The sequence below is a fragment of the Spinacia oleracea genome, chromosome 1, assembly GCF_020520425.1.
Source record: "Spinacia oleracea cultivar Varoflay chromosome 1, BTI_SOV_V1, whole genome shotgun sequence".
Taxonomy (NCBI): domain Eukaryota; kingdom Viridiplantae; phylum Streptophyta; class Magnoliopsida; order Caryophyllales; family Amaranthaceae; genus Spinacia; species Spinacia oleracea.
The window spans coordinates 132,345,349-132,406,313 of NC_079487.1; the positions used below are offsets into that span (position 1 = coordinate 132,345,349).

General features: G+C 35.8%; 8 protein-coding genes across 11 annotated transcripts; 2 read left to right on the plus strand and 6 right to left on the minus strand.

The window, feature by feature from the left end:
* Positions 1 to 6,422: 6,422 nt before the first annotated feature.
* LOC130465681 (uncharacterized) lies at positions 6,423 to 7,647 on the minus strand. The gene is made up of 2 exons (XM_056834543.1): positions 6,522 to 7,647; positions 6,423 to 6,430 (listed from the first exon to the last, which is right to left on the minus strand). The coding sequence occupies exons 1-2, from the start codon at positions 7,645 to 7,647 to the stop codon at positions 6,423 to 6,425; spliced, it is 1,134 nt and encodes a 377-aa protein (XP_056690521.1).
* Positions 7,648 to 9,428: 1,781 nt separating this feature from the next.
* LOC110785559 (probable acylpyruvase FAHD1, mitochondrial) lies at positions 9,429 to 12,675 on the minus strand. The gene is made up of 7 exons (XM_021990015.2): positions 12,501 to 12,675; positions 12,081 to 12,246; positions 10,406 to 10,458; positions 10,174 to 10,236; positions 10,006 to 10,056; positions 9,800 to 9,917; positions 9,429 to 9,710 (listed from the first exon to the last, which is right to left on the minus strand). The coding sequence occupies exons 1-7, from the start codon at positions 12,582 to 12,584 to the stop codon at positions 9,595 to 9,597; spliced, it is 651 nt and encodes a 216-aa protein (XP_021845707.1). The 5' UTR covers positions 12,585 to 12,675; the 3' UTR covers positions 9,429 to 9,594.
* Positions 12,676 to 13,985: 1,310 nt separating this feature from the next.
* On the minus strand, positions 13,986 to 16,977 carry LOC110785525 (exocyst complex component EXO70A1-like). 2 transcript variants are annotated; one of them, XM_056829253.1, is made up of 2 exons: positions 16,108 to 16,977; positions 13,986 to 15,965 (listed from the first exon to the last, which is right to left on the minus strand). In XM_056829253.1, exons 1-2 carry the CDS (start codon positions 16,163 to 16,165, stop codon positions 14,176 to 14,178), a joined length of 1,848 nt encoding a protein of 615 aa, XP_056685231.1. In that variant the 5' UTR covers positions 16,166 to 16,977; the 3' UTR covers positions 13,986 to 14,175. The 2 variants fall into 2 exon arrangements, with proteins under 2 accessions (XP_056685231.1, XP_021845667.2); XM_021989975.2 differs by having other exon boundaries at positions 13,987 to 16,977.
* Positions 16,978 to 17,123: 146 nt separating this feature from the next.
* LOC110785560 (coatomer subunit beta-1) lies at positions 17,124 to 23,594 on the minus strand. Its single transcript, XM_021990016.2, has 5 exons — positions 23,356 to 23,594; positions 20,899 to 22,971; positions 19,657 to 20,166; positions 18,092 to 18,177; positions 17,124 to 17,700 (listed from the first exon to the last, which is right to left on the minus strand). Exons 2-5 carry the CDS (start codon positions 22,945 to 22,947, stop codon positions 17,496 to 17,498), a joined length of 2,850 nt encoding a protein of 949 aa, XP_021845708.1. The 5' UTR covers positions 22,948 to 22,971; positions 23,356 to 23,594; the 3' UTR covers positions 17,124 to 17,495.
* Positions 23,595 to 30,612: 7,018 nt separating this feature from the next.
* Positions 30,613 to 34,981, plus strand: LOC110785561 (protein MANNAN SYNTHESIS-RELATED 1). Of its 2 annotated transcripts, none has more exons than XM_021990017.2 (6): positions 30,613 to 31,084; positions 31,299 to 31,437; positions 31,565 to 31,635; positions 32,646 to 32,731; positions 33,150 to 33,729; positions 34,398 to 34,981. In XM_021990017.2, exons 1-6 carry the CDS (start codon positions 30,893 to 30,895, stop codon positions 34,674 to 34,676), a joined length of 1,347 nt encoding a protein of 448 aa, XP_021845709.2. In that variant the 5' UTR covers positions 30,613 to 30,892; the 3' UTR covers positions 34,677 to 34,981. The 2 variants fall into 2 exon arrangements, with proteins under 2 accessions (XP_021845709.2, XP_021845710.2); XM_021990018.2 differs by having other exon boundaries at positions 30,618 to 31,084; positions 31,568 to 31,635.
* Positions 34,982 to 38,385: 3,404 nt separating this feature from the next.
* On the minus strand, positions 38,386 to 49,634 carry LOC110785562 (calcium-transporting ATPase 9, plasma membrane-type). Its single transcript, XM_056829257.1, has 35 exons — positions 49,459 to 49,634; positions 48,919 to 49,160; positions 47,353 to 47,469; positions 47,199 to 47,238; positions 47,000 to 47,115; positions 46,791 to 46,922; positions 46,611 to 46,700; positions 46,245 to 46,314; positions 45,604 to 45,674; positions 45,424 to 45,507; positions 45,251 to 45,328; positions 45,101 to 45,172; positions 44,896 to 44,979; positions 44,738 to 44,820; positions 44,551 to 44,659; positions 44,429 to 44,484; positions 44,293 to 44,335; positions 43,720 to 43,803; positions 43,415 to 43,552; positions 43,208 to 43,273; positions 43,011 to 43,109; positions 42,719 to 42,829; positions 42,296 to 42,466; positions 41,987 to 42,046; positions 41,574 to 41,738; positions 41,367 to 41,483; positions 40,683 to 40,781; positions 40,431 to 40,568; positions 40,241 to 40,341; positions 40,070 to 40,115; positions 39,845 to 39,979; positions 39,637 to 39,744; positions 39,458 to 39,549; positions 38,793 to 38,887; positions 38,386 to 38,685 (listed from the first exon to the last, which is right to left on the minus strand). The coding sequence occupies exons 2-35, from the start codon at positions 49,111 to 49,113 to the stop codon at positions 38,642 to 38,644; spliced, it is 3,309 nt and encodes a 1,102-aa protein (XP_056685235.1). The 5' UTR covers positions 49,114 to 49,160; positions 49,459 to 49,634; the 3' UTR covers positions 38,386 to 38,641.
* A 25-nt stretch (positions 49,635 to 49,659) lies between these two features.
* LOC110785631 (expansin-A9-like) lies at positions 49,660 to 54,532 on the plus strand. 2 transcript variants are annotated; one of them, XM_056829266.1, is made up of 2 exons: positions 49,660 to 50,063; positions 53,747 to 54,532. In XM_056829266.1, the coding sequence occupies exons 1-2, from the start codon at positions 50,030 to 50,032 to the stop codon at positions 54,364 to 54,366; spliced, it is 654 nt and encodes a 217-aa protein (XP_056685244.1). In that variant the 5' UTR covers positions 49,660 to 50,029; the 3' UTR covers positions 54,367 to 54,532. The 2 variants fall into 2 exon arrangements, with proteins under 2 accessions (XP_056685244.1, XP_021845812.2); XM_021990120.2 differs by lacking the exon at positions 49,660 to 50,063 and adding an exon at positions 53,029 to 53,241.
* A 255-nt stretch (positions 54,533 to 54,787) lies between these two features.
* Positions 54,788 to 59,139, minus strand: LOC110785563 (stromal 70 kDa heat shock-related protein, chloroplastic-like). Its single transcript, NM_001426363.1, has 8 exons — positions 58,361 to 59,139; positions 57,491 to 57,743; positions 57,262 to 57,341; positions 56,990 to 57,132; positions 56,792 to 56,890; positions 56,258 to 56,447; positions 55,561 to 55,959; positions 54,788 to 55,454 (listed from the first exon to the last, which is right to left on the minus strand). The coding sequence occupies exons 1-8, from the start codon at positions 58,931 to 58,933 to the stop codon at positions 55,044 to 55,046; spliced, it is 2,148 nt and encodes a 715-aa protein (NP_001413292.1). The 5' UTR covers positions 58,934 to 59,139; the 3' UTR covers positions 54,788 to 55,043.
* Positions 59,140 to 60,965: the final 1,826 nt, after the last annotated feature.

Genomic DNA, 60,965 nt, shown 5'->3' on the forward strand with positions numbered 1-60,965 from the left:
GGTCTCCCTGTTTCTCTCCAACTATGCCCATGTTACTGAGCAGTAACTGTTAGTGGGAAGTTGAGGAGAACATGGGTACCCAACCTTAGGTAAAACTCTCCTATAAAAGGAGAAGAGTTTTGGCTTTTCAAAACACAACTGATTTCTACAAAATCTATCTTAAAGAGCTTAAACGTTTTAAAAGAATCAGTTGGCAAAATAGAGTGTTCCTTGAGTTCCTTATTATTATAAGCTTTATTACGTACTAGAATCTATCTATCATATTGTATTTTGGGTTTAAGGATTGAGTGATCCTTGAGTGACTTAGAGTTAAGTCAAAGAGAGAAAGATTGACTTAGAGTTAAGTCAAAGAGAAACAGAGCGACTTAGAGTTAAGTCAAAGAGAAAAGGAGCGACTTAGAGTTAAGTCAGAGAGAGAAAGAGGAGCACAGTAATCGAAGGGGATTGCTGTGGGGAACTCGTGTTCGAGAGGAACTCGAGTTAAAGAGTGTATTTGTAATAGAGTTATTGCATTAATACAAAAGAGTAGTGAGGTTCTTCTTGATTAGGGTCAAGAAGGTTCCTCCGTTTTATATCTTTCTTCGCTCATTGTTCTCAGTCTCTTTATTGTTTAAATTCCGCAAGAAACTTACTCAAGTTCCCAAGAAACAATTCACCCCCCCTCTTGTCAAGTGTTCCTACTGAACTATCAGTTGGTATCAGAGCAGGATCTCACAAAAATACAGGAAACCCTGTTGAGAAAAAGTTCCTGGAAAGTATGAACGCTTACGAGAAACTAGAGGAAGGTTATTCCACTCAAAGACCTCCAATGTTCAACGGAAAATTCTACACCTATTGGAAGAACAGGATGGAGATCTACATCAAGGCAGAGAACTATCAAGTCTGGCGAGTCATAGAAGTCGGTGATTTCGAGGTAACAATGATCAATGCTCAAAATGAGGTAGTTCCTAAACCCATGTCTGATTTTACTAAGGAAGATTTTGAGAAATTTGAAATCAACGCAATGGCTGTGAAAATCTTGCATTGCGGCCTTGGACCTCATGAACATAACAGAGTTATAGGGTGCAAGAGCGCAAAGCAAATCTGGGATCTCCTTCAAATAACTCATGAAGGAACTAATGAGGTCAAACGTTCAAAAATTGATTTATTAATGTCTAAGTATGAACGTTTTGAAATGCAACCAAGAGAAACAATACAGGAAATGTTTACTCGTTTCACTAATATCACTAATGAACTAGTTTCTCTTGGAAGAAATATTCCCTCTGATGAACAGGTTAGGAAGATCCTAAGGAGCATGCCACAGGATGATAGATGGAGAACCAAGGTCACTGCATTGTTTGAAACAAAGGACTTCACCAAATTCAACATTGAACAATTGGCGGGATCCTTGATGACTCATGAATTACATCTAGGAGCAGCTGTTCCTGAGAACCGAGGCCTTGCTCTCAAGGCTGAGGAACAGGAGGACTCAGAACCTGATGAAGATGAGGTTGCTACGTTGGTCAGAAGAATGAAAAGATTTTACAGGAACTCTAAACCTGGAAATCTAAGAGGAAGGAACTCAATGAGAAAACCAAGCGGTTCCAAGTCTGACCAAGGATGTTTCAAGTGCGGTGATTCTGACCATCAAATCAAAGACTGCCCTCAGTGGGAAAATGAAAAAGGGAAAGGCAAGGGAAAGGATCAATATAAGGAAAGATTCAACAAATGCACCTTTGCCAAGCCCAACTTCAAGAAGGCAATGATCGAAGCTTGGGAAGAAGCCACTGACTCGGAAGAAGATGAGGATCAACCAGAAGAAACAACAAACCTTTGTCTTATGGCAAAGATCGATGAATCAACACAAGATCCATCACGTGAAGTAAGTTCCTCAACTCTTCAATCTCTGTCTGTAAATAAATTAGTGGAATTATTGATAGAAACTCTAGTCATTTTTAAAAAGCTTATCGTAATAAAGGCTCAAAGTGACAAGGCAATGGAACTTAGCAAAGAACACACAACCTACCTCGATAATGTTAAATCTGATGTACATGGTAGGTTCTTTCAGTTGCTTGACAGGAACACCTCTCTTAAAGACTCTTTTAAAAGAGTTGAAAATGTACATATTATGCTTGATGAAACTAATGAAGTTCAGGAACAGAAGGATTTCGAAAATGGTTTGATTCACTTCACAGATAACAATGAGGAAACTTCTCCAGCTAGACAACATAAAGAGACAGTTGAATCAGGAGTTCAAGAAATCAAAGTGAATCAGGGAGTTCCTACTCAAGAGGAACAAGATCTTAGAGTTCATGATCCAGAAGTTCCTGTTCCTGAGGATCACCCTATTATTAAACAGGAACAAGGAACTCGAGGATCTCAAGGAACTCAAGAAACAGAAGTAACTGAGGAAAGTTTGAATATTCTTGTGGCTCAATCTCAACCTAAGCCATGGAAACATCAGAGTTCCTCTCCAATGGATCTGATCGTCAGCGACATTGAAAGAGGAATTGTGACAAGATCTGAACTCAGGAACTTCTGTACTTTCCATGCGTTCCTCTCCATAATCAAGCCAAATAACCAGAAGGGGATAGAACTCAAATGGATGTACAGGATCAAGCTTGATAAACGTGGAACAATGGTCAGGAACAGAGCAAGGTTAGTTGTTAAAGGCTACAATCAACAGGAAGGTACTAATTTCGAAGAAACTTTTGTTCCTGTTGTTAGATTAGAAACTATAAAAACTTTAATTATTTTTGCAGCCCTTACAGAAATTAAGTTGTACCACATGGACGTCAAACGTGTCTCCATAAATGAATTTTTTAAAAAGGACGTATGTGTGGAACAACCTCCCCATTATAAAAATCATGAATTTTCAAATCACATCTATAAGCCTGACAAAGCTCTCCATGGGTTAAAGCAAGTTACAAGATCGTGGTGCGAAATATTATCTAAAATCCTTCTGAAAAATGATTTTAAACGAAGCAGATATGACAAAAATTTATTCTTAAAATCAAAAGGAACTGACTCACTAGTTGTACAATTTTACGTTGATAATATACTGTTTGGTACAACTAATGAAAATTTGTGCAAGGAACATGCAAAGTAAACAAGCAGAAAGAAGCACGGGAAAATGAGATTGGACCTCGGGATGATCAAGCTGAGATAAGTAAGCAGGAAAGTTCCTCACAAGGTATTACTTTTATAGATTTATGCATAACTACTATATACCATTATAAATACATGTGCGTAAAGCATAACTGAAGTTTACCATTGTTAAGGAACAACTAAAAATTTAGAATTAAAATATGTATTTAATTAGTCAGTAATATGAGATACGTGATTCAAACAGTTCCACTAAAATATGAGGATCATGGATATATATTTTTTCTTTTACAATTTTTTTCCCTTTTATTTATTTTATTTTTCCACCAATTATTTTTATTTTCTTTTATAAATATATCCAATTTCTTTTATTCCATTAAATTTTATTTTTTCCAAAATTAAAAGCTGATGGATCACACCTATGAATCTCTCATACCCAAGGCCACTACAAATTCAAATCTCACCAATTCAAAACACATGATCCTTTCCAAACACAAGGAACCCTAAAAATTAAAAATCCCCAAATTAAAACCCTAGCCATGAAAAACACCCAAACTGAAAACCACCACCACCACCATCACCGGCGGCCGGACCCAACAGACCACGATCACCGGCGACCTCGGTTCGGCGACCGGACTCGACCCGACCAATCGACTGAGCCCACCCGCTAGCCTCGAGCCCAGCCGCGAACCACCACACATTCGTACTTCTCCCCAGCCACGAACAACCACCTCCTCACCCCACAACAACCCTCGGCGCCGGCCACCCACACTAACCCGTCGTCCGACTCCGACAAACCAAACACCGTTCCTGTTCCCCTAAACACCAAACCGTCCGCGAACACCAGCCCTCACTCCACCCAGTTCGCGAACGCAAACCCTCGCCCTGCCCGTTCGCGCCCACCATCAATTCCCAGACCCGTTCGCGACCCGCCTGCCCTGTTCGCAACCACAAACCAAGCCCCGACCCGTCAGAGAAAAACCCACACCCCCCCGTGTTTCTGTTCAGTTCGCCGAGAGATAAGGAGGCCCAACACCGACCCGCGTTGGGTGGTGAGGTTATTGCATAAACCAAAAAAAAAATAAAAAAAAAATACGGATTGTTCTAAGGGGGAAATTACCTCATTCCGTGTTCCTTCGGTTGATGATGTAAATATGGTGACAAGGGTTTGCAATTAATATTGAAGATTTATGGGTTATGTGTTATATTAAAAGGATGGCGTTGTTATACAAAAAAAAAAAAAAAAAAAAAAAAAAAAAAAAGAGTAAATATGAAAGGGTTAACAACGTGGTTCCTAAGGTAAACAGTCCTCTGTTGTTTGTTGATACATCTTTTGATAATGAGAATATTGATGAGAAAGTGGAAGAATTAAAGGAAGCAGTAGAAATTGAGAAAAGATGTGGATCGATATGAAGTTGTGAAAGGACCAACCTACACTTGCTACATACCAAAACCATCCTCCCTGATCCTAGCTGTGTTACATTATGCTTTTGATTTTTTTTGGATTTTTTTATTTTATTTTTCATATTCTTTTTGGTATGTAACCCTCTGTTGGGAAACATACGATTTTTATTCTTTTATTTCCGTGGAACTCCTAAAAGATCGTATCTCTAAAAACTTGGCTTGTTAATTATTATGTTTTATATTCGAATTTAGTACGTTGTAACTTAACTTTGAGGCTAACTTAGTTTGCCAACCGTTGATCGGAGGGCGCTATAATCGGTATATATTAGTACTGTATTTTTCTACTTTTTGTTAATGCCAACAGGGGGAAATGAATGCAAACTTAACTTAAATTGATCACTTGAGTCCGTCTCACTACTCTCTTCTCGATGTAAGTTTATAAAATTTTATTTCTCGTTTTTAATTTTATTTTCGTTTATTAAAATTAATTTCAATTTTCCTTAATTTCATTTAGGAAATTTAGATTAATTTTTATAAAAATACTTTATTTAATTTATTGTTTTATATTTATGCTTATTGATTATTATTGCATTTAGTGAAAGTTTGCTTTTGTTGTCATCACCAAAAAGGGGGAATATTGTTGACCCTAAAGTTTTGATGATGACAAAGCAAACTCCTGACAATTGGTTAAGTTATGTTGCATAATAGGTTCCGAGATCCTTAGAGGGATAATGCTAAGTTAAGGAGATCCTGAGTTGGATAAACTAAGCAACGTGGAATATAAGCAAGTAATTGATCCATGTCAGACACTACATTGAAGAAATAATCATTAAGCAAGACGAGATCCTTAGGCGAGTTCCTAAGGCGAGATCCTCATATATTATGTGGATACTCGATGTTCCAGAGAAGGAACAAATTGGGAAGACTTCGAGTGAAGCTTCTAAAGGTGCAACATGAAGACTACAACATATGAGTTTATGTTTAGGATTTATGTAAGTATTTAATATTGTTTATACGTAATTTGGAACGAAAGGAACCTAAGTATTTTGGTACGTTTTAAATTGAAATATATTAACTGTAATTATAAAAGAGTTTTAAGTTGGAAAATCTTTGTTAATAAATAAAATGAATTTAATTAATAAATGTAAACATAGGATTCTGTTTTCATTCTCCTTGTTTCTCAAGCAAAAGATTTTCCATGATCCTTAAAACTCTCCCACGTATTTCTATTTAAACGTGCATTTAGTGTTTTGATTTGGTCTCCCTGTTTCTCTCCAACTATGCCCATGTTACTGAGCAGTAACTGTTAGTGGGAAGTTGAGGAGAACATGGGTACCCAACCTTAGGTAAAACTCTCCTATAAAAGGAGAAGAGTTTTGGCTTTTCAAAACACAACTGATTTCTACAAAATCTATCTTAAAGAGCTTAAACGTTTTAAAAGAATCAGTTGGCAAAATAGAGTGTTCCTTGAGTTCCTTATTATTATAAGCTTTATTACGTACTAGAATCTATCTATCATATTGTATTTTGGGTTTAAGGATTGAGTGATCCTTGAGTGACTTAGAGTTAAGTCAAAGAGAGAAAGATTGACTTAGAGTTAAGTCAAAGAGAAACAGAGCGACTTAGAGTTAAGTCAAAGAGAAAAGGAGCGACTTAGAGTTAAGTCAGAGAGAGAAAGAGGAGCACAGTAATCGAAGGGGATTGCTGTGGGGAACTCGTGTTCGAGAGGAACTCGAGTTAAAGAGTGTATTTGTAATAGAGTTATTGCATTAATACAAAAGAGTAGTGAGGTTCTTCTTGATTAGGGTCAAGAAGGTTCCTCCGTTTTATATCTTTCTTCGCTCATTGTTCTCAGTCTCTTTATTGTTTAAATTCCGCAAGAAACTTACTCAAGTTCCCAAGAAACAATTCACCCCCCCTCTTGTCAAGTGTTCCTACTGAACTATCAATATTCAAATCTGAACACATATGATCACTTGCACCACTATCTAGTATCCATTTTTTCTTGAAGTTAGATAAAAGGCAGAATGTACCTTGTGGTTGAGAACTGGTTGCCAGACCAAGAGAGTTAGAGCCATTGGTCTCAACTTGGCTAGCAACCTGGTGTGGGTTGATATGTTTCATCAACTGATTATACTGCTCTTCAGTGAAAGTTGCATGAACCAGACCTTTATCCTCTTGATTTGAATCATCAGCATAGGAATCTTCCATATGTACAGCAGCTGCAACTCTTTTGCCTTTGCCTTTGAAATCTTTAGGATATCCATGTAACTTCCAGCATTTGTCAATAGTATGATTTTTCATTCTGCAATGCTCACAGAATAGGTTGTTTCTGGTGGTGTTTCTTGATTGAGATCCAGCAAAAACACCTTGATTGTTGGTGCTAGAAGGATACTGTGATCTGTACTTGTTATCAGTGAACTTTCTAGCAGTGAATACTATTGATTCTGAGTTCATATAGCTTCTGTTGCTCTGCACTTCTCTCTGCTGATCATCCTGGAGTAATAAGCCATATGCCTTAGAAATGGTTGGCAAAGGATTCATCATAAGAATCGTGCTCTTAGGATGCTCATACTTTGGGTTAAGCTTCATTAAGAATTGGATCAACCTCTGATTTTGTTGAGATTTTAACAGTTTTTGTGTGAGAGTGCAATTACAACCAGTACAAGAACAAGAAGGCAAAGGATCTAGTCCATCTAACTGATCCCAGAGAAGTTTAATTTTGGTGAAAAAACTTGAGATATCCTCATCATCATCTTGATTTAGGTTGTAAAGTTTCAACTGAATAGAAAACAACTGAGGACCAGAGGACTGACAGAATCTATCTTCCAAATCCAGCCATATCTCTCTTGCAGTCTTCAGATATAGAACACTTCTTGCAATTGAAGGTTCAAGAGAAGCTAGAATCCAAGAGATGACCAAATCATTACATCTGGTCCAGATTCTAAAGTTTTGAGCATTTGTTGCTGGTTGATTCAATGAACCATCAACAAAACAAAGTTTGTTCCTAGCTGATAATGCAATCACCATAGAACGTTTCCAGTCATTAAAGCATTTTCCATCAAACACTATGCTGACTAACTTTGAAACATTAACATCATGGTTGCTAAGAAAATATGCGGAATTCGGATTAAGAGAAGGATCTGTTTGATCAGGCATCTTTGAGAATGAATTTGATCAAAAGAATAATTCGAGAATTTGAAGTGTTTACCAAGAATTTGCTGAAAACAAGCTTACAGCAACAAACTAAATCAGCAAGATCGATTGACTTGCTCTGATACCATGTCAGTTTTCATGTTTCAACATGAAATACTTTCTGAGAAAACTCAGTAGTTTGAGAGAGAAAAGAAGATGATTTCTGTATTATTGAATCATTGAATAATATTACAGCAATCTGAGCTATATATACAACAGATTGTATGATGTGTTTCAACCAATAGGAAGAGAGCTAAGAACTAACAACCAATCATATTCAACCTACTGTACACCTAAGCATTCTAAGCTCATTATTACAAGTTGAATCAAGTAACTAACTCTCTAACAAACTCCCGTGAATCTAGGGAAGTTGGTTGAGTATGCTGTTGAGTATATCTGCTTCTAGAATCATCCATAATACGCATTGCACTGCTGGCTGCATGGTCATGCAGTGTGTGAACTGTGGTGAGCTTTGTACTGCTTGCTGCATGTTCATGTAAGGCATGACTTGAGCTAGGATCAGCAGGTTGTAAACCAACAGGTTAGGCATTTTAGATATATATGGAGTACTTGTGAAGAAATATGACGAGGAACACGGTTGAGTTATGGTTAAGTTCCTGCCCACATATTTGATATTTCTGGTTGAGTTCCTGTTATTCTTTACACTGCGATAAAGCCCTCACATGTGACATAAAGCCACTACCTTCGCAACCTCATTTTGTCTGCTAGTCAGTTTTGAGAGTAATGCACCACAGTTGAGAAATGAACCGAGTGATTTTGAACAAAATGACTTGTCTGTGTGTGATTACTACTGTACCTAAAGAGGATATTGGGATCAGTTGAATGAACTAGAAGGAATTTCTGAGTGAACTTGTGGTGCAATGAACAAGTGTAGCTGTAGCATTGAGAATTGAGAAGAAAATGCTAGAAATGCAGGAGAGAACTAGATTGAATGAGTTCCATATGTAGAATTGTTTCCATTAGGGAAAACTAGAGTGTTAGAATTGTAAAACAGAAACAAAGAGGCACAACCCTCAAATCATCAATACAGAAAATTTGTGTTTCACTCCCAACCAAACTCACTCGCTAAATTGATTATCTAATCAGGAACTTGAAAGTGTAAATTTTCTTCAACTTCATTCGTTCTTATTTAGTTGACACAATGTGACTTTAGTTATATTCATACATCTTACTTTGATCGTATTTTGTTATTTATGTGTAAGGTAGAAGATAGTCATGTCATATTTTGTTAAATTCGTCTTGATTTTTGTTTCCCCCCAAAATATGAACTTTTATAATTTTTTCTTTTATTATGATAAAAAAAAATATATGCATTGACAAACGTGATTAAATAATTGTGACAGAAGATTTCTAATTCCATATTAATTCTATTGGACTTATTTTAACTGAACTTATATTATCTAAACTTATTTGTCTGAAATAAGTCGAACAGAACAGAGCCTAACCTTCTAACATAGTAACATCTAATATGCACTTCCCCTATAAGATTCTAACTTTATTTGTCCAACTCTACTACTAAATCTGATGGGAGTAATGAAAAAAATGATGATAGATTTAACATTTTTTTTTTTTAAAAAAAAAGAACTAATAGAGAGATAAGTAGTAATTAATGTTCCTTGCCTTGGTGGTTATTGTTATATAAGCTCGTAAGTTTGTTATCAGGGGCACGGTAATACGGTATGATGAAAGAAGACATTCCATATGTTATCTTTTCCGCAACAATATAAACAGCATTCTAAATTCGAATGGTGCAAGAATTTATTACTTGACTGATAAAATCCAGCATGATCTCGGTAGATCAGCAACTTACAACGTAACTTGAACAAATACGAAGTAAACTTTGAATAAATAAATGATGCTTGCTAGCTTCAATTCCATGGCAAATCGCGATTAGTTGCTTACTGGTGAGCTCCGTCTTTCAGCACAGAAATGAACGTCAACCAGACCTGTTATACCAGCAGTTATCTTTTGTCCGGGTTTCACAGGCCCGATACCTTCTGGGGTGCCTGCACAAGACAAAAAACACATCAGAGTCTGGGCTATCAAGTTTACACACACAGAAACAGCAAAGTCTAACAAGTAGTCTGTACTGTACCTGTTAGGATGACATCTCCTTCCATAAGTGTCATGAAGGAACTGATGTGGCTAATCAGGAATGGGATTTTGAATATCATGTCTTTTGTCGATCCCTTCTGCTTCGATTCTCCATCAACCTTTTTGTCATATAATTAAACTTGTTTACATTTGTATTAATACAATCACAAACAATTACATAGAATGTATTTACAGAGTTGAACTCACATCCAACCACAGCTCCAAGTTATGAGGATCAGGCACTGCAGATACTGGAATCTGCAGAAAATTGACAAACCAGGGATCGGATAAATAATCCAGCCATATACTGTACTGGACTCCTAATTATTTGTCGAATTCGACACAACTACATGAATTATACAAATCATATCATACCATTTCACTGATAGGGGTAAACGTGTCGAGTCCTTTAGCTAGTAGCCATGGAAGACCTGTTGCCTAACAGAAGGAAAGGAGAAATTGTGAAACAGAATGTCAGGGGAGTATCTGAAGTTTATTACATTATAGTTTTATAAATGGCAGAAACTGAATGTCAATACAAGTAAATTTCCACTGAATGTACAAGTCAATGTTAAGAAGTATATGAACATATAGTCAAGATAATCACCTTAATTGTGGCTTGGAGTTCCTTTGCTGTCATATCAAGTCCTAAAGCATAGCCTGAAAACTCAAAAACAATTTTTTAAGTTGCTAATTATACTAAACTACTGAAGTTGTAACACACAGTACTTACTACAAGTAGTTCGTGATTATGGAATAAGGGTGAACATTATTCTCATCCACCGGACCGGCCCGGCCCGGCCCTGATTACTCAATCGTAGTAAGAGTGGACATTACAGTGTAGGAAAGATGTCAACTTTTCCGTGCATTCTATAGATTAATTCTCAATTTCTCATTGCCATGAAAGAAACTCATAAAGAGTGACTTCTAACTAATTGTTGTCCGTCCTTAGGGAGGATTTCTAAACCTCAAGTGACTTGTGTCCATATGAATACAAGTGAGTACCAATACATAAAATTTAGTACCAATACAAAATTTTAGTACCATTAACACAAAATTGCTTAGAAATATCAATACAAGTCATTTTGTGTTATTGGTACTAAAATATGATATATTGGTACTAAATTTTCTGTATTGGTACTCGCTTGTGTTTATACACAAGTCACTTGAGGCCTAGACTTCCTCGTCCTCAGGCCCTCCTCCCATACTCTAACATGTAGTCACGTGACTCACGTGTTTAAGCAATCATGAAGTCATGAGGGGGTGAGGATGAGTTTGGAATCTAATATATATATATAAAGGGGAGTTTTTTGGAGAGATTTTAGAGCGTTCACGTAGGATTGTCCAGTCACATAATTAAATATTAATTTTATTTTTAAATGATAAATAATGAGATAAAATTGAATATAATAGTAGTCAAATACTGATAAAAGACAATAAGGAATAATATTATCAGTAAAAGTATAGGATAATTATTATCCTAATCAATAACACGTTTTTAAGATAAACTTTATAGGTATTTTATTTTACACCAAAAACTCATTGCTATAATTCCCTATATAAACAAAGCATCGTCACTTCTCATCCATCACCAAAAAAAAAGTTTGAAGCATTCTCAATTGTTTAATTAAGTTCTAAACAAAAATATTAACTATGGGTAAGGGTGGAAATTCTGATGTTCCTGCTTCAGAAAACATGGCCGCATGGCTTCTTGGGGTTAATAACCTCAAAATCCAACCTTAAACTCTTCCCGCACTTGATAACGAAGGGCTATTTATGACGGGCTCAAATCCCGTGACAGGATATCTAATTGTATGTGATGAGTTAGTCAATTATGACGATCATGTTGTTATTTTAATACTTTTACCCCTAAAAAAAATAACAAATCATGTATTGATCCGTTCATCGCACGGGTTTAATTCTAGTTTTGGATTAATCTTGAGAGGCATTCCAATCTTGACTTTACGCAAAAATTATTTAAAAAATTAAAATCACGATCCTAAATCAATCAATATTATCACTAAAAGTGCTAAAATTAAGAAAAATAAACCAACATAATTTTGCTAAGATGACAAATAGCATCGTCCCCGAATCATAACCAATTAACCATTATTTATTCTCAGCTATTAAGCGGACAGTTAATTTAATTTTTACGATGACACATTTTTTTTTTTTTTTTTAAAGTTTACTTCAGAAAAAAAGTTAACTCAATTTCTCGAAAATCGAACCTAAATCAAATGTGGCCAATCAGATAAAAGAGAAGAAAAAAAAAAGGTATTGACCTCCAACATAATCCAAGGCCTCAGATTCAGAAACATCACGAGCTTTCTTGCCAATAACCACAGCAAGCTCAGCTTCATACCAGACTTGCTCCATTGAAGCTGGGATTTCAATTGTTCCTCCATTTTCCAAGTAGGATGATGTTGGCTTCAAGAACAACACTGGTTCCTATTTACACAACCAATAAATTAATCCCCACATAAAAATTAAAAATAAAATTAATAGTCGCATAAACTATTTTAACATGTCCGAAAACAATTGTCACATTTCTCGATAAAAGTATTGATTTTATCATTACCTTTACTAAAACTCGAGTGTACCAGCATTAATTATTGAATGTTAATTAGGACGTATATACAATAATGTGACTATTATTTCGAGACAGATAAAGTACTGTAACTAAAATAGAGATAGAAATGAACCTTAGGCATCGGAGCGGGGTTGTTATCGATATAGTTACGGCCAACGCCGACGATCTTAGTCCCCTTCTCAATTAGATTAGCCATCTTTGTTGTATGGTAGTTTGTGTTGTGAGTTTTTTCTTAGCTTAATTAGATGGAAGTGAAGTTTATAAGTACAAAGTTTCTAATTTGGTGGCTAAATGTTACACTTAAATATGTATAAATAGTAAGCCAACAGAATATTGACAGCTCACTACAGCTGCTACTGAATTATTTGAAATCTCCATCACATGTTCATATAATTTAATTTTGTTAATGATGTGGGGTTAAGTTAGATTTGAGGAAATTGCTTGTTTTTGGCTGTTATTGTAGATTTAGATCGGAATTTTTGTTACATTTTACTATTCATTTATTTGCAATTGGTTTTAGATTTTAGTTTGGTAGGAAAGTTACATGAAAATTTCTGTATTCTTGGCCACATATGCTAGGAATTGAAGATGAGATGCGATCTTGATTATGAAGTGAGTAGTAGATATGAGGACAAAGTTATTGCTAATGTGCTATACTCCAAAACAATCAATTGTTTTCCACCTTATTACTTCACCTCAATTATTGACTTATTGAGCAAAGGGGTCCATTGAACCCTTTTGTGTTTGGTAAATTGAGTTGGGAATGCGGATTGGATTGTGATTCAAGTGTTGTTCTAGAGGAAAGGAAGATGTTAAAGTGTATATGTTATAACTTAATAGAATCTTAGATTATGATTTACGTGTGGCGATGCGACCAATGCCTCATTTATCGGGTTTTTTTTTTTTTTTTGTTTACATTGATTTATCGGGTTTTGATATTGAACCCATTAGTATCTCGTAAATGAATTATTTGATCCGATCCTGGTGTATTTATTTCAACATTTATCCTTACTCGAAATCTCACTTGTCAGATTCCATGGAGGAAGACACAATTTTTTCTGAAGAATTCGCCATGATATACCTGATCATCACGTGATAGGGTGTTAATTTAGAAGAAGAACGGATGGCAGGATGGGGGATAAAGATCTTGAATCTTACTATGAACATTTCTCTTCTTCGTGTAAGGATACAACTATACAAGTCTACTACGGAGCACTTCGTACTACATTAGCATGAAGGATAAGGAATTAAATAAAGACAAATTTACCCTTAATAAAGAAAGAAGGAAGAGGAGTGATAGTAAGGGTAGATGAGTAATAAGATTCCCACTTATTATCCACCCAAATCAAAAAAAAATAGTTAATCTTACATGCGAGAGCATGATGCACATGATGCTCCCTATAAAAACAAATTTTCTATCATAAATATAAATAAAATATGACTTCAATTTGTCCTTATCCCGGCGCATACCAATTTGATACACTAATCCTACCCTCTTATCCTCATCCCACATCTTTTTTCTTTTCTTTTTTTTTTGACAATTCTAATTCCCATCCCACATACTCAGATCAAGTGCATGTTCATCTAGTTTCATTGAAGCTTAGATAATTGATATAAATATATATTGTTTATGGAGTATATAAAGCGTTACATATAGCCCATTCTAGACAAAAAGAAGATGAAGTAATTGGGAACCAATATTTACAAAGACATCAGAAAATACATTTCAGGCTACACTGAACTACATCAGGAAACAGAACAACTGTATCTGTATATACAACAACAGATCATGTAGTAATCGTAGCAACACGAAACTGATTAGCAACAGCATTTCGCAGTTTACCAATCAAATGGTTGGATTTAGAGCTATTACTACGACTAAATTTGGTTACATTAAGCTGAAACAAAGAGCTAAGCATAGCCTCCAAACTTGATACAGAGTACTTAACATATTTACTTGGACTTGAACCATTTTCCACCATGTAACCATAATTATGAACATAACACCTATAACTCGGAACAACTGTATGAACTATGAGTTGACATGCCTTCTCTCGCATTACATTATCCATCACCACCCATTGAGATTGTTTCTTGTATAGTTCTTCAAACGCGTCATTGAATCCTCTAAACCTTTGCTTCACCAATTCTTGAGTGTTTGTTGAAAACAGTACTAATTCATTCTCACTTAGAATAGATGGCAGTTTTCCCCAACTATGTTTCAAGTATGCTTGAGCATAGTTTTGCATTTTACTTTTATGCTCAGTTAACAACTTTTCTCCCATAAGATCGCCAAAAACTGTTCCCTGCAAGAATTCATACAGATACATGTAATTGTTCATCAGGAAAAAGTAGGACAGTGAAACATCCTCAATGGTTTTTGACCATGTCTCTAGATTAACCTCCAAGGAATTCAAAATGTTTCGAAACTCTTCTCTGAGAATTCCGTTGTGGGATTTTTTCGTGTTCCAAATTTGATGGATGGATAACACTTGAGAAAGAATTAGCCTGTGATTATCCTCTAATAGAATGGCGCAGTAATTAGTAACAAAGGTCACTAAACGAGGGACACTACCATCTAAAGGAGGCATCATGTTAAACCTTTGAGCCTCAACTTGATGAGAGAGTTCCTTGAATATCTCACACGCCCCATCAACTACCCGTTTGATGAGTTCTCGTGTAAGATTTTGGATCTCAATGCATGATTTTGAGCCAAAAAGCATGTTAAAGTCTGCCCTCAAGTTGTGCAGGATTGCAAATATGTCTAACAACTTCAGAAGTTTGATGGCGTCTTTTTTCGCCTCAGTAATCCTGTTGCCAAATTCTAGAAGTGCTAAAAAACCAGATTGAACTGTGATTTTCGCAAAACATCCAAGGGAAACCTCTGAACCAAACTTATCAAAGACACTTTTGCAAACCTCATACTCATGTTGGAGTATATGTTTAACAGCAAACTCCATGTGTTTACCCCATTGAACTGTATGATCTTCAAACTTCTGTATAGAATCTGATTCAGAGATTTCTTCTTCAAGGTAGCTCAAATCAAGAGCTTGTAAAGCTGCCCTAGTATTTGAACTCCTCACATCAACAAAGATAGTCTTGCAATTCTCAACCCTATCATTGGCTTTTAACCTCTCTATAACAGTTTGAAGTTTATGAACCAGAAGTTCTGTGAATTTGTTGCTGCTGCTAGAATTCTCCTTGATCAGTTCCCTGAATTCAAGCTCTATTGTGTTGAATGCATTGCTTAAAACTCCTCCCTTGAGTGTAACATGCGCCTTCATTTCCTTAAGTTCAGAGAGAATACTCAATGATTTCTTCACATTCAATATGTACTTGTCATCACCCATTACATTTTCATCTAAGAGCTTCGCTATATCCTCTATCCACTTCCCTGCTAACTCACAGTTGTCAGACTGAAACATAAGTGCCTCTTCAAACTGCTTCACTACTGACAAGTACCTCAGAATATCACCGCCTATGGGGCCCGCCATGAGCGACATCTCGAGCCCACAAACAGAATCGTGTATCTTCAAAACTGCCGCGACAGGTCCAAAGGCTCTGTCCACTTGCTCTCCTACAGAAAAAAGAGTGGATTTTCTGGTGTAAGTAGAACGAAGCTCAGTTGATAACAAAGGTAAGTTTTCATTTATCTTCTTTAAGTTTGAGTTGGTTTCATCAATCTGAGAAGACAAAGAATTTGATTTTTCAAGACTGACTCTCAGGCACTCCCTGGCAGCTAAGAGCTTGTCCATTGTTGATCAGCAAATCAACCATAAAAGCTGATGTTTTTGAGTAGCTTACTATTCTGAGTTCTGAAACATTTGCAGAGAAATAAGTAAAGGCAGGTCAACAGAAGAAGATCAACCCTTATTATCCCTAAAACTGGGAGTTGAGAAATCATTACCTAATATATTTCACCAAACTTTACCAAATATAAGTCAGAAGAAGGGATAGAGTCAGTTAACAGCAGATTCTAAACAAACAATCCTTGCTTTCAGGGCAAGATTCTTACTTAACCTCAACTAACTGTTACCTGAATTAAAAATGCAGATGTCCTGTAAATTAAAAATTAAGACTTGCCAAGATTTACTTATGATCTCATGTAGAGGACTTGCAGTGGCACGGTCTGACCGTCTGAGGACGATTTGGATAAAGTTTGACAGATATACCTAAACATTAGAACTGCATTACATTAAATAACAATTAATCCCTTGTATTACTACAAGTAACAGGAAAGTTTAGACTTAGCTTTAATGGCAAGTTTTTAAGACTAATTGGTTTTTGTTCTATGCTGTTGGCTCTAGCATGCACTACAACAGCAGCTCAACCACTGGAAGATAACCATAACAATAAGAAGCTCATGGTTTTCTCACAAAAATCACACAAAATCCCCAATTGTAGATTCGCATGAAATTACCTTTTTTTTTTGTTCTACTACGAGAAGTTCCCACTCGCCGAAGTTCGTATGAAATTACCTGTTTTTTGTTTGTTTTACTACGAGGAATTCCCACCGCATTCGGCGAATGGACTAATTTCCCACGGGAGTTTACATGGGTACCTCGATGGGCATCATCCTGTGAGCAACAGGCTTAATAGAGCTTTGGCTGTAATCATATGTCCCAATATCACAATATGTGTCTCATCTCTTCTTAATTTTGACACTTTACGATTACGTAACCGTCTTGATGTAGGAAAGTTTAAAGCAACATTGTCTAACTATACACTTACAAAATGTGAAAAGGGCAATGAAGAATTAAAGATTGAAGAGCTAGTCATATAACCTCGAGGGAGAGGTCTACATTGTACAAAGTATTCCTCAGTAAAAAAGCACAAAAAATGAGGGAAACATAAGGCATACATCTCAAGACATACAGAAATGAATATCCGCATTTAAGCTAAACTCTCCAGCACAGGAAAGGTGAAGAAAATACAAGAACTGACAGTACTAGGAAAAGTCAAAAATCTCCCTCTCTTTTAAAAAAAAAAGTGCGTATAAGGATATGCAACAGTAGTCATGCTGGTAGCACCATGACACAATGAATAATGGTGAAGCTTGAACAGGGAAACTCCTATAATGCAACAGGTGAAACTAAAATTGATCTGATCAAGCAGCTCCCTTCTGTTTCAATGTGATCTTATCCCCGAGACTTAGGGCAATCCCTTGTGTTTTACTCCTAATTCTTATGTAACCGCTGAGCTTCCCGTCTGATTGTTTCTCAACACTCACGTTCACCAAAGCATCCTCGCCAAACACACTTTTAGCGTAAAGGTTTGCTGCAAGGAACCCACACTCTCCTTCCAATGCCGATCTGATATCAAACAGAAAAATGTTAGACAAATAGGGCATATATCAATCTAGTAACTGGTTGAAACAAAATCTAATATACTTCCTCCGTCCCATAAATATCGCACCATCTTGTTTTTACACTATTCACACTAGACTTTTGGTCATTTTTTGTGATTCCTACCTAGGAAAATTTTTAGTCATGTGGGATCTTGTTAGATTCGTATCGGTACAACAGTTTCTAAATAGAAGTGTAAATTTTTTATAATTTCTACTTATATATAATTCGAGATATTAAAAGTCAAAGTATGCATTGGAAAGTGTAAAATCAACCATGGTGCAATATTTAAGGAACGGAGAAAGTATATGATGTATGAGGTCTTAGAAAGTGCTAATAGCTGCATCATATGACTTACGGTGCAGTAAGGCATTTCATGTTTGTCGACTTGATGATGTGATCTAGGAATTCCTTCTCGTCTTGAATTACAGTATTCACAGCAACCTGAAGGAAATATCAGAGTTATAAAAAATCTGTACAGGGAATATATATAGTTATACACTGTATGAGGGATTAGCCTTGAGAAAAAAGAGACAGGTGCTATTATAGGTGGAGCTTTATAAAAGCATAAATCAAACACATTGCAATTGCCAATTGAATAATACCCTCTCAGTTAATGTCAATGTAAAATCAAACATATAATTTTTAGAAGCCTGAAAACACCTAATGACTTTGATGTGCTGCAAATTATCTACAGAGAATCCTGAAAGACTGTCAATGTATGTTCATCATAAGTAATGAAAAATTGGCGTATAATCAAACAAATTACATGTCAGCATTACTACTTAACTATATTAGTTATCTACAGAGAACCCTGTAAAATTATATGTCAAGATGAAAGACTACTTAACTATATGAGTTACAATGAGAAGTGTAAGTAAATTCAAATGCTGTTTTTCAATTGATCTTGAAAGGAACTATGGTATAACAATAACATATCCACATATTTCTATAGTTTTACACTTCCATTTTATTTCTCCCAATAAATAAGCATGGTAAAATTGAGAAATCCGTACGCTTTAACTTAAGTTCTTTCAATTAAGGTCAAGTTCACAAACACACCGACTAACTGATTAAAGGGCTCACTTCCCTAGACCCATACAAAGTGTAAATCCAGTAAAAAGCAGAATATTTAGAGGAACACGACAAAATCTAGGTTGGAATTGGAATTAACCTACGTTCCCAAGTGCCCAAGTCAGATACTCAACAACCAAACACCCTTACAGGGGTATAATCTTCTAGACACCTAATTGGACCAAACACGAGCAAAGTTTCAAAAGAGGGCTGGATCCCATACATGGACTAATGTATAGCCCTCTGACACTCATAGTGAGTCTGAAAATGTATTCAAGGAAAGTAAAAAAAAAAAGTATAACTGAAACTGGAAGCAGCAAAACTTGCAGGCAAGTTCCTAAATATGGGACCAAAAAATTCCCCCCTTCTTGTGGGCAGGGGACGAGCTAATTCATCAATTTGACACACAATGGAAAAAAACAATCCACAAAGTCAATCAAATGAAAATCTGCTAGATCTAAGATGCAAATTATCATATACGAAGTGGAATATATAAAGTTAAAAACTATGAAGTTGATATCCATATCTTTTACAAACCACACAATTCAACCACTACAATTTTCAATGCAGTTTCACATTAGAAGGCCAAATGGAAGCAAATCACCAGATATTGTCCCAAAATACCATAACAAACTGTTGCTACAAGATGATAATGGGCCGGACAAACAGTCGGTAAACATGACTTTCAGGATATCAGTCATTGGAAACACGGAATAGATAGTATGCTCCTTATGTGATATCAGTAAGCAAATTTCTACAACAGATTAAGAAATACAAATAACAGAAAATTTTCCAGAAAATCAGAAACAGTCTGAAAATGCTTTAAACACGTGAAAAAATAATGCATACCTTGTTTTCCCATTCAAACTCAGCCCACATAGATCTGAATGCAACATCAGCACAAGTGGCAGGAGAAATGTAATCCATTATGTCAATATGGATGTCATTCAGGACAACAACATTTCGTTCAAGAACATTTGAAGTCTCGTAGACAATATTTCCGAAAATGACTCCTGTTTCAGTAGAAGAGACCTTGATGTTAGCCCTAATTTGTTTGCTTGACTCTGGTGCCAAAGTGTAGTTCTGTGGACGCTCCACAAGTTTAAGGTCACCCATGGTTGCCAATTCCAAGCATAAGTTTTGCAGGGTTTCCTTTGTTCTATTGATAACAGTAACATCAAGAACAATGTCATAATGATGAACTGTTACATAGGCCTCAGCATAAACCGGGTCACTGAAACCTGTGAGCTGAAGAATACGATTAAGTTTATTCGCATCATCATTGTCTTTGGTAAATTCTCCAGTTGCACGTTTCAAATCATCTTGAACCTCATCTTCCAATTCCAACTGGCTCATGCCCTGAGGAAATAAAAAAACATTATTGGATGCAACGAGAGTTCCCCACTTCCCCGCATGAACAATCTAACAGGAAAAGGCTGATGTAATCCGTGATAATTATGGACTTTGAAAATATTTATCTGCATCAAGAAAATCCTAAGACAGCACATGCTTGAACATATCAACTGAACTATATATTGTATTTTACCAAAGTTCTTAAACTATAAATGAAAACAAATCTTGTTTTGTGACTGTGTGAACACCCATTCTACATGCCAAATGCAGATACCAATTATTAAAATATCAAAGCAAAATTAGCAGACAACAATATGCACTAAAATTCCTACAAGAAAGTAAAAAGAAACAGAAAATTTACATCAGTGAAAGTCTACTACTATTTGACTGCAGGAATTATCAAATTAGTCATTCTCCACACTGGAAAAATAGAGTTCAAGGCAATAACCTCATTATTATGACAAGAAAAAAGCTAGTACTTTCCATTTGTGCTAAATAAATTCATCCTATGGCTAGTATATCAAATTAAAAACCAACTAAAATTCCGAATAAAGAAGGTAAGAAAAGCATATTTGAAGTTTGAACACTGCCCTTTTGTATGATAATGCAGATTGAATAAAGAATCACGAGTCAGTGAAGGATTTTAATCTCTTCTAATTTTTCATCTAACTAATTTAATAAACATAAGTTCTACCATAAAGACAACACACCTATAAATAAAAAGATATTCACACTAACCTTCCTGCTCTTCAAATGATAGAAGTCAATGAGATCGTCAGGTTGAGAGTGAGAAACCTGAGCCTTGGCTTTCCTCTCCTCAGTTTCACGGAATTGCTTGTCTGCAAGCATGTTAACAAAGCTTTCTTTGCAAGAGTGAAGCCATATTTTTCTAGTGGCATCTCCGGTATTGCAGAGAAGTCTGATGCAGAGAACTATCCTATCATAAGCATCATTGTCAATAGGGTGTGGAAGAACAGGTGATTGCCCAAGCTGGATCATGGACACCATATACAACAATGCTTCTGATGTTGCCTTGTTCACTTCAACCTTGGATGGTTGAACCTCCTCCAACCTCAAAACAAGCTTTGTCAAAGTACAGGCAACAACAGCTCCAAGGAAAAAGTCACCAGAGAGCAGCAGTGATCTCAGGTTTCCTTGAGTAGCCAACGACCCTTGAACCAAGGTAGGGGGAGAAATAGCAGTTTCTAAGGCTGCACTTTGAGTGGCATATGTGCCATCTGCAAGGACCACAGGCCTTCTAGAAGAAACTGTGATGCTGCTGGCTAGTTGGTCTCTCTTGGGAGCCTCTTGGCCCTCTCCTTCCTCAGTGGCGGTGTAAAATGGAAGTTCTCCAAGACATTGCTTAATGGTTGCAATTCCACTTTCAATTTCAGAGAGAGAAAGACAATACTCCCCAATAATCCACAGAGCACAAGAACAAACTCTTGCAGCACGGATCTGATAAAAGGTATCTAGAAGCCTTGTTATGATGGAGACCCTCAATTTGGGGTTAGTCTCAATGATCTCCCGCACAAAGACCACCACATCAATAGCTGAAGCAACATTTGAATCTCCAAGGAAATCCATTAACACATGAACAACTGTGCTAGCCACCTCAGGGAATTTCATAGCACAGGTATGGATGGCCTGAACAAGCATTTGCCTGTATTCACCATTCTTCTCAAGATCAGCATTTTGAGTTTTCACCACTTCCTTCTTCAACAAAAGAACTACTTCATCAACATTCCTAGGAGTAATCAATTCAAGGGCAATATCCAGAGTCTTCCTCCTGATGTCAAGATTGGGACTAGAAAGAGCACGAAGAATATCCATAATCATTTCAACCATGATCTCCTTGTGAGAAGTCTTTAGCTCATTCAGGCGATCAAGCACAATAAGCTTGACATTGTTGTCACTTTGAGACTGCAGCAGCTTACAGTAAGTATCAGCAGCTGCCCTAATAGCTGTGGGTGCTGATGAGAGAGAAACTAGGGTCCCGGCACATTCATATACGACAGCTGTCGAAGGGGCAGTGAGCAAAGATATAATGATTGTAATGTACTTCCCCTTCTCGTGCTTATTGGTCCGGCAAACCTTTTTAATCAACTCCAAAACTACCATCTGAAGTTGCTCACCCCAATCCAAGATCCGGTCAATGTGGGTAAAGAGGTAGTTAATTGCCCTCTCTTGGGCACATGTAAAGAGCATAAGGAATGCATTCCTCTTTGCTGAAGGATCTTGCTCAGTGGAAAGCACTTTCTCGATGGTCTCAGGTGCATCTCCCAACAACTGCTCTCCTTGAGGGAGCTTATAAATAGCCATGACAGCAAGTATAGCATTCCTCCTAACATATGGATGCCTATGCTCCAGATTTTGCAACACGGATGGGATCAATGGCTCAATGATCTCGCTCTCATTCAACCGACACAGAAATCTAAGTGTTACACCTCGAAGATACTCATTTGAATGTTGCAAATTATTCCTTAGGTTTTGACAAATCAATATCATTTCAGGGAGCACCTTCCCTTTAGAATCAGTCTTATCGATGTGTTCCAAATAAAGCAGCAAAAGCTTCTGAATCGTGTGGTCTTCCGAGGGTAAGACATACCGGACAATGGTGATGAATAATTGTGGAATCGTCTCACCGTTCAATAAAATCATGACAGCCTTCTTCATTGCATCTATCTTCGCAGGCACATCACTTCCCTCCAATGCCTCTCTGATCTCATTGGCTAACGCCGGTGTACCCTTATCAAAATGCACCAATAGCGTGCAAGTTTTCTCCATGATTTCGATCTCTCTTTCTCAGATCTGGAAAAAGAGAAATCAAAATTCAACACCAAAATCTCACACTATTCACAACAATTCGCTCCCTAACCAACAATCAACACATCCTACACGCTACATTTCCCCTAATTCAGTCCAATCAAACAAATCACAATGCAATATCAAACGCATAAAACAGAATAACCCTAACCATCAAAATAAATTAACGAAAAAGAACCCTAATCTACATAAATTATCTCATTCCGACAAATTCACTCTACATTTCCCCATTTCCACTAGATCTAACATGTTCCAGCAAATCACAAACCCTAATTGGAATTACTAAGCGAAATAATCACAATTAATTAAGAAAAACATCGATCTATGAATTGAAATCAAATGATCAGAGAAGAAGAGAGAGAAATGAACCTGTTATTGTACGACGAAAACAGATCGAACGGCGTGATCGAAGATTGAAACTGCTAGTGAAATAGTTTTACAGCATCGAAATTGAGATCTCGGATTGAATTCGATAATTGTTCAATTTCTTTATCTTTGAATTCAGAGTTTTTCGATTCACAGATCTAGGGGGGGTGTTTTTCCGAGTGCTGGGACAGTGAAGCAATAAGGGGGAGAAAATGAGTAATTTGTATAGCTACTGCTATCACACCGTAGCATTCGCGGTACACGTGGTTTTTGCGTATTTGACGAGTTATAGACTGTTTGATAGGTGACGAGTTATAGACTGTTTGATGGTATTTTTTTCTTTATTAAGACCTTGATTAATCTACATTAAGTAAGGTCTAAAGTAATTAAATTTAGCTATAAATAAAATTGCATAAAGATTGATGTGTCGATTACAAACGAGTGAACGAGTTTAAAAATGGATGTTTCTTTGGTTAAGGTCAAATAATATCTAGGGCTTGTATCAAACCTTTAGCAATCAAGCTTCTTTGGTTTAAAATTGTTTTTCACTTTCATGTTTAATATGGATTAATTTGTATATCTATAGGTAATTTCTTGTACGAGAATGATGGACAAAACTTATAGTTAATTGTGAGATTTGGTTTGTGAGTAGAATTTTGTAATTGACAAAATCACAAAAGAGAATCACCAAATGATTTTGTGAATTAACTGAATTTTCTGCTAACAATTTAGTGATTTACCAATATTTCTTAATGTGTAAGTTTACTATATGGACTTATTTTAGACATGTATATTTTTCTTATTGATATGATACGTCAAATAAAATTTGACAAATCCTAATTGAGTTTAATATATAAGAAGTATTTTAGAGACAAATAAGAAATAAATGATTGAAGATTTACTATTATTTTGTCAAATATGGAGGTAATAGGCCACAGGAAAATAATTATCTTAAAAGGTGTATTTAAGCAGTGCGAAACTCAAACAAACAAACAAAAATATGCATTTCAAGGGATTTTTTTTTATATAAATAAATTCTTATTGAATTTTTATTATATACAGTACGACTAATCGATATAAAGAAACTATTTAAATCTTGAGTACTATTTGGTATACATATTATGAACTTCCTACTCCACCCATACTCATATGTAAAATTTGTTTAACCACAAAAAAATAAATCATACTATGTATATGTTTAAATAATACTCAATATTGTTTTTTTCTTTAAAATTAAGATATGAATATAATAATATTCTCTGTACGCGTGTTTATCAACTAAACTTTTAGATCGACAAAATATTTAAAAACTTAGAAAAACTCCTATTTGAAAATTTAATTTGAAATCGTTGGAGGACAATAGTTGTCATGGTGGCGCGTGAAAACACTAGTATTGATTTAAAAGGTGTTAAGATAGTATTTCTCTTTGAAATTATCAAAATGAATTGACCTTCACCATTTTAGGTTTTGATGTTTGTCAGGTGCAACCCGACATGCTTATTTTGCTTTAACCTTGACATAGTACGCGTGTCAAATGGTAAGTTTACTTGACTCGTTGCAACTTCTTGACATGTTGGACAAGTATAACCAACATAAGTAGGTGGGGTTGATGGAATGGTAGGGAACTCACCTTGTCACTTAGAAGTTGTAGGGTCGAGCTCCATCAAATGCGAAATGCTTACGAGTGCCTCAAGCAAAGACATGCATAGCTAGCTGGTTAACTTGTGATAGATGATGGTTTAGTAGGATTCCCTTCTTCTTACCTAGTAAAAAAAATGTTGGGCAAGTATAACTGTATAAGCATGTATTTGTTTACTTTTTATTTTATAATAAAAGCAATAACGGGACATGCACCAATGTTGAAATTAAAGTATTTTGTATGTGAAGTATGATAATTTAATTTCAAATTATTTTGTATGATAATTTAATTAGTTTTAAAATCTTTTGTTTCTATATAGTGAGGTTATTCGTTACTAATTTTTCCATGTATGATAATTTAATTTCTAATCTACTAGTTTGTTAAAATTAATGAGAAAAGTTGTTTTAAATAATCCAACATTTTGACATATATTTCAAGTCGTAAAGAACTTTCAGAAACGGAGGTAGTATAAAAAAAAATCAATTGTTTAAGGGCTTGTTTGAAAGCTAAAACAAAATATATCACAATATAATAATAGTTACAATATATTAAATGAGAGAATTAAATTTTTAGATAGTTTGTATTATATTTTACTAAGGAAAAAAGGGTCCGATCCAAAACCCGATTTTGGACCGGACCCGACCCGACCAAAGACCGGAAAATGATTTTTCTCGAACTGGAGAACAAACCGATTGCCTCCGATTCTATCGGTCTGGGTCAGTCCGGTCCATTTTTCGATCCGGGCCCATTTTTGCACACCACTAGTCTTACTTGGGAATTGTCCAACATTTTATATCATCTGAATGATCAATTTGTCCGGTTTAAAAAAAGCCCAGTGTATAGTCAAGTAATGGCAAACTCCAATACTTGTAATTTTGTAAACATTCATTTCCGGTTTACCCATTCACCATGAAGAAGCCCACAGTCATAATGCCCATTCCCTTTGAGGTTATGTGGCCCAGTGTTGTAAGCATTCACAATCCATTATGTTGATAAAAGTCCACCTAACCTACACCCGTTTATTTTTCAACTAAAACATTAAATCTCTACACTTTCAATGTTATAATAGAAGGAAAACATTATAAATAAATGTAATTTGTATTATTTAAATAAAAAAGAAAAAATCCTTATCACTTTAATAGATTGTTAAATCGCATACATGATACTAATGGTAAAGACTAAAACGGGACGGAGGGATTAATTGTTTTTACTCCATTTTATGTAAGCAAACTAGGTGCCATAACGATAGAGGCGTCCCTACCCGTGTAATTTTTAAATCCTAGACCTGATCAAAGGACGGGTCGGGCCGGGCCGATGGCATAAAAATATGTCCATTATGTCGGCCTGGGCCGAGCCAAGTTTCGAGCCAAAATTGTGTGCCCAAAACTCGTTATTTCGGGCCAATTTCGGGTCGGATGAAATTTATAACTAAAAATGTTGGTTTATGTTGCCCAAAGCCCGCAATTTTTTCTACAAATTCGGGTCAAGTTGGATCGGGCCCGAAAATTGGCCTGAAATATTTTGCCAAACACCCGGAATTTTCGGATCGGGCCCAAGTTGATCAGCTCTATAAAATCCTTTACGGTTCCAAATCTCTATGCATAGTGAGTGGTGTCGCAATGTTTATCCCTTTCAAATCTTTCCCTTCCACAATGTTGTTTCCCTTTCTCTAAAAATGATACGTGATAATATGATACTCTAGTCCTGGCTACTTCGTATAGAATGTACTGTGGTGATGTTGCTATCTTTTTTGGTGTGGTCTATCAACATTCTTTCTCAACTTTAAACCAACAAGTAGGTCCAGTTAATTTTACAAAGTAATTCAAATGCAATTAACTAATACGGCAACATTTATGTTTTAATCAGCTGACCTAATAGTTAAGGTCAATGACCTACCGGTTGATTCAGTGGTTAAGATCAGTGACCTATGCGGCTATGCATGATAAATCATAAACCCGACGCATCTTTCTCCCCTATTTATATATATATTGTCCCCTAACTCACTTACACCGAATAAAAAAAAAAGCTAATAAAACAATTTTATTTATTTTGTCTTTTGGTTTGAATACGAATTAAGATATTGTTTTAGTAGTAGAAATAATCGTAGAGTAGTATTTTTCTTTTCCCTGGTGGCAGAAGATTTCACATGGGCTGGGCCCGGCTGCACTACTATACAACTAAAGAAATGTGTCAAAGGAAAAATGAGATTGACTTGGAATTTGGATCTAATTTTTCTTGATTATTTTGCATACAATCTCTTGATCTCGTTTTGTAAATATTAAAACATTTTTGGATGGATCTTGGATCGTAGATGGCAGTGCAGCAGTGCTCATTAATGCAGCATAATCATCATAATAATGCATGTCACGAAGGTTAAATAAGGTAGAAAGATTTTAATTAATTATTGGCCCGAATAACATTTCGAGATATAACAGGTTATACAAGTTTAGTATTTTAAATCGGCACAATTGTTAAAATACTAAAATTTTAGATACGTTGGAGCTTGATGGTTAATTTACTGAGATCATGAGACAATTTAATTGATTGATGCATATACATAAGCCATTGTTAAGATTCGTTTTAGTTATTCTTTTATTTGTAAAAAAAAATCGCTAATTTTAAGATCCAAGATATGAAATCTTGAGTAGACATTATGAACACAAAAATGTACATAGAAATAGCTTAGATGATCAATTATGCATATTATTAACGAGAGATTATGCGTCCAGATCTTATTTTCACACATACTTTTTAAATGGGACGCGATAATGATTGGAGTTCCAGATGTTGTATATCATGGAGTGGGACGTGGAGATGAAACGGAGCAACGTACAAAGCTAAGCAAGAAAACTACATTCAATAATAATCGCATTCATGAAAATACATCAAATAAGTATGCTTTTAATCGGATTTTGTTTATTGTATTAATATCAAATAAGTTTTCTTTGTTTGGAATTCTTTATGGTGTTTTGGTAGCAAGTTGTTTTTCCTTATTAGGTTGGTCAAATTTATAGGCTATATACGTTTTTTCATAACAACTAGTACTACTTTTAGAATCTGGTTACTTTAATTAGCTTGTTTACTAATTAGCCATTTCGGCCCCCCTTTCCTACCAATCAAGTTTATGTATATAATTTTATGCGGATAATTTTTCATAATAAAAAATAAAATAAAATCAGCTAGCCTCTTATCAGACCGTCTTCCACTTACTTAACTGTTATAAAATGAACATGATCATGATCTATAGTAATATTAATCAGAGGAAGGAAACTACCATGTCATTCGACAACCGTCTTTTAAAAAAATATGGAAATATTAATCAACATAATGTTGTTGGTTGAGACATGTACCAATATTTTTAGCAGAAACAACACACATATTTGTAGCATTCTCTAACTGCTTTTGTTTGTTTGGGGTTAATACACTTGTTAGTTGTGTCAATACTACTAAGAGAAAGGTATCTATACAGTACAACTATGCAAGAGATAACTTTTTGGCAGAAAATAATTAAAGATCAATTTCCTTCTTGTCAAAGGTTTTAAGTCCTCGTGCCTCCATCTAATTCATCTTTCACTTCATTGTTCTTTCTTTCTCCCATGTCCCTTAAATAAACTAGACAAAATTACGTGGGATCGGACACACTTGCGTGCTTATGTTCAAAATTAACCCGTTAAACTTTTAAAAATTAAACATATTGTTAATCAAGTTTCTCTTATAAATACATGATATTAAGAAAGCGTCCTGATAATTAAGACAGTGAAATATTAATGGAACGACGGAATGAGTATGAGTGACTCCGTATCTTCCCGCCGGAAGTCCGGAACTAGCATTAGATTACTACTTAAAGAGAACGATTTTCTTCAATATTGCATAAAGATCTAATAATTCTCAAAATACGTTACTTTCTAAGTTAATTCCCACCATACCGTCCACGTCAACAAGGGAGAAAGAGAAGTAATTTTTTTTTCTTTTCCGTTCAGCGTTGAACCGCCATCTGAGATAGCGGTTTCGTTTTAAAGCAAACCACCATCTCAGATGGCGGTTCAATGTTATAAACCGCTATTTGAGATAGCGGTTTGCTTTAAAACAAAACTGCTATCTCAGATGGCGGTATGCTTTAAAACATAACGGGGGTACGATAGGTTTTTGTTTTGGAAGCTCACTGTAAGTTTTGATATGATTTAGGGAATATATAAACCGCTATCTCAGATGGCGGTTTACTTATGTCAACCGCTATCTGAGATAGCGGTTTAGTGCCGCTTTGTTAAAAAAAAAAGGATTTTAATGCTGACGTGGGCGGTATGGTGAGAATTAAGTTAGAAAGTGGCGCATTTTGAAAATTTAACGTTTTTTAAGCAATATTGAAGGAAATCGCTCACTTAAAGAGAAAAAGGAAAAGGAAAAGGGAAAAAGAAAGGATGGCAGTAAAAAAAGGTTGGTAGCTTCATTTACCAAAAGGGAAGCAGTAAAAAAACAGAAATGAAGAACCTAATACCTTGAAGTTCACACATAATCAATCTCGATCAATGCTTTACATGGAATTCCGTGGAGGTTAAAACATTATTTCTAATCCATTTTCTTGCCATGATTAGTTGATTATTACCACGTTTTAACCATAACTTGATGCACGCATTCATCTTGGAATGGTTTCTTGGTCTCGGATATACCGGCCGGAGGGAGCTTGCTTAGAGAAAGAAGATAGTTTTCGATTTTCTTTTTAAATGTTGATATCCAAAATTGAGGTTTTTGTAAACATAAATATTATTATTTGACACGTTAATAAATATGGATTCACTTTCTTTATAATGCATATTAGATTTGTATAGACGGGTGATTAATTAACCGAAACTAATGCTAAAAAATCATAAATAACATGATAGTTAACAAAACTGGAAATGATTTTAAGCAAATATTTACTACTAGAAGTTATAGGGACTTTAAACTATCGTACGACATCCCTTGAAGTTTGACAACAGAAATCAAAATTGACACTGTGGACTATAAATACACTTCGTATATTGGTAGAATTATATTAAGTATGTAAAAAAAAAAAAATTGTATACGTATATTCAATTGTCAGGAATATACGTAGTATTTGTAATTAAAGTACCAAATGAACTTAATGGGGGCATAGAATATTGTACTTAACATTCGTAGAAAATCAAAAGGTTGCACTTCTAACGAGGGAAAAAAACAAAAACTATTAAGGAAACGAGGACATCATGTTTCGAACACTGTACCCCAAAACTCTGACGTGATCTCAAGTAATCCACGCCGACCACTGAAGCAATAAAATTTCAACAAATGAACAACATTATATTATACCGTATATTTTAATAATTTATACAGTATGACAGGGGCCGGGGCCCCCTTGGGCCCCAACATGGCTTCATCGTTGAGGACGGACCCTACTTGTAACTGTTGTAAGCGAAACTAAGAAGTAAACCACGCAAGATGTATTGTACAAATCGAGCAAAAAAACCTAAACCCGGATACAAAATAGAGATTTGGTTAAATTAATGACAAAGTAGCCACGAAATACTCATACTCGTAGTAGTATTATTGTATATTTGTATGAGCAATAGTTAAATAAAGAAAGAAGCAAGTTGTGGACGTATAGTAGATGTGTCGGTGGTGGCCTTTCTTCAAAGTCCTACTTCACTCTTTTGAGCGTTACATTTCCTCTGCTCTCACCTGCTCTCACTCTACTCAACTCAAACTTCCCCCACCATTTTCTCTATCTTAGATCCATTTCCATCATAACATTTTCATTCAATCTTCAAGCAACCATCTTATCCAATCATCACCTTATTAAATCCCCATGTTTTTCTACTGAATTTTTTGTAGAAAGATTCAATTTTTCTTCTTCTGGGAATTTTCCAGTTTTGGAAAAATAATAATATGCAGAGATCTGAAAGAGATTATCCAAGAGATAAAAAGAGAGAATCTTCAAATTGTATTTTCGGGTTTGGAAATTGGATCTCTAGCATAATGGTGGATCCAAGACAGATTCTTGCTGGGTTTCTTACTGTTACAATGTTTGTTATGCTGGCTCATATGATCAGAAGAGACCATTTCAATTCCAATACTCAGGTGGGGTTTTCAATTTTTTTCTTTTAATTGTGGTTTTCACTTTATGGGTTTTCAATCTTGTCAGATTTCTGTTATACGCATTACAATTGACTGATGTAGACGGGATTTGATTTAGATTTCTGCCATTTACCTGCCTTTTTTTTTTTTTCTTCCTAATTTAGGTTTTGATTGATTTATTGGAGTATTGAGATCTTTGCATTTTTTTGTTGTAAAGGTGAGGATGTCATCATCTTCAAAAACCCAATTTGAAGGATCCAAGTTTGCAGAACAATCTGCTGTTGCAATTGATAGCAATGGTCTATGGAGGGATGATGCTCCTGAGCTAAAACCTTGTTGGTCTAATCCAAGCATGGGTATTCATTCTGAAACTTGCACATCCTAATAAAAATAAGATAAATTATGGCTTTTGTTTGATAATTGAACCACAGAAAAATGGATTTATGATGTCATAATCTGAACTTGTCCATGTTTCTGTTGTAGAAGAAGGAGACCAGTCTGAGGGATATGTTACTTTCTCCTTGACTGATGGTCCAGAATACCATATCTCACAGGTAACTAACCAAATTCCACTCCCTTCGTTTATTTTGATAGTTCTTATTGAATAAGCTATTAATGATGTCTTAATATCTTCTTGAAATTGCAATTAATTTTGGTTTTCAATTGGCAAGTGATTTGGGATGTGGACAGATCTTTTGTTTATGTCATTGCTTTCTTCCTGCGGTATGGAACATTTAGTATTAGAGTTCTCTTCTTTGTCAAATCTTTATCCAAAAAGAAGAAAATTCTAAAATCTTGTTGCAAGAGCATAATTGGCCTTTGTTTTCTTAGCTATTTTTGTCATCTAAAAGTTTTGTGGATGTCACCATCAATACGACAATACACTTCGATGATAGAGTGGAACTTTTTTCAGTCGAGATCATAGCTAATTAAATTCTTTGGAAAGATAAGTTGTCTCTTGGGTTTATGTCTCCATCATTCCTCAACCGCCAACACGATGACCTTCCCGGCTCATTGTTAGTAACCTTGTTGTTGTTTTCCTGTCCCTGGACCATGTTCACAAACTTGCAAGGTTTATGCTGTTACTCATCTCGTTTAGGAAGTGCATTCAATATGTGATACTGTGATAGCATTGAGTAGGATGTAGGATTAGGTCTTAGTAAGAATCATTCACTCTGGTCTTTATTATTATACCTTTTAACTTACTGTGATGTGCTTCCGCTGCCAAATTTGTAAATGGAATTCGCTTCAGTCGTGTAGCATTAACACTTAAGAGTGTTCAGTAATTTGGATCACTCAGATTTGTATGCCTGAAGAAATTTATATTGTTGCAGCTATAAGCCTTTGGTAGTAGTTGGTTTAACATTTTAATTGGAAACATGGAAAGATTTCGATGCTTCTTTTCAATTTCATTGTTCTTAAAGACTAAGATTTCGAGAGTTATATACTGCAACTGGAGTAGGGTATCTTTTGCGGAAATATATTCACAATTTCAGACATTTATTTGTTATTTCAATCTCAGTGATGGATTGAGTCTTATACAATAAAAATTCCTTTGACACAGATTGCTGATGCAGTGGTAGTGGCAAGAAGCCTTGGTGCAACTCTTGTAATTCCTGATATCAGGGGAAGCAAGTTGGGGGACAAGAGGTATGCTGGCGTTTTCTTTTCATTTTGTTGCACTTTTTCTTTTTCATTATAATCGTAGTACCTGGGAAACTAGAAGTGTGAATTGCGCGTTATGTCACTTGTTATTCTGATTTGATTGTTCTCTTTGATTATTAAATTAATCCATACAACATATGCAAGGCTAAAAGTGCTATATCTAAATGGATGTCTTGCAGGCTGTGAAGAACTTTATTTTCAAAGAAAAGAGGGAGAAAACTTTTAAATGGAACTCTTGTTTGCAGAATGGTTTTGGAAGTGACAAATTGCACTTTCCAGCTTTATTTTAATCCATTTACAAATTACTGTTAGTGTAAGATAGGAGAAGTACGGGAAAGCACCACAAGCCTTCTGGTTTTTTGTTTACTTATTGACCTGACCGTACACCCGTTGTAATTTGCAGGGATTTTGACGATGTCTATGATGCTCAGAAATTTACAAGTAGCTTGGAGGGGGTGGTAAGGGTAGTAAAGCAACCACCTTCAAAAATATCAATGAAAAAGCTTGCAGTTGTGAAGGTTCCAAATCGTGTTACCAAAGATCACATTTCCGAAAATATTGAACCGGTTTTCAGGGAAAAGGGCAACATCAGGCTAGCTACATATTTTCCGTCAGTAAATATGAAAAAAGATAAAACAAAGACCGAAATTGACTCTGTTGCATGCATGGCAATGTATGGGACTTTAGAGCTCCAACCAGAGATTCGTGGAGTTGTGGATTCGATGGTGGAGCGGTTAAGGACATTGAGTCGAAAGTCAGATGGCCGCTTTGTAGCTGTGGATTTGAGGATCGATGTTTTAGAAAAGAAGGGGTGCAAGGATAAAGCTGGTTCTGCATCAAAGAATTGTTATGATGCTGGAGAAATTGCTACATTTCTAAGAAAAATTGGATTTGGCAAGGACACGACTATCTATTTAACCCAATCGAGATGGGACAGCAGTCTAGATGCACTAAAGGAGCTCTTCCCCAAAACTTACACCAAGGTAACTTTTTGCTATTCTCTTATTTTTGTAATGTCAAATTGTAAAGTACCACATTGGCCTCCTGTAGGCACCTACATACAACCTACCCTTAGTCCCCTAGTCCCCTACCCTACCCTCTACCTTGGTTACTTGTTTAGGTACGAACTTGTGACCTTGAGTTCCGATTTCAGGAGGGGAAAGTTCTAAGGCTCCGCTCTATTGGATTTATTTTGACTGAACTTATCTGAACTTAACTTAACTGAACTTATTTTATCTGAAAAAAATTATTTTGTCCCCAAAAAACTTATCTGTGTGTGATAGTGTTTGAAAAAAAAACGTATTTATGAACTTGTATTATCTGAACTTAACTGAACTTATTTTGTCCGAAATAAGTCGAAATAAGTCTAATAAGTCGAACAGAATAGAGCCTAACTACCTGATCTCAAAATAGGTTAGAGGTTGGATCCCTCCTCCAAACCTTTGTTTTCTTCTTCGTTGAGTTCATAGTATATTCTCATACAGTAGCAACAATTGGGAGATGTAAGGTTTGAACATGAAACCTACTATTTTGAGAAACTCTATTGTTTCCCCATCAATGTAGATTGAAACATAATCCATAAATCTCATTGTCAAAATATGCAGTATTATGTAGCATGCAAATGTAATCTAACTTCTTTATGGCATTGCAGGAGGGAATAATGCCTATGGATAAAAAGGACCAATTCCTTAATTCAGAAACCCCAACACTAGAAGAGGTGATGGACTTCTACATCTGTTCTGAAAGCAATGTTTTTGTACCAGCAATCTCAGGCCTGTTCTATGCCAATGTTGCCGGGAAAAGGATCTCTTCTGGTAAAACACAGATTCTTGTTCCGTCCGATATATCTGGTTCTTCTGCTTCCCCAGATAACTACCTTTCTCATTATGTCACCAAGAAGAACCACTTGGCTTATTCATGTTTCTGCTGATAGTTTTTCAGAAGAATCAGAGAAGAAAAAAATATATTGGCCATACCTTTCATAATAGTGTCAGAATTCTGATAAAACAGGTGAAGTCAAACCATTTTGGGTTTAGTCAATTGATGGTTGAGTGATTTTTCATACTTAAAATTCAGGGTAACCTCAGGAAATTTGAGGTTACACGATCTTTAGAGATACAGCTTGTAATATATTTATTTAAGTTGTATTGTAGTGATTGTAAACAGTGTGATTTCAACATGTTAGTTTGGTTCAGTTTGTGGCTTATTGCAATATTACATGCCAGATTTTTGCTCCGTTTGCAATGTCAAATACTTCTTTCGCTCTCTAAATACTGCAACATATTAACTTTTACGCTCACTAATACTTTTTTTAACACATGACTTTGACTCTTAATATCTCGAATGATGTATAATTAATTATTATAAAAAATTGACACCTCTGGGTTTTGTTATGGATGTATTCATGGAGGATAAGCTTCCTTGAACCTGAATTTTGTATCTTTTATTTGTTTAATTTAATCCCAGCTTGCATCGAAAAAAAGAGAAAGACAAATTTGTCAAAATTTATCTTATAAAAAAAATTACGGAGTATGTTGTAATACATGGAAGTAACCTTTTAAATCTAGAATTCAATGGCTTTCTGAAGGAGATTCTAACTCTAGATATTTCTTTGCTTCAGTTAAGCAAAGGAGGAACTCAAATAGAATTGCTCTATTGTATAATGATCAAGGGGACAAGTTGACAGATCCAGGAGATATTACTGCAGAAATCAAGAAATTCTATATCTCCTTATTAGGCACTGCAGCTTCTAGTTTACCTAAAGTTGATCTACCAACTATCAGATCAGGACCTAGGCTGTCTTCTGATACTGCTCATTTTCTTTGCCAACCTGTGACAATAAAGGAAATTGATGATGCCCTTCATAGTATAGATGATGGTAAGGCCCCAGAGCTAGATGGGTATAATGCTGTGTTTTTCAAAGCTGCATGGCCAGTGATTAAAGAAGATTTGTATAAGGCTGTGTTCTATTTCTTCCAAACTAGGGAGATGTTTCCTGGTATGAATTGTGCATCTATTACTCTGGTTCCTAAGGTGGTGAATGCTTCATATGTGAAAGATTACAGACCTATAGCCTGCTGCTCTATGGTTTACAAGATTATTTCTAAAGTTCTTACAACAAGACTACAGAAAGTAATCACAGAAGTTGTAAGTGAATGTCAATCAGGATTTATTCCTGGTAGGAACATCACTGATAATATTCTTTTAGCAACTGAGCTGATCAAAGGTTATGGTAGAGCTCACCTCTCCCCTAGATGTGTGTTAAAAATTAATCTCAAAAAGGCCTATGACTCTGTGGAGTGGACTTTCTTGGAAACTGTGCTCTTTGAATTGGGTTTTCCAGTGATGTTTGTGCAATTACTCATCGCTTGTATCACTACTGTTTCTTACTCAGTGCTTATCAATGGGTTCCCCAGTACTCCTTTTCAAGCAAAAAAAGGTTTGAGACAAGGTGATCCTCTCTCACCCTTTCTGTTTGCTATTGGGATGGAGTATCTCTCCAGATGTATGAATCAGTTAAAGTTGAATCCAGATTTCAATTTTCACCCTAGATGTGAAAAGCTAAACATCACTCACTTGATGTTTGTTGATGATTTGCTATTGTTTGCCAAAGCTGATAAGATCTCAGTGCAGTTGCTTCTTGATGCTTTTAGTAAGTTCTCTACTGTTTCAGGGTTGGAGGCCAACATGAACAAAAACAACATTTACTTTGGGGGTGTTTCTACTGCTGAAAAAGGTGATATTCTTGACACAACTGAATTACTAGAAGGCAGCTTACCTTTCAGATATCTAGGGGTGCCTCTTTCCTCTAAAAAACTCAACTACCATCAATGCAAACCCTTGGTGGATAAAATTCTTGCTAGAGCAAAAGTTTGGTCTGCTAAGTTCCTTACTTATGCAGGGAGACTCTTACTCATTAAAACTATTTTGTTTGGGATACAAACCTTCTGGTGCCAGATCTTTATTCTTCCCAAAAGAATTATTAAAGAGGTTGAAGCTTTCTGTAGGATTTTTCTGTGGACTGGTGATACTGCAAATTCTAAGAAAGCTTTAGTGGCTTGGGACAAGTTATACATGTCTAGATCTGATGGGGGTTGGAATGTGAAGAACATAGCCCTTTGGAACAAAGCAGCAATTGGCAAACTTCTGTGGGCTTTAGCTTTCAAGAAAGATAAGCTGTGGGTTCAATGGGTGGACAGCTTTTATATGAAAGGACAAGATCCTCTGCATTTTTTGGCTCCTAGCTCCTGTTCCTGGTCTCTTAAGAAGATTCTTAATAGTCAGATTTTCATCTCTCAGATTGGTGGCTGGACTAAGACTGTTGTGAAAGGGAAATACTCTATTAGTACAGTCTATAGAAATCTGCAAGGAACTTCCCAAAAGGTTCCTTGGTGGAGGGTGCTGTGTTATAATAGAGCTACTCCTAGAAGCATCTTTATTAATTGGTTGGCAGTTCTGAATAGGCTATATACCACTGATAGAATGCAAAACTGGGGTCTGAACTGTTCTGATGATTGTGTGTTATGTTCTGGTGGAAAGGAGTCAGCAGAACATCTGTTCTTTGCTTGTTCTTTTTCTACAATTTGGCAAGTTGTGCTGAAGAAACTGGGAATTCATAGGAGGAGTGCAGGTCTTGCTTATGAGCTTGGAGAGGCAGTTAAAGCTAGCAAGAAAACTGGTTGCATTGCTAAGCTTTATGTTATGTGTTTCACAGAAGCAATCTACAACATTTGGCTTATGAGGAATTCTGTTGTTTTCAAGAATCATGTGAAATCGTCTGAGTACCTTGTTAAAGAAATTTTGTTTAGAGTGGCTTGTAGAAGTTCTGATTACCTAAGAAGTAGATTGCTGCAAGATTAATTGTTTCTTGTAGTTTGAGATTTAGTGGTCTGGTTTCCATGTAATTCTTGGGTTTTTTGCCCTTGATCTTTGGTATTAATATAATCCTAATATTAATTGCCAAAAAAAAAATGTTACCAATTATTTGTTGGTTCAGTGGTGATTGAGACTGAACTTGTTAGGGAGAACACGTGTTCGATCTCCCGCAACAACAATTGGAAGGGGATTGGAACCTATCTACCCAAAACTCGCCCCGAATCCGGATTATCCCTAAGGGTAAACTGGGTGCTAACACCAAAAAAAAAAATTATGAACGTTGAATCAAAATGTCAGGGTTGACTTTACAATATACATCTCAATATCTCATGTTCTATTTAATTACCCCTTTCCGTGAGATGCCACGTTAAGTCAACCTCGAAATTTTAGATTCTATGTTCATAATCCAATTAAAGGTAGTATCATACAAAATAAATTTTTTATAAGTTAGATAATTACAAAAAATAAATTTATAAGGTAGTTTCTAGCAAAAATTTAATCTTATAAGATAGATAAATACAAATTAAATGGAGTAGTTTCTAGCAAAAATCCAATGTTATAAGGTAGCTTTTGTCAAATTTACCATATAGAAGATCGGAACGAATCTAAGAATATCTCAGATGACTACAATTTTTCTTACGCATAAATAATAAAAGGATGGTTAAAGGTCACAGTGTGATTAGCATAAAAAAGTTCAAATGGAGTGAATAGCGTAAAAAATCGAAATGGTGCGATATTTAGGGGACGGAGTGAAGCAGAAAAACTTCGAAAAACAGAATGGCAAACTCTGTAATTACGGTTCTCTAAAAATTAAAACAAAAAGGAACTATATCAGTCAAATAGTATATACTGCCATATTTGCATTTACACTTCCTGAGCTGTCAGCATTGTTTTTTTACAGATAGTATCAGTAAAAATATCAGCACACAAGTGTTGCTAGACTAGTGAAGTAGTAAGGATGAGAGCTTGAGTTTTAAGCTGTTTTCCTCCTAAAACGATTGAACTGCATGAATGTCTGTCTCACTTGATTGACTTGACTTTCCGTAGCGACGGGTCATTGCTCACTGCAGGAAATTAGAGGGCAGAAGAAGCTTAGATTCACAAATTTCAGCTCCTGATTTTTTTTACTGCAAGTTACCAAAGACTGTCATAAGATGTTTTTACGCATTACGTGCAGTTCTACATCGTTGGAATGGCTTCCTTAACATTTTCGACAACGGTGTTTTCGGAACTGGTATGAGCTTCCCAATAATAGCCAAAGGCCAGCTGCAAAAAAAAAAAAAAAAAAACACGAAAAAAGAAGACATTAGAAAAGCAAGCCAAACCTCAGGCTTAAACTGCATGAGTGCCAACCTTGCAAGAGATGTGTTTTGCAGTTGATGCTTGTAGTTTTTTACCCCATTAGTGAAAGAAAAGGAATTACATTCACGCCTCGCCCCAAGAGATGTGCTAGGCAATTAGCTAGGCTCTTCTTAGGCTCCGTTTGGTTTGGTATAAAACGTTCTCAGTGCAAAATGATTTTCCATGTAAAACATTTTCTAAGGGAAAACACAATTCTAAACTAGTTTTACTTTGTTTGGTTCATTAAAAGAAAATGGGAGAAGATGGTGAAGATTGAGGGGAAGAAGGGAGAGGAAGGTGAGGAGAATAGGTAGAAAAGTGGTTTCCCTCATTTTCAAATGGAAAAAGGTTTTTCCTACTTTGAGGAAGTTATGGAAAATTGTTTTTCATCCTTTGTCAAACCAAACAACGTAAACTGATGAAAAGGGGAAAATCGTTTTCCATGAAAGTGTTTTACACCCTACCAAACGAGGCTTTAATGAAAAAGATACAAACCTGAACAGGCCGATGGCAACTGAAAGGAGCCATAGTTTCCAGCCGAGTCTAACGGTTGATGTGAACTTCCCAAGAAACTCAATGATGACTATCTGTTGAAGTTGAAAGGTAGCTTAAAATCAGGACAAGTAAAAGAAAAGAAAATGACATTAGCAACAAACAGCAGTTGAACCACCCACCTGAAGCACAAGCGTAAATGCGATAATTCCCATGAAGAGGTGATTACTAGTTATACCCTTAAAAACATTCATTTCATCTGGCTTTCGAGCATTGAACTCATTGAACAACTGCATGCGCGTAAAAAGTATATTACTCTCCAAGTTTACTACATCTAAATATAGATTGGTGAATCCAGAAAAGGTAAACTAAATAAGGAAAAAAGCTTACTTGACAGAGAACAAATGCATTGAAAATCAATGTATTCTTCAACTTATTCTGATTCTCGAGGTTTCCTTCTTTTAATAGTGAGAAGTTGCTGCTACCAAAGTTGAACGTAAGGAGGATTGCAACTTGGTATAGTGCCTGCAAAGTCCAAAAACAATGTTGTGATAACCTTAGAATTACGGGCATTCCTCTGAAATTACTAGGAACTTAAGATGGAGAGATGTTTACCTGTATGATTAGATTTCTCCACATAATGTTCGTAACAAGAGGCTCCCTAAACATAGAAAGGGATGTCATAATCACATAGATTAGTATTAATTGATGTAGAATTTGTAAACTATAAACGGATTTTTTTTTCAAGAATCAATCTGCAGGTCTAAAATTCATAATATAACTAACCTTCTCCCAACTGGAGCTCTACGCATGAGCTGGTTAGTTGGTGGCTCGGTGGCTAATGCAAGTGCTCCCAAAGTATCCATGATGAGATTTACCCACAAAAGCTGTATCAACGGCATAAAGCATTTTTGAGAGAGAGAGAGAGAGATTTTTCATACAAGGAAAAAAAAAAAGCAGAGCAAGAAACACTAACCTGTACAGCATTTAGAGGAATACTGCCTGAAGAAATAGCAGCAACAACATTGATAACAAGTGCTGCAACATTTACTGTGAGCTGGAACTGTATAAATTTTTGAATATTTGCATACACAGAACGTCCCCAACGCACAACCTGCATTCATATAATCTTCAGTTGCTTAACCCCACCAGTAATTCTTTTCTGAGAGACTATAAATAGCAAAGGTTCAATAGAAATAACTACAATAAGAGATATATGTTACACTACCTTAACAACTGAAGCAAAATTATCGTCCAAGATAATGATATCTGAGCTTTCTTTAGCGACTTCTGTTCCGGAAATGCCCATGGAAAGACCAATATCTGCCTAAAGTACGAGGTAAGAACAAAAGTCAACTAAACAACGCAAAACTGAATGGCATAAAATCATCAAAATATTGCTGAAATGTGAACTAGCATCAATCTCATGTTCAAAGATAGAAATTAGCCTCCCCTACTACACAACACGCAGTAATGAATGATCAGGATCAGCTAGATAAAACAGCTACGACTATCATTTGAAAGAAACTACTAAGAAAGCTTTATACTTTGCAATCGATAGTTGATGTATTAAAATTTGATATCATTTGAAAGAAACTACTACGAAAGCTTTCTACTTTGTAATCGATAGTTGATGTATTAAAATTTTGAATTTAAAATTATTCTCTCAAGTAAAATTTCGATATAACAAGAGTAAATATATCATGATTTTCATACTTTAACTTGTACTTCTACTGGTAACTAAAAAAATTGGAATGATGTTCATCCCACTAATGCAATCATGCAGATTATATCACTTCTATTCTTTTAGCAATCCCAACTTTTATTTTTTGAAAGTACAGGAATATAACAAAAGTGCTCATGGATGAATTAAACGCAAAAATAATTATTTTCTTAAGGGTCAGGGCAAGACCTCATTAAGGGCAGGAGCATCATTAGTGCCGTCTCCGGTGACAGCTACAACATCACCTCCCCTGCGTAAAGCTTGCACAAGCAACAGTTTATCATGTGGAGATGACCTTCCCATAACCTGTATACAACAAAGGAAAAAGCTCAAAATATATATAGTATTAGTCAATGCAGATATAAATAACAGAAAGTCCATGCCATTCAGACGTACTGTTATTCTTTTGGCAACTTCGTCTTGTTCTTTTTCAGAAAGTGCACGGAATGCTCTCCCTTCAATAACAACGGGTTCTGTAGTATCAGCACCTGGAGAAAGAATCCCACACTCTGTAGCAATTGCTTTTGCTGTTTGAATGTTATCCCCAGTTACCATGCGAACCTGTTATTGCAACTCCCATGTAAAAACAAATGCTGAATCTGAAATATTTAGTTAGTTTTTTAATTCTTTTCTTTGAGCTAATGTGAAGCAAGCCGAAAACTGTATTTTCCCATCTTGCTGCTCATTTAAGCAGTAAAGTGCATTCATTTTTTTTTTTATCACTCACTAAGTTTGATACTTGTTTTATCTTATATCTAAGCTTACAAGGAATATTTTTCTACAGACCAAAATTGCATAGAATATTGTACCTTCACACCAGCAGCAGTACACAGTCTCACAGCTTCATCTACACCAGGACGACAAGGATCCTACGCAAGTACGTAGATATTAATATGGATTATGGAAGAAATCAAGAACATTAAAACTCTGAAAACATAAGTTTTGTCAATCGAGGTTAATAATCAAATGCCAGAAAAAGTCGTCTCGAAGAACATCACACTAATGCAAACTATCACTCCTTACTTCATAAAATCTTGAATTAGTAAGAATAGGGAAATCAAATCAAGAATTAACCCTTTAGCCTGTCATTTTGTCTGAACCAAAGTACTAAGTAATACCTTTATGCCAACAATGGCTACCAAAACCAGGTCCTCCTCTGGCAGAGTCCATTGTTCTAACTCCTCCTCGTTGGTGTTTGGAACAGCATGTCTGTCATAGGATCTATAGGCAAGGGCGACACATCGCAAACTTTTTGCTGCCATGTCATTAATGACTCCTTTGAAATATGACTGCATAAAATTTTACACTGTAAGTATCCCGAGTTGCACAGTTATTTTAGATGAATGTTGCAGCCGATTCACTAACTGCCGGAAGAATAAAGATCTTAGCTTTAACATGCTATTTATTTTCTGAAATCCCTAAACAGATTCCGAAATCTGAGAGAACTGATTAACACAATCTTGGAGGATAATTATGTTCAGCCGAAAAAGCTACTTTTTAACCCCTGAAAGGTAGTTAAGCTATAAAAGAGTAATTATTACCATTTCACTTTTAATAGATTTCACAGAACCATCCACATCAAAAAATTGTGTGCATGAAGCAAGAACCATCTCAGCTGCCCCTTTCCAGTGAATATGAACATCAGAGTTGGACTGCAACAATTATAAAGTTAGAACCTTATAACTGCATACGAACAATTTACAGACTCAGTAAAAAGTAATGCACTTATATTTCCTTGAATAATATGTACTTAGTAACTTAAAGACAATGATATGCACAACATAGCATCTATAAGAGTAAATTTATAATTGGAAAGTGCAGGGGAGCAATTACCAGCTGCAATGCAACTCCACCTCGCTTTTTCTCTGAATTGAAAGGGCAAACATGGAGAATAATGGCTTCTGATCTCACAGCATCAAATTTCATGCCCAGCTTTGAAAATATGACAAATTCATAGGACAAGTTAGTAAAAAAAACCGATGTACTTTGGCAATAAGCCACTGAATTCTTAAAATCCATTAAGGAGTTACCTCAATTCCCCAAGCCAAAATAGCCTTTTCTGTGGGAGATCCAGAAACTTCTGCACCGCCACCCTCCTGTGGAAGATATACGTCGAATTTAGACATCAAAGAAAAGAGGAAAAGAGATATAATGAAACAGAATCCCATTACTATTTGCTATACTTACATATGGACTTGTTAGAAAACAAGAACAGAAGATATGAATAAAGAGCATACCTTAGGTACAAAAACACTACCAGTTGTATTAACTGCAACACCTTCAATTATAAGAGTGGAGATCTCCTTAAGCATCTGGGCAGCATCACTTGGTGGATTCAACTTCTTTTTACCAGCGTAAGCTTCCACCACAGTCATCTATAAAAAAGATAAATCAGCAGCGTGACTCAAACAATTACAGTAAGCTTTCTCCACATCCTCTTTTTTGATTTATAAAAACTTGTTTTTTTCCTTAACCTATTGCAAAAGATTAAATAATAAACCAATGTGCATGTACGTAGTTATATAAATACACCGACATTCACCTGATTCAATGTCAATGTTCCAGTTTTGTCACTGCAAATAGTAGTTGCGGAACCCATAGTTTCACAAGCTGAAAGCCTTCGTACCTGCATATGCAAGTGTTTAATAGGATGATGAATGTTGAACAGTAAAAAAAGAGCCAGAAAATCTATGAAAAAGTCAAATAAAATTGTATTGACATGACAAAACAACCGAAAGTTTCTATGCCATCTTGTTGATCACTAGTTCACTACTATAACACATTGATTAGTTCCTCAAAATTTTCACAATGGGATTATCAATTGCCGCGAGGCTCAGGAATGATTAATTAAAAGCAACTGTTCAATAAATCCTTGTGACAACAAGTAATGACTATGTATCCTGCTAATTATCCTCTATTACTTGGAAATTAACACGATCAAGAAAAATGTACATTTCCAAATATCAAACCAGTGAATTGGTTTAAGTGCAAGTTTTTGACATAACACAGACATTTTGCAAAATACATAGTAGTATTATATTTTCTGTGATGCATATTACAAATACATTCCCCAACTTTAAGATGCAGCAAAAAGGAATGCGGAAAGAAAACATACCAGGGCTTTATCTGCCATCATTTTGCGCATCGAATAAGCAAGGCTGTCAGGAAAAATCAACAAACAATAGATACTGAGACGCTGAGAAAAACCCAGGAACAACCAAAAACAGGAAAAAGAAAAACAACACTCTTACGTTAAAGTAACAGCTAACGGGAGTCCTTCAGGTACTGCAACAACCACAATTGTGACCTGAAATGTGTAATGGTCAAGAACATGAACCACAATATTTGGAGAACATAGAAGAATCAACCATACCGCAATGGTGAAAATCACTATCACTCCATCTACTGCTTCACTAATGCTTGTTTTACCACCGATGAATTGCACTTGTCCATCGGGATCCTTGCTGTGACCCGTAAAATATCTGCAAGAATATCCAGTAAGTTATAGCTCCCACTAGAAGATATCCTACAGTCAGTGAACTGACTCATATAATACTTACCGGATAACCAGAATGGCCAGCACAGCAACAGCAACTGTTAGTCCAACTATGCCAATAAAAGTTGCCACCCCATTTAACCGCACCTAAATTAAATATGTGTTATTAAGAGTATGTAACCTTCTAGAGCCATACTTTAGGTAAAAGGGAAAGAAGAGAACCTGTAAAGGGGTTTCTTCACCAGTGTCTTCAGAGATACTAGCCATCAGCAATCCCCATTCGGTATTAATTCCAACACCAGTAATCTAAAACCAGTAAAAGTAGCTAATGCTCAAACCAAAGGAAAACAGCATAGCATTTCATACAAAGTACCTAATATATTAAGTCTCAAAGCATTGCTTCCAATGAGTGCAGATAAGATCATACCAGCATGTTTCCAAAGCCATCTGCCACTTTACAACCGGATAAAAGAAAGGGTGACTTCTTATCCTTGTGAACCTGTGAAAAGAGGCATACTTCTTGAGAATTATCAATTGCCAACACCTAAATAATTTCAAAGTGGTCTAACCAGCTTACAATCTTGCTTTCTCCAGTCATGCTAGATTCATCAATCGCCAAGGAGTGACCAGATATGAAGATTCCATCAGCAGGGACCTGAGTTTAATAAAATAAGAAGTTCAAGTCAGTATTCTCAGGTCATGCTAGATTGGTAGATTCGGTAAGTAGATAGAAAGTGTAACTATGTGCACCTGGTCTCCTATTTTAAGTGGCACTACATCTCCAACAACAATGTCAAAAATAGAGATTTTTTCCCTTCTGCCACCTCTGATTACCTGCATTGTTAATATTGTGTGAGTATTTGGGGTACAATTAAGTACCGGAAACTTTTAAACTCATGCTATATGTTTTCTCTGTAAAGAATCACACACCTCTAGCTGAATATTCCTTTTTTCCGCATTCAAATTTTTAAACTGAAGAGATTGCCGATAATCACTGATGGCTGTTGATAAACCAAATTAAGTTCAATATAGAAAAACAAGTACTCATGTCATATCATAAAAGCAGGAGAAATAGTACTTTCTGGTGAATGGTGCAAAAATATGAAACTAAGCAGGCATTGAAACAGAATGAACATAAACGGATGAACAAAACCAGCAAGGCTTGGAATCGGGGATATGCACAAATATATCTAAAGTCAGACCAGTATTCACCAAGTTCCCGAAAAGAAACAGTTATAATCTTTGATTGTGAGGTACCCAAGTGATATTTTCAATATTTACAAATTCATGGAGATCTTTAAAATACCATCAGTTAAAGTGTCTAACCATGTCAACAGAATCATTATGTCGTTAATATTACGTCACATGAATTTTAAATATGATCTACGCACAGAAATATCAACTTTTTTGCACCCAAACAACAGCTAGATACTTTTTCGACAAGAATGGGCCGATTATAGAGTAAGCTTCAACATCAATTAGGTTAAGTCTCAAACCTAGCACCACTCACTTTGTGCCATTACATCACATGTACCTGCTTAACAGTAGAGAACTACTGACAGTAATCGTACCAGTAACAAATATGACAAGCAGTACTGCAAAAACAATGCTTCCTCCATCATACCATCCTTCCTTCAGACCCTGCATCCAGAAACAAGAGTAAGAGTCTCAGACTTGGAGAGCCGAGATTGATTAAAAGGGGGAAGCAATAAAATACTCGATGACTTCCGTGAAGCCAATAACTCTATGGTTCATAACTTCATATGCAGTTCATCCCACCCTCACTTGTAGAACACTCAAATTGATGAATATTCATGACAACCAGCGAAGCAGAAGTTTATAATTCATTTGCTCAAGAAACTACACAAGAAACAGTCTCAAGAGACCTATTGTGATTGTTTAAAGACCCCTTTAGGAATCAAGAAATACAATCTCACCTCAGTTTTTATCCCTAATGCTAGTGACACAACTGCAGCTATGATTAAAATGATAAGGGTCAAATCTTGCCAAGATTCCCACAGAAAAGACTGCAAAACAAGAAGTTTATCAAATCAGTTAACTTTATGAAAAATAAAGAATGCTTTGAAACTGTTTACTTGAAAGGACAAACTGATTACCAAGAAACCCTTTCCCTTTTTGGTAGGGTATGTATTTGATCCAAAAGAATTTTTTCTCTTTACAATATCATCCACCTCCCCTGAGACCCCTGTTTCTATATTTGTACTAAGTTTTTCTTCTAACCCTTTAACCTGAAAAGGCACAATGTCGTGATGTCAGTAAACGGCTATAATTACAAAAAGGGAGGAAAATGAATGAAGTTACTTACACCTCCGTAGTCCTCCAGAGATGAAATTTTAGTCTCCCTGACCATTTCAGTCAGTTCTTCAAGTCTAATTCCAAAATCACCAGATACTATTGGGGGTGACAATGAAGGGTCTAGCACTAGATGCATAACACGGAAAAAACATAATAAGAAATTGTCACAGGAACCAAATTGTAAGTGTAGCAGAGGATCTAGGAGTTACCTATATCTCGTTGCCCAGCCAATTTGAAAAGCATTGCCGCCTAATGAATCACCAAAAGAAACAACAGAATGGAGAAATATATCTAGTCAAAACAACAACAACAACCAAAAAAAAAAAAGTAAATCAACCCTGAAGTAAGTCTGGTAGTACTTACTCTCACAACTTGTGCATGGGCTCTTATCATTCTCCTCCTTTGTTCTTTGTCTTCATCTTTCTTTAGATCCAGGGTGTAGCGAAATCGTCGGGAGGCATTTAGCACAAGTGCTGCTTGCTGCAATGGGGGAAATGCATTAGAAACATAAGGTTCAAAAGACTATGCCATCCTAAAGGAAAGCAATTTTTAAGAAGAATGTTTATAAACAGAACACTGGGGAAAAAAGGGGGGAAAAAAGGAGGGAAAATGCCAGATTAATGATGGAAATCTGAAACTCTTGGTATCTACCTACAGCATGCATATGTAAGAGAAGAATCCACTCGAAAACCTAAACCAACTCAACAAATTATGGTAGCAAAAAAATTCATCACAAAACAGAAAATAATGACATAAACAAATCCATCTTAATGCATAGGGCTTCCCTTTCTCATAGTGCTAAGATCTTTTGCAGCGGCTTTTGTTAAATGGATGCAAATCATCATCCTACTTAGGCATGTTAACTCATTTTCGATTCAATTCTAGTGCTCATGTTCACCACACTACACTTCCATCTACCAAATACAGATTCTATTTCTCACTGACCTATAACCTCAACTGCACCCTATACTTCTCACAAAAGTCATGTCCAATAACAATGCCTCTACTGAAATCCAATCCAAACTAGTTTACAGAAGTTAAGTCACATACTGCCATCCCTGAGCATAAAATCCTTTTCTCCAAAACAAAAATGGCTGATGAAACAAGGCCAGGGAAGAACCTTTTACTAAATTGTTTACCAGATGTATCATTTTCATCAACCGCAGCACCTAAAAATTTCTCCCTCTATAATGGCAAGGCATCATGTGTAGATAGTATGTGCAAAAGACAATATGGTGCATTTTTCATGACACGGAAAATTTAACACCCAAAATTATCATGTTCAGAAGTTCAATCATACAAAAAAAAAAAAAAAAATTGCACTATATTTATTTCCTTTATGGCAACATGATTCCTTCACATACAACTTCTCCACAAATCTTCACAAGTTAAGGGTAGAGGTAAAACATTTGGACCTCCATAGACCCCGGCAAATACAAAAAATTCTACAATGCTATGGTACTCTTTTGAAGATAATTGTCCAATCTTGTGGTCATGGCTGCTCTGCTACAATGGTTGTCCTTAAAACACAACCTCAACCACAACCACAACCAAATACAAGAATTCATTACACAAACTAGTCCTTTTCATCATTGTCGTAGTTGTTATAGTCGCGTACCCCATTTTACATACTAACTTCCTTAATTCATAGATACCATCTCAATCACCATAAATTCATTGAACCCCACAATAAACAAACATGATAGGGGCAATTGGGCATCCCCTCCTACTCTCCTAGTCAATAAAATTCCATACATTACAATTTACACGACAAACCACATTAGCAAATACGATCATGTTAATTGTTAAATACCACATTATCACATTATTCACATTACCACGAACCCTAGTAATTGTAGTAACATATACAAATAATTCCCTAATACATTCTTGGTAAAAATTACTCTAATTAGTAAAAAAAATTCATACCCTCCAACGCCTAAGGGATTCAGGTGGGGCATTCTTAGTATTAGCAATATCAAAAGGGTCATCAAAGTACGCCTCCTCCTCTTCATCCTCCTCGTACAGGTGTTGCGCCTCCACATCAGCGGCATCCGGCGGCGGCGGCGGCGGCGACGGCGACATATCCTTATTATTCAAGGTTGGCTCTTGGCCAGCCGCCATGATTAATTTCCTTCTTTCTCCTCAATCTCTCTCACTTTTTTCTCTCACTATACAGAATCACAAAACCCCACAAAAGGAAAATTAAAAATTAAGGAGCCTTCTCATGGAGAGATGGCACCCGCCCTAATTTTTTTTTCTGGGGGGTTAAACAAAATAGTTCAGAGCCAGTGCCACCACCCCCAACTCAAAAAAAAAAAGGGAAAATTAAAAAATTAACCAAAATTATTGCAAATGTTATTGGATAATTAATTAACCAACAACGAAATTAAAGTGGATCATTGAAAAAAACAGAAAGAAGCGCGTAAAATGGCTGAAAGAACGAAAACAAAGGAGAGAAGAGATTACCAGTAACTAACTTAGGAAATTTTCTATTTTTAGTAACTGTAATTAGACCATAATAATCATTCAAAAATGCTGAATTTGTGCCACCAATTTCTCTCATTTCTCTCTCCTCCTCCTCTTCTTCTATGGAGGTTCATCTTTTTGATGAGTGATTGATGACAGTCGATGGATGGATGAAACATGCTATAGTGGGGGATGATGTTTAAGTGCAGACTATGAGAAGTTTCTAAGAAATTTCGCGCCTTAAATTCTTCCACACGTTGATTATAGTTAGGTGCTTTCAAGGTTCGGAAAAAGTACACTTTTACTTGTACCCGTGTGATTCACGGTTAGAACTTATATAGAAACAATAATTAAGGAATCCGAATGTTAATCAGTTATTTGTCTATTAATTGTCTGTTGGTTTAGTGGTGATTGGGGCTGAATTTGGTAGGGAGGACTTCGTGTTTGAACCCCTACAACAATAATTGGGAGGAGACTGAAACCTATTCACTCAAAACTCGCCACGGATCCGAATTAGCTCTAAGGTTGAATCGGATGATACACCAAAAAAAACTAGTTATTTGCCTGGGTGATGTATCGAGTCATTAGCCCGTTGGCCATTGCAGGTAATATGGTACTTCGTATCTTCTAGATAAATGATCAAAATATTAAAATTTTAAATGAGTCAGATATACTCCGTATAATAGTTTACCCATTGTTTAGAATCATTTTCTTACTTCGTATTTGTTTTTGTAACTTTGAAATGCTAAATATTAAACGTTGGGTAGAAATAATTAACATAAAACGGGTAGTAATTCTTTCATATTATTAGTGAGAGGTCTTTCATTCAAATCTTGTTAATGATACTTTGTTTAAGTGAATATAATTGTAATTAGCTAAAAGTACACTTCCACGTATTTGCTTATGTACAATTCCTTCATTTCTTATTAGTTGACACGTTATGATTTTAGGTAATATTTACGTAAGTTTTTTTAGCAAAAATTATTTTGTGATCTATAGTCAAAAAAAAGAAAAAAAAAAAGAGTTGTCCACCATTGACAACAATGACTAACTTTAACCCTCTCGTCTTGCATGCTCAAATCAAGTGTAAAAGGTTTGTCAACAATTTTATAAAATTCTCAAAAGGTTGGGGTTCAACTCTTCAAGCCCCCAACTAATTGCTTAAGACACAAAGCAATCAACCACGGTTGCAAAACCAACTAGGTTTAAATCAACTTTTTATAAGATAATTGAAATTGTTAATGTTTAAAACCATACATTGTCAAAGGTGATTAATCAAAGGTCATTAAATGGCAATTTTAATACTTTCTCCGTATTTTAAAAATAGATACACTTTGATCGGTATGTAGTTTTAGGAAATCTAGTGAGTTAATTTTATTAAAATAAGATGAAAGTGTGGTAGTTGGTGAATTATTTTATTATAGTAAAAGATGATGTGAGTAGATGTGGGGACCACAAGAAATGTCAAAAAAGGAAAGTGCATCTCTTTTTAAAATACGCTCGTTTAAGAAAAGTGTTTTTTATTTCAGCGCGTCTCATATGTTTTGGGCACCGTTAACTTCCGTTAATAGGCTTTAAACGTGGAAGACGTATTTGTAAGTGTGAAAATATCACACCTTCAAGATGATGGTGTGGCTGGTCACTTATAAGACTTTATATTTTTATTTAGTACATAGACTAGGCAGCCTATATAAATACTTTGTAGTTTCTATATCACAACTCACAAAGAAAATACCAATGAGATTTTAGGTTATTGGTTAAAACTGAGAATCATTGTAAAATAGGTCTCAGATTCGAATGCCCACGTCCCCATTTATTATTTGTATTACCCTTGTGGCTCATTCAAAAAAAAAAAAAAAACAAGCTCATGACATCAAATATGACAAATACAATTGAAACACATATTCCCTCTGATGTTCCATTTTTTTTCCACGTTTGCCAACACACGTTTTTATATCGATTTTATCTATAATTAAGCAATATATAAAATTATAAAGTTTTGATATTGATTAATTACTCATTGAAACGAATCAAACAAGACTCCACATGATATTTTTTCTTATACTATATTGGAAAGATTTAGAAGAATCTCTTTAACTCTGAACATCATTATACAACGGAGGGAGTAATTATTAAGCAATATGCATCCAATGTACAATAAATTTATTGTAAACCAGGGTAACTTTTTACTCAATTTTTGTTGACCTTTAACAAGTTTTGATTAACTTTTATATTATAAAGTACTACAACTGTTTAAATGATCTTTACACTTTCCGTTTTAGTATGTTTCATAATGTTATTTACACTTTACTTTATATTTGACATAAAAATTTACTATCTTACCCTTCGTACCCCACAATATTTTATTTTTCTGACATTCACCCACTTTTTAAAATATTTCTCTTACTTTATCCATATTTTATTTTACGGATTTTTCATGAAATACCCCGAGTTTTAAGGAAATCACCAAATGTCCTCAAGTTTCAATAATACATAAAAATACCCCTAAAACAAAACTTAATACTTCAAATACCCTTAATGACATCATCATCCCTTAATCTGGTATTTGAAGTATTAAGTTTCAATAATACATAAAAATACCCCTAAAACAAAACTTAATACTTCAAATACATAAAAATACCATTAGTAAGTTAATTAGGTGTTAATTAAGTGGATTATGTCATTAAAGGTATTTGGAGCATTAAGTTTTGTTTTAGAAGCATTTTTATGTATTATTGAAACTTGAGAACATTTGGTGAATTTCCTTAAAACTCGGGGGTATTTCATGAAAAATCCGTTTATTTTATTCAACCAACTTTTCTACTTTTGTATTAATATTTGTGCAAATAATAATTGTTAAGATGTTTATGAAACAAAGGTAGTAGACTAAAACATAAAGTATAAAAATAATTTTGAAATAGGTAGTATAGTGTAATGAGTGACTATTTGTAAAATTTGAAATAATAAATCTTTTTGTAGCTTTTTTTTTCAATTGTATTTTTTAAAATGTAAAGGCTTGCTAAAAGTTGTTGGTTTTTGTCTCTACAAGTGCACATGGCAATTGTATATCGGTTGATGAACGAACATCCAATTACTTACGTTTAAAACGTTTATTCAGAGAACTTTTATGAGTTCATTGTTTTAAGATCCAAAAAAAATGTGCATAGCCATGAACAATTAAAAATTTCATTGTTAAGGATGCTCTAAAGGGTTCGGTTTAGCTCATATACCTTTACTCTCTTAATGTCAAATAAAAGAATGAAATCTATAATAAAATAAAATCTATACTAAAATTAAGTTATATTGAATTATTGTAATCAATCAATGTATATACAATAAGTCTATAATCAAGGAGAATATATCTCCTTGATTAATAGAAAAGTCCCTAAAAGTTAGTAAAGAATCAGAAAATAATACTAACAAACATAGTAAGTGAGATGGACTTCTTAATTATGTGCAAAAGATTATTAATTCATTACTATATTACCAAAATTTACTAAATTAGGACATGTCATCCTCTCTTATATATTTGTTATCTCTTACAATTATAAATAATAATATCATTATATAATTAATTATAAAAATTGAGTAAAAATCATACATTTTTATAGTAAAAATCATACATTTTTACAGTAAAAATGGTTAGATTTCTTCCATTTTTGTATTATTGTTTCTTTGCTATTACAATAGCACTTTCGTTAAGTTGCCAAGCCACCAACGACGGATGGGTGACAGATGCCCATGCTACATTTTATGGTGACATGAAAGGAGGCGAGACTATGTGTGAGCTATTCAATCTTATCCGAAGTATTTATTTTAATTTAATTAGATTTACGGTGTGTGAAGCTCATGAGTTCATGACAAAGGGGTTCGTAATATTCATTTTTCCTTTACTTTATTAAAAAAATAAATATAATTAAAGTGTTTCAAGAACTTTAGAAGCACGATATAATTAAGTACTATATATTATTATATGTCATGACTTTTAATTCACTATAAAATTATGTATTATTAAGACAAGGTTTTGAGATGGATTACTAAAATGTTTTCTTTAAATTATAATTGAGAGGGAATTGTACATGGATTTCCAAAAGTTATCTCAATTTTGTAATGCATTTTCCAAATTCCATCTCAAAAGTTTTAACTACTTTTGTCTCCAATCATCAATTTGAGATGAATTTTGACTATTTAGAGACAAAATTCCTCATATATAAAACTGTAAAAAAGGATTATTGTGTAGTCATTGTTGTGAAAATAAATTTGCTAACTTACTTTGAGTTGATTTCAGATGGAGCTTGTGGGTATAAAAATCTATACTCACAAGGCTACGGTCTTGAAACAGCAGCATTAAGCACGGCATTATTCAACAATGGATCGGCATGTGGATCGTGTTATGAGATACAATGCGTAAACTCCAAATGGTGCAAACCCGGCCATAATACTATTAAGATCACTGCCACAAACTTCTGTCCCCCTAATTACACAAAAACAGTCGATATTTGGTGTAATCCTCCTCAAAAACACTTTGATTTATCTCTTAAGATGTTCTTAACCATTGCGGAGTACAAAGCCGGGATTGTACCTGTACAATTTCGCCGAGTTCCTTGTGTTAGGAAGGGTGGCTTGAAATTCCTACTACAAGGTACTCAAGGCTGGTACCTTGTACTAGTGTTTAATGTTGGAGGTGTTGGAAATGTTGCCGATGTTAAGATTAAGCCGTCTAACTCCCAAAATTGGATGCAAATGACGCGTAATTGGGGGCAAAATTGGCAATTCACGAAAAATTTGATAGGGCAAAGTTTGTCATTCCAAGTGACTACTAGTGATGGTAAAATGGTGCAGTCCGATAACGTTGTACCGGCTAATTGGCAATTTGGCCAAATATTTGAAGGCAGGAAAAACTTCTAATTAACATAATTAAGTATGACTTATATTGTTCTTTAAATATTTGGCTTACGAGTTTAAATTGTATGATATAATATTTGGTTGTAAGAGAGATCGGAAAGTTCGATCCTTTTTCAACCAAGACAATTTTTTTTTGGAAATTAAAGTATGCAAATACCAGTTTGACATTCGTGTTTGAATCGTTATTAAGATGGTTGTTTCCCCTTTTTTAGTTTCTCACATGCATCAATAGTTTCTTATTTGTTGTCTTTTCGATCTCTACAGTAATACTCCTATTGATTTGTGATAATTATTGGATACCTATCGTTGGACAACACACACAATTCCTGAATATTTCGTATATCACAATCTTACAACTTTATCTTTTCTAGTACGATTTATAAATCACAACGAAACAATCAGCAGAAGAATCGTGAATCAACATCCTACTTTGCCTATTATTGATCTCATATATTCTGATTACATGAACATCCATTGTTCTATAAGCTTCAAATAATGCAAACAAAACTATGACAAAATTCGTAAGAACCCTTGACATCTATATTTTCCTACCAAATTCTCTCCTCAGAACTAAAAATAACTAGGAACCAAACACAGGCTTTTTGCTGCCTAAAAATAATCTTATACACAGCCGTTGAAAAAAGATTTAATGCATTTTTGACACAACTTCTTCAACAAGCTCACTTGCTGTCTGTGAAGTCAGCATCAATAACATCTCCTTCGGGTCCTTTGCTCGTTGAATCTGACGGGCCAGACTCTGCTCCTGGTGTTGGGCCTGGGCCTGCACCTGGTTCACCTCCTGCACCAGGCTGGTTGTAAAGTGACTGACCGAGTTGCATTACTTCCTGGTTAAGAGCAGCCATGGCATCCTTTATAGCTTGAGTTTCACCTCCATTAATGGCATCCTTGAGCTCTCCCAGTTTAGCTTCCACCTTTTCTTTAACTGGAACTGGAACCTTTTCTCCGAGTTCCTTCAACTGCTTTTCTGTCTGGTATACAACGGAATCAGCCTGGTTCTTCGTGTCAATCACTTCTCTCTTTTCCTTGTCTTCCTTGGCAAATTTCTCAGCCTCGCTAACCATTCTCTCTACCTAGAAAGCCATTAATTTTAACCCAGTTTTAGAAATCATTTCTAGGCAGAAATAAGAAGAAGAAAAAAATAGCAAAACTTGTAAAAATCATTCTCCAATCACATACCTCATCACCAGGCAGAGTACTAGCTCCGGTAATTGTGATATCTTGCTTCTTTCCTGTACCCTTGTCAATGGCGGTAACTGAGAGAATACCATTAGCATCAATGTCGAATTTAACTTCAACCTGAGGAACACCTCGAGGAGCTGGTGGGATACCATCTAAACGGAAGCTACCAAGAGATTTGTTATCTCTTACAAACTCTCGCTCTCCCTGAAGGACATTAATCTCAACACTTGTCTGTCCATCTGCAGCTGTTGAGAAGACTTCTGACTTCGATGTGGGCAAGGTTGTGTTTCGTGGGATAATCTTGGTCATTACTCCACCAAGTGTTTCAAGACCAATAGATAGTGGTGTAACGTCCAAAAGCACAATGTCACTTACATCTCCAGCTAAGACACCAGCCTACATTATATCAGAACATCAAATAACAGAAAAAATAGGTGATGACGGTAGCAAATGTGTAACATAAAGTAACGCCTCATCCATGAAACCACAACAGAATACCATAAGAGTATACCCATCCAGTGCCATAAGCATTATGAGCTAAAATGTGAACATCATAAAATTCTTCAAATTAATTGTAAGATTCCAGGCAATAGTGAATCACAAATTCTTCTCGAGATGACTTTAATCTTAAGTTGACATAAAATAAAGAAATTGACTGCTGATCAAAGAGATGTAATCAGGAGTAGAACCTAACCTGCACTGCAGCCCCGAGAGCAACAACTTCATCAGGATTAACAGTCACGTTTGGGGCTTTTCCGGTCATCTTCTTGACCAACTCGATAACAGCTGGGATACGGGTAGAGCCACCCACTAGGATCACTTCGTCTAAATCACTGAAGGAGAGTTTTGCATCTCTCAGTGAATTCTCAACTGGGGTTCTCAGCCTGAAATTGATAGAAATTGGAGTTCAAACATTATCTAATCTATTTATAGAAAGTATTTGAGATTACAAACCATACCTAAATTATTTTCCCTAATACTTATTTTGGATTGATTCTTTAACAGCCCACATTAAATCCTCTTACAAAGCATTGGATTCAATATTAATACAGAGTAATTTCTTACAACACAATATAAATGAACTTTTCCCCCCTAGATGACTCGAGCCACCAGGCGGTCAGACCAACTAGTTTAGTAAGGTAATACAAGCTTATGGCTATAAACTACACACCAGAAAACTAACAAGAAACACAAATGCCAAACCACAGAACAAAGAAAAATGTAATACCTGTCCAGAAGGTCTGAACAAAGTTCCTCAAACTTGGCCCTTGTTAAAGTGGTTTCAATATGCTTAGGTCCATCAGCAGTGGCAGTGATGAACGGCAAGCTTAAAACAGCACAAAAAAAAAATTACGCTGTAAGTTTCACGTGTTTAACATAATGGAGATTAAGGGAATCCTTAAGAAGGACATAATGTCAACAATACCTAATATTTGCCTGAGTTAATGATGACAACTCCATCTTGGCTTTCTCGGCTGTCTCAGTTAGACGTTGTAGAGCTTGCTTGTCCTTCAAAAGGTCAATACCTTCATCTCTCTTAAAGCTTGAAGCTAGCCAATCAACAATTCTCTGTTTATACACAAACCACAGTCACTACGCCAGTAACATCACAATATGTATGCATACACAAACCAGGATGACGAAGACCAAATTCAAGAAACCACTACGACAAGAACAACCGTTATTTTGCTACGTCACCTTGTCAAAATCATCACCACCCAAATGTGTATCTCCAGAGGTTGAAAGTACTTCAAAAACTCCATCACCAACCTCAAGAACTGCAACGAGTTTGAACAAGATTGATATCATTAAGTTATAAAAGTACCAAGCAAAACGTATGAAAACAAGTACCAAACAGAAGTTCGATTGCAACAGACATAAATTTCAGTGAAATTCATTGTTGCAGAGGGAAAAAAAGGAGGCATACCTGAAACATCAAAGGTACCACCTCCAAGGTCAAACACCAAAATAGTTTCATTGTTCTTCTTTTCAAACCCATAAGCCAAAGAGGCAGCAGTAGGCTCGTTGATGATTCGAAGGACTTCCAAACCAGCAATGCGCCCTGCATCCTTTGTTGCTGTCCTTTGAGAATCATTGAAATACGCAGGCACTGTGACTACGGCCTTAGTTACTTTGTCATTCAAAAACTTTGATGCATCATCAACAAGTTTTCTCAACACCTGCACCAACAACAGACATCTCAATTCTACCTTTCAACTAAAATTAGGGGCACAGCTCCTCAACCACCGCATAATCATTGAACAAATGCTGATTAAGTTACTAAAATTTGTACCAATTTCAATTATCAAAACCCAAACCACACCTCTAATTCTCCAATTTACTAAAATTTGTACCAACTTCAATTATCAAAACCCAAACCACTCCTCTAATTCTCCAATTTACTAAAATTTGTACCAAATTCAATTATCAAAACCCAAACCACTCCTCTAATTCTCCAATTTAGTAAAATTTGTACCAACTTCAATTATCAAAACCCAAACCACTCCTCTAATTCTCCAATTGCAAAAATTTGTACCAAACTTCAACTACCAAAACCCAAACACTAGTTCGACATAGAAACCAACAACTCAATTACTCAATATAGAAACCGTCATCTCAATTACTCAATATAGAAACCATCAACTCAATTACTCAATAAAGAAACCATCAATATAGAATACCATTGAAGAAGTAAATCTCATAAACAGAAAGCCAGGGAATTATGCAACAATAACTTCAAAATTATGCAAAAATAAATAAATAAAACAATAAATTGGGTGAAGGAGCAGAGAATTACTTGAGCAGAGATCTCTTCCGCAGCAAACTGTTTACCAATAGCAGGGCACTCAAGCTTGACATTATTATTCTCATCCCTGACCACCGTATAGCTCACCTGCTTTGACTCCTCATCAACCTCCGTCATTTTCCTCCCAATAAACCTCTTCACCGAAAAGAAAGTGTTCTCGGGATTCACGACCGCTTGACGCTTCGCAATCTGCCCAACCAATCTCTCTCCATTTTTCGTATATGCCACCACCGACGGCGTCGTTCGCTGGCCTTCGGCGTTAGTAACAATTGTAGGCTTCCCTCCTTCCATGGCGGCAACCGCAGAATTCGTTGTCCCGAGGTCAATTCCTACGACCTTCTCGTTAACAACCCTCACCGGCCCTACACCAGCGCTCCGACGACGGCCACCAGAGCTCTTCTTAAGCCTTAAAAACGCCGATTTAGGGTTTCCGATACAGGCTGTGCTAGGGCTCATCTTCTGGCCGAAAAAGACCGAGTTCGGCCTTGAAGAAGAGGGTTTTGAAGACGAGGTTGTGAAGGGGGTGGCGCCCAGAACGTGGATTTGAGTTGCTGAAGACGCCATTGTTGTGAAGAAGGTCTAAGCTTCCGGAAATGGAGATTTGGGGAGAGAGAATTAGGGTTTGCCGGAAGAGGAGGGAGAGAAATGAGAGTAGGTGAATAGAGAAGTGTCAGGAAAGGATAAGAGAGTAGAGGGTTTTAAGAGGAGGTAAAGGAGGAAATGGGTGGCAATTAGATGGACTTCTAGAAATTTCTTTTGCCCAGATTTTAAGAAAGAAAATCAAACAATTTTTATATTGTGGAAGTAGCAAGGCCCTCGACTTCTACTACGTGTAATTTACAACGCGCGGATGGTGCAGGGGCCTGCACGTAGATCTACGTGCACCTGCACCAAAAAAAAAAAAAAAAGTAAAAAAAAAAAAACATAAGAAACTAAACAGAAAGAACATAATAGAGTAAACGAAAAGAACATTAACCAAAACCTGAAAAGAACATTAATGTTAAAAAACTAAAGAAAATGTACAAAATTGAAAATAACATATTCTATCTCCTGATACATTATAAAAAGAACAACTATTTTACAAAAAGAACATCATGTGAAAAATGCAACAGAAAAACAAAAAAAAACATATTATCGATAATATTTATAAAACGGTTTTTTCATGAAATGCCCCTGAGGTTTGCAAAAACGCACCAAATACCCTCGCGTCTTTTGAATCACATAATATACCCCTATTTTTTCCCAAGTTTGCACCAAATACCCCTAAACCGACCTTCCGTTAAGCCTCCGTTAAGTCGTGTTTATAATTCACAGAATACCCCTATTTATAAACTAAGTTGCACCAAATACCCAAAATATTTTTAAACCGCATAATTTGATTTCCATAAATCGTTCACCTAATATGGGGATTGAGGATATGCAATTAATAATAGAAAATATTGTCACTCAAATCTTTCACCTAAAATATCACACTTTGTTTGACCAGCAATGGAAATAAAAGGGGGGCGTCTACACAATCACCACCCACAAACATTAATCGGAAAACCAAATCATAGTGGTTCATTTCTATATTAGTTCACCATCACCTCTGGGCTTGAATTCACAGAAAAACAATAACCGACTAGTTTCATATCCCATAGATACAGCAAGGTGGGGCAACAACTTAGCAGGGAAGTGCTAATAATCAACTGACTTTAGCTCACTCTAACAAAATGAGATCAAAATTACAAGAAAAAGAAAGGAACGTGACTGTCATGATGAATTCAAGGGTGAAATATAACCAATTTCAACTAGAAAGCACAACCAAAGAGTATATAGAAATCAAAACTGTAGAAATCATCATCATCAAGTTGTTATCTGAAATGGCTACTACAAATGACCAGCAACTTCATCTGCTTTACGATACCTAGGGCCTTGAACCCAAGCACCATCAATGGGGGGTAATAACTCCAGTCAAGCCATCGTCGACAAAATCACAACCCTCTTCCCCTCTAAAACTGCCTTCACCGGCGCCAACTTAAGCTTCACACCAAAGTCCCTAATCCTCTGTGAAGGCTCGATAAAGGTTCTCCCCACATAATGGGACCTAATCAAACCCTTTTGAAAGGGCACACCAGCTTTCTCAGCATCCCCAAGAGCAGCAACAACCCCAGAATCAGGCACTGCAATAACCACATCACATTCAACAGGCGAATCAAACCAAATAAAAAACGCCTAGAAATCAAACGCCAATTTGTAATCAAAAGAACTAATCAACAACAAACCCAAGAATCACAACCAAACCACCGATCAAAATCCGGCGAAATTTGTCGATCCCTTGCCAGAAGACCCGAAACCCATCCCTAATTCAAACCCAATGAGAAACTTCCTTCTACTGGGCAATTATAATTATCAAAGGAAAGAGAAGAAGCTTTGTAGAGCTTTACTTGATAAGGAGAGAGAAAATAATTTGGGTTTGGAATCTGGTCACGAGGATGATGCAAGTGAGGCTGTTGGGTTTGGAATCTGGTCACGAGGATCACCAACATCTTGCCCCCATTTGTAGTAGCCACTATACTTCAAAATCGTGGGTTAGGCTTGCCGGCGACCAGAGATC

Coding starts and splice junctions, on each gene's coding strand:
- LOC110785560 (XM_021990016.2), bottom strand. CDS start 22,947: ATGGAGAAAACTTGCACGCTATTGGTGCATTTTGATAAGGGTACACCG. Junction 20,167..20,898: donor ATCATTTGAAGAGCAGGAAG/GTTAGTGTGAAT, acceptor TTATTTCCTCAG/GGCATGAGCCAGTTGGAATT. Junction 17,701..18,091: donor ATGAAATGCCTTACTGCACC/GTAAGTCATATG, acceptor GTTTGATATCAG/ATCGGCATTGGAAGGAGAGT.
- LOC110785563 (NM_001426363.1), bottom strand. CDS start 58,933: ATGGCGTCTTCAGCAACTCAAATCCACGTTCTGGGCGCCACCCCCTTC. Junction 57,133..57,261: donor GTGGTGATGATTTTGACAAG/GTGACGTAGCAA, acceptor GTGTATAAACAG/AGAATTGTTGATTGGCTAGC. Junction 55,455..55,560: donor GTACTCTGCCTGGTGATGAG/GTATGTGATTGG, acceptor ATGGCTTTCTAG/GTAGAGAGAATGGTTAGCGA.
- LOC110785631 (XM_021990120.2), top strand. CDS start 53,097: ATGGTTAGATTTCTTCCATTTTTGTATTATTGTTTCTTTGCTATTACA. Junction 53,242..53,746: donor GAAAGGAGGCGAGACTATGT/GTGAGCTATTCA, acceptor AGTTGATTTCAG/ATGGAGCTTGTGGGTATAAA.
- LOC110785525 (XM_021989975.2), bottom strand. CDS start 16,143: ATGGACAAGCTCTTAGCTGCCAGGGAGTGCCTGAGAGTCAGTCTTGAA.
- LOC110785562 (XM_056829257.1), bottom strand. CDS start 49,113: ATGGCGGCTGGCCAAGAGCCAACCTTGAATAATAAGGATATGTCGCCG. Junction 45,675..46,244: donor GCTTGTCATATTTGTTACTG/GTACGATTACTG, acceptor GTTTATCAACAG/CCATCAGTGATTATCGGCAA. Junction 39,745..39,844: donor ATGCATTTGTTCTCTGTCAA/GTAAGCTTTTTT, acceptor ACGCGCATGCAG/TTGTTCAATGAGTTCAATGC.
- LOC110785559 (XM_021990015.2), bottom strand. CDS start 12,584: ATGGCTAATCTAATTGAGAAGGGGACTAAGATCGTCGGCGTTGGCCGT. Junction 10,237..10,405: donor AACTCCAAGCCACAATTAAG/GTGATTATCTTG, acceptor TCCTTCTGTTAG/GCAACAGGTCTTCCATGGCT. Junction 10,057..10,173: donor TTACCCCTATCAGTGAAATG/GTATGATATGAT, acceptor AATTTTCTGCAG/ATTCCAGTATCTGCAGTGCC.
- LOC130465681 (XM_056834543.1), bottom strand. CDS start 7,647: ATGCCTGATCAAACAGATCCTTCTCTTAATCCGAATTCCGCATATTTT.
- LOC110785561 (XM_021990017.2), top strand. CDS start 30,893: ATGCAGAGATCTGAAAGAGATTATCCAAGAGATAAAAAGAGAGAATCT. Junction 31,438..31,564: donor TTGGTCTAATCCAAGCATGG/GTATTCATTCTG, acceptor TTTCTGTTGTAG/AAGAAGGAGACCAGTCTGAG. Junction 32,732..33,149: donor AGCAAGTTGGGGGACAAGAG/GTATGCTGGCGT, acceptor TGTAATTTGCAG/GGATTTTGACGATGTCTATG.